A 72089-nucleotide genomic window follows, 5' to 3' on the forward strand; every position below is an offset into this window, starting at 1 on the left:
ATTTGCTGTATAAAATTATTACAATTGTCTACATTTTCTCTGTAGTTCTGAATACTTGACAACAATCTTTTACAGAAATTGATGATGCTGTACATTTTTTTTCAAAAGCCAAAACCTTACTCTACTTTCCACAATGAAGAAAACAGAGGTTTAATTTTAAATGCAGGATTAAAATAATCTGTAACACTAGGTCATTTACTAAAAAAAGAAGTTATGTTCTTACCATAACGTTCCATGTGGAGTGTTCATCTCGCCTTTGTTCTTGCACATGGGTGTCGGAGCCAATCCTCGGCTCCAAGTCGGCCACTTAGCAAAGCTCTGCATCCAGAAGAAGCTCGAGACCAACCTACCTCCCACAATTCCCTCTGCCTTTACCTCAGATCTAGTTTGCAAAACAAAACCAGATCCAGCAACAATAATGTAAATATCCAAGAATACATACATATACACAAGGAGCGTAACTCAAACCAGTAGCACAACAGAGAGAGACCAGCAGCGGGAGATAAACAGACCAGACACCTAAACTGGACGTTCTTCCTGACCTGAGGGTGGGAATGTAAGAACAAAGGTGAGATGAACACTCCACATGGAACGTTATGGTAAGAACATAACTTCTTTATGTGAGAGTGTTCAATCTCACCGTTTGTTCTTACACATGGGTAGCGTCCCTAGCTCCGTGACCCTGAGAGACTCACGGAAGAACGTTCCTGAGCACAGTGGAACCAAAGGTTGCTCTGTCCACGGAAATCCTATCCACTTTATAATGAGTGATGAACGTATGTGGTTTATACCAAGTGGCGGCCGCACAAATAGTGTCCAAAGGTAGGCGGGCCGCATGAGCCAAAGATGTAGAAACTGATCTAGTAGAATGTCCTTTTGGTTTGGTGGGCAAACTCTGACTAGAAGCAGCATAAATGAAGGTAATACAATCAGTTAGCCATTTGGAGAGAGTACGCTTCGTAACTGCCATGCCCTTTTTCTTGACCGCAAAGGCTATAAAGAGCTGGTCTGCTTTCCTATGATCTTTCATTCTATCTAGATAGAATCTGAGTTGTCTATGAACATCCAATTTGTGCAACATATACTCCAGCTTATTGGAATGATTTTTGAAAAATGTGGGAAGCTCAATGGATTGATTAATGTTGTTAACTGAACAAACCTTAGGGAGGAAAGAAGGGTTGGTGTGTAAAGATACCCTGTCCAGTTGAAATATTAAATATGGCTGTTTAATGGAGAGAGCTTGAAGTTCCGACACTCGTCTGGCTGAAGTGATAGCTACTAGAAAGAGAGTTTTCCAGGACAAGAACTTTAAGGAACAGGAAGAAGCTGGTTCAAAAGGTGGTAACATTAGCTGGGATAAGAGGAGGTTTAGATTCCACGGAGCTGTAGGAAACCTGACTGGTGGTCTAAGATGAAAGGATCCTTTCAAAAAGGCTTTACAAAGCCTATGAGCCATAATGGGTGCTCCATTCTCTCCTACATGAAAGTTAGAAATAGCAGCCAACTGAACCCTCAAGGTGGCAGTAGAGGCTCCTCGGTGAAACAGCATGGATAGGAACTCTAAAACTTTGTTTAGTGGGGCTATTAAGGGATCTAAATGCTGTGCAGTCGCCCAGTATACAAAACGTTTCCATTTACTAGTGTAAATTTTTGTAGTGGAAGCCTTATGAGAGGCTACTAGAATGTCTTGAACCGCCGGAGAGAGAAGATCAGACCTGGCTAAGAAAGGAAGCGGAGCAGCCAAGCTGCTAATCTGAGGGACAGGAGCGACGGGTGGGGAGCTCCTGATGAATGTGTAAGAAAGAAATATGACATTTCCTGAAGCCTTTTAGTTCAAGTTGTCCAACCCAATACATTTTTGTTTGTGTAAGGAATCATTGCACTTTTCAAGGTAATACAATTTTATTTTTATTTTTTGAGGGCTACAAAGTGCAGCATTGTATTCAATACCAGATCAGATCAGTGAGATATAAACTGATAGAGTGATATCACCCGATTGACCAGTCATGCCCATTAAAATTAGGAGGCCTACAGAATATGCTTTTCTGACTTGGTAAATACACACTGGTGAAATTTAAATTTTTGTTTACAATTTTCCATACATCTTTAACAATGGTGCCACTTTGTACTTTTATGCGATTTGGCCATTTGTTTTTAGTCCTGAGTTGTATCATTTTTGTTAAGTCTCTCATTGATACATTTATTGAACTTAAAGATTTGTCATTACTTCTGCACCAGGTCTGTATTTTTGGTTTACCAACTAGGAGAACAGTGTATTTTCATTTAAATAATTATGCTATCCACTCTGCAGTCATCAGAATATTTTGGTACCCATAGTCAATTTTCCACATTTATATCTTACAAGAACAGCCCAAAAAGGAGTGGCCATAGTACTAAACCTTGTGAGATATCATGGGTAACTCTCACCAAGATGGACAGGCAATCCCCATACCCTGACTTGATATGTCTTGTTGCTTTCCTAATGTTTTACCATTTGAATTATATATGGACAGTCATTTAATGTTTTTAATTTGTCAGTTTTTTCCCTAATGTGGAGTAGTGTTGAATGCTCTGGAGCCAGCACTATGGCATCGAGGGGTAAATCCCTAACTACAGTCCACACAACCTGGATTTGACTAGCAGCTCAGGTGTTTGAGATGCCAGGATGGGAGAAGGTGCTCATCTGGGCATTTGCTGTGGGAAAGCATAGTCCATAGGGGGAATAGCCCTCAAATACAAAAGATGGTGGATTTCTTTGAGACAGTTACTCAGGCTATAGATAAGGGAAAGGAGGTACACACGGCTTACCTTGACCTTGCTAAAGCATTTGACACCATTCCCCATTCAGGTGTTCTTGATAAGCTCACCAGCCTGGGCATAAACCCTTATGTCACAAGATGGATTGCAAACTGGCTCTCAGACAGATCCCATAAAGTAAGAGTAGCGGGATCTGTGTCCGAATCCAGACCAGTAACGAGTGGTGTGCCTCAGGGCTCTGTCCTGGGGCCCGCCTGTTGGCATATACTTCTCAGAAGTACAGGCAAGCACGGAAGGGCTGTGGCTGACTAAGTTTGCGGACGACTGCAAACTGGGTGCTATAATAGAGTCTCCGGCTGACATGGAGATCCTCCAGAAGGGCCTAAATGAGACTGATGCATAGTGTCAAAGCCATGGTCTCAAGCTAAATGCAAAAAAATGCGTAGTAATCCCCTTTGGAAAAAACTGAGTACCCGCAAACTACAACATAGGAGGTAATCCCCTGAAATCTGAAGAAGAAATAAGGTATCTAGGGACCCAAGTAGATAGTCAGCTTTCCTTTGATAACCATGTTGCCAAAGTGGTTAGAAAATCCTTTTATGTGACCCATCTGATCACGAAAGGGTTCGCACCAAGATCTAAGGATATAATGGTGCCCCTCTACTCTTCCCTCATCAGACCCATTATTGAGTACAATGCACCAATTGGAATGTACCTGGCTAGACATCTCCAGCAGCTGGAGAGACCACAACGGTACCTAACCAAGAGGATTACTGGCCTCAAACAGTTGCCCTATGCAGCACGATTGAAAAAACTAAGACTGTTCTCTGTTTCATACCGCTTTCTCATTGGCGATCTCTGTCTAACGTACGGAGCTATGTCCAACCCAGAATTGTTGGACATGCTCCATCTTAGCAAAACCAAATCTACTCGAGCTACACGCTCTAGGGATATAAACCTCAACACAACAATGAATAGAACATGCTGGAGGGATAGATTCCCTTCGCAGAGACTTCCCTTACTATGGAACAGGGTCCAGATCTACATAAGACAGAGCCCCTCACTATCACTCTTCAAGAGGAACCTTGATGAGTGGATGGGTAACAGAAAGTTCACACCGGGGATCACACCATCAGCACTACTAGATAGGGGCCAAGGGTACTAGCTGCTAGTACAAGGGTCTAGGGAACAACTAAAGGGGCGGTGAATACCGCACAATGTGGCTGGGCTAATATATGCCTTCGGGCAGATAGCCCAGTACCAACCTATGAACCTATGAACCTATGAATGAGTCAGTAGGTCTGGCACCGGGTCCAGAATCCAGGGCTCCCGTATTTGGTGTGCTTGAAGAAAGGAAAACCAAATCTGACGAGGCCAGAATGGGGCAATGAGAATTACAGTCCTTTCCAGATCCTTGGCTTTCTGGAGAAATCTCGGTATCAGAGGTATAGGGGGAAAAGCGTACAGGAGACCCAGGGGCCAATTGTGAATCAGAGCGTCCCTGGAGACATTCCCTGGAGGGGGTAACAGGGCAAAGTAGCTTCTGTATTTGGCGTTCATTGGAGATGCAAACAGATCGCAGAAAGGCTGGCCCCACTTGCGGAATATCATTTCCGCTATTGTCTGGTTGAGGGACCACTCGTGAGGTAACAGGATGGCTCTGCTCAACCTGTCCGCTATAATGTTGGATAACCCCGGGATGTGCGTTGCTATCAGAAAGCGACCCGTGGACTCTGCCCATTGCCAAATTCTCATGGCCTCTCTGCACAACTGGTAAGACTTGGTTCCTCCTTGTTTGTTTATGTACCAAACTACAGACATGTTGTCCGTTTGAACTGCAATGGTCCCTAGAGGTATAAGGGAGGAAAAGTGTTGCAATGCTAGAAACACTGCCCTCATCTCCAGGACATTGATGTGCAGGTTGTACTCTAGATTGGTCCATTCGCCTTGGACTGTCTGTCCCTGAAAGATGCCCCCCACCCTATCAGGGAAGCGTCCGTGGTCACTGTGGCTGCTGGTGTGGGTAACACAAACGGTCAGCCGCCGATGAGATTGCGATTCTGTAACCACCAAGACAGGTGTGCTTTGCAGATGTTTGTAATGTGAATTTTGTGTGTCAGCGGTAACTGTTGGAACGACCATTGTGCGAACAGCAGCCATTGGAGAACTCTCATGTGTAGTCTTCCCATGGGAACTGCAATGAGGGAAGCTGACATGAGTCCCAAGACTTTCAGAACTAGTTTGGCTGGGGATTTCCTGGACAACAGAAGGAGAGATATGTGTTTTTGTAGGGAAGCTATTCTTTCGGAGGGGAGTCTTAGAAGCAAGGAACGGGTATCCAAATCTGCCCCTATAAATGAAATATGCTGTGATGGCTGTAAGGCAGATTTTTCGAAATTTATCGAAATCCCTAGGTGAACACAAAGGCTGAGCGTGTAGTCCCTGGCCTGTATCAGTCGATGCTCGGTGGTGGCAGTAAGGAGCCAGTCGTCCAAATACGGAAACACCCGGAATCCTAGGCGTCTCAAGTGAGACGCTACCACTGCCATGCATTTGGTGAAAACCCTGGGGGCTGGCGTTAGACCAAAGGGCAGGGCCCGAAACTGAAAGTGGCTGGCTCCCAGCCGGAAGCGCAGGTGATCCCTGGACGCTCTGGCCATTTTGATGTGGTAGTATGCGTCTTTGAGATCTATTGAGCACATCCAGTCGTCCTTCCGTAAAAACGGAAGGATCGACTGAAGCGTGACCATCCGGAACTTTTCTTTCTTCACATAGGTATTGAGATTGCTTAGGTCCAGAATTAGCCTCCAGTCCCCTGTCTTTTTTGGAACTAAAAAGAACCTTGAGTAAGTTCTGGATCCTCTTTGGTCCGCCGGGAATGGTTGGATGACCCTTTTTTCTAGCAGCTTTGAAATTTCTATAGCTGCAGGTTCTCGCAGATGGGGCGGTACATCTGGGAATCTCTTCTGTGGTAACGGGGGAAATAGAAATGGGATTTTGTAACCTCTGGTAATAATGCTTTTTACCCATTTGTCTGAAGTAAGGCTTTGCCAGGCCTGAGGGTATAAAGCTAAGCGACCCCCGACTGCCTCCAGAGCAGGACAGTCGGGCCTCCTCTCAGGAGTGCTGGAAAGGCTTCCCAGGGATAGTATCCCTGTCACCTTGGTTCTGCGGACCCCCTCTGCCGCCAGGGCGACGTCTTCCACTTCTGCCCCCCCCTCTGCCTCTGGAAGGGGCATCACCCTGTGTGCTTGGGAAAGAACTCTGGGGTTTATGAAACCACATTTTCCCACCTCGTTGCCCTTTGGGGTACGGTCTGGATGGGGTGGAAAAACGGACTCCGAGAGCAGACAGAGTCTTTCCCTCTTGCTCACACCGGGTCAGGGTCTCCTTTACTTTGGGGCCAAAGAGAGTGGCACCATTAAAGGGGGCATTAGTAAAGGAAGACTTGAAGGCTTCCGCAAAGGAGCATAGGCGCATCCAGGATTGTCTACGAAGAGCAATCGCTGAAGCCGCAGCCCTACTCGACCCTTCAGCTGCATACGAGATGAGCCTCATGGACGAGTTTACAATAGATGTAAGGGTATTGAGCTGTGCTGTAACCTTATCCGAGACAGCAGCATCTGTAGTACCCTGGAGGGTATCTCCCAACTCTTTGACTAGATCCCTCTGTAATCATGTGAAATGTGTCAAATAGTTCAGCGATCGCATGGAAAAAGTCGCTGAACTGAAAATGCGCTTCCCATATCTGTCCATGGTCCTAGAATCTCTGTTAGGAGGATGGACAGACGAGGAAGATTCGGACATATCCTTTTTCATGGCAGCTGCCACCACCATAGCGTCCACTGGAACTCCCTTTGTGAGGTATGCCTTATCCTGAGGGGCCGTTATATATTTATTAGGCTTTCTGGGAACTGGCTCCACTGTGTCAGGTGTCTCTCATGCCCTTCGAGCAATTAATTCCATTAACTCGTCGAAGGGCGGAGTGACCCAGGAGGAAGAAGGGTGAGCACCGAGTGCCTTCAGCAAAACTGACTCATCCTCAGAAGGGGGTAGGGCTTGCCAATCACCTCTCTGTTTTAGGATCTCCAGGATGTCAGAGAAAGAGACATCCTTCGAGGGTGATTTTGGGGACCCATCTAAGTCAGTGTCTGATGTTAAGGACTCTTGTGGAGAATCCAAGTGCCTCCTCTTGCACAATCTTTTCCTCGGGACGTCATCGGGGGGGCATCCGATGAAGCCTTCGAGGAGGAGGGGGCTCCCTCTGGGAGCGGCTGAGACACTGGTGCTCGACGCTTTTGAGTAGCCGTAGGTGCAGAAGAGGACAACGGGCCTTTATGGGAGGGAGACGTTGCTTCTGCTGAAGTAGTTGTCTGGGAAGACAATACCTTCCTCATAAGGTCGAAGGCCCCCGGACCCCGAGCCGAGGAATCCCCGGTTCAAGAACGCGGAGGTATCTCCGGCCTTGAAGCCAAGGGCACCGACCCCGAGGACGGAGCTGTGGTGATCCGTGCCGAGGCGCCGAGAGGGAGAGTCGGCACCGAAACATCGGTTCGACTCTCGGTCCCGGAACCAAGGATAGATCGTCGGCTCCGCGAGTCCGGTAGAGGTTCCGACGGAGTCGAGGTCAACGGTGCCGACCGAGAAAGAGACGGTTCTGGCACCAAGGGCTCCACTATCAGCAGATCAGTGTCTCCCGGCACCGAGGGCTGAGTAGGCCTCGGAGGAGGACCAGATGGAGACAAGGGAAGGCCTTCAAGTCTCGACACCAACTGAGAGGAGACTGCAATGAGTTTGGACAGGGCCGTGTTCTCCATCAGCTTCTGCACCACACGATCTACGTCGGTGTCGGAGAGGGGCCTGGAAGACCGCATCGAAGGAATCGAGGACGGTGCTGACCTCAAAAGAGCAGGAGGTGGCAGTTCCGTCACCGGTTCCAAGACCCGAGGCTCGGTGACAGACAATAGCTCGACACTCGGCCCCGAAGTCTGTGGAACCGGTGAACGAACTTTAAAAGAAGAACTTGGAGCCGATGACGTAGGCTCCGAAGTCTTCGACTCCTTCGAAGATTTAGAAGTCTGGTCTGACTTATCTAAAGCCTCTTGGAAAGCAGGCTTCAGTAGACCTCTGTCCATAAGCTTCCTGCGCCTATCTGTCATGACCCTTCCACTAAAGGAATGACATATGGAACAGTCCTCCTGAAAATGGAGAGGGCCAAGACAGTAGACACAGGAGCTATGGTTGTCGGTGACAGACATCTTCTGTCCGCACTGACATCTTTTAAAACCTGACTTAACCTTCTCTGACATAATAAGAATTGAAAGTCAAGAAACAATGTCAAAAGGTAAAGTGTCACAGCAATAATGATATCAAGTAGTCAAATCCAGGTTTTTAGTAGGTGGGGTAGGCCCTAGGTAACCTAAATTAAATATAAATGTATAAAAACACTATATATATAGTTAAAGGGGAAACCAGACCATACACACACACACACACACACACACACACACACACACACACACACACACACACACACACACACACACACACACACTATATAAGTCTACAATTCTAGAAATTTTCAAGAAAATTTTCTTTGAAAAAGTTAGCTTATCTGTTCCAGTTGGCTCAGAGCTCTTCAGAACGATGCGATCGGTTGCAGCGGCAAACTAGATCTGAGGTAAAGGCAGAGGGAATTGTGGGAGGTAGGTTGGTCTCGAGCTTCTTCTGGATGCAGAGCTTTGCTAAGCGGCCGACTCGGAGCCGAGGATTGGCTCCGACACCCATGTGTAAGAACAAACGGCGAGATTGAACACTCTCACATTTAATTTTATCTTGGAACAATGAGAAAAGTCTGCTTTCGAGATGGACAGCAGTAAGTGTAAGCTAATCTATTTGTTGTATTTTCCAGTACTTTTACAAAAACTAATGATATTAGGGAGACACCAAGCTGGCTTATAAAGATATTGTTCTTTTAACTCATAAAAATACTGTTCTTTTAAATCGGACTTTACTGGACTAAGTTTTTAATAATGAAGGTTGAACTTTTTGGACATAGTAAACATCTACAGTTGGCAATGAGGGGGATAGGGGCTTGAATGGGTAGTGGAAAAAATGGCAACTCCAATGATCTATAAAAGAGACTCTCAAAGATATTTACTATTACATAGCAAAAGCCCATTATCTCCTTAGTACTGGGCTGCTCAGAAAACTGAAAGACTATTTGAGAGCTTGGGCTCCAGTGAAGGATTGGAATGTTTGATTTTGATTGTCCAGTTTCTTTGAGAGCACTGGCTACATTTTCATAGGCCAACCTATGCAGGGTTAGAAATTACGGGTTTTAAATACCAAGAGGCTTGCAAATTTGCATGCTGGTGTGCAAACACATTACAGCAAGTCAGTGTATATCGGAACATCCTATTAGTTATGAAACAAGGGCGTCTACTCTAAACAGGTAAGGGAACCAATCTTGTGTGTTCTATACAATGTAAATTTCAGTGCCTTCATTTTCACAACCTTGTTGTACTACTGTGATTTTTACACTGCCTTGTTCATATAGGGAAATCATTGTTACTTATTAATTGCACTTATTGTGAGCACATTGCTGAAATTAGCACTTTTGTTCTGCAGTGGTGTTGTTGGGTTTGAATAGCATTGCACTTTTGCTACTTATTAGTATTGTACTGCTGTGCATCTTTGATTTGCTGACTGTAGTGATATTAAGTGACTTGCTGCTTTGGTTTTACTACCAGCATTATTTAAGATGACTCTCATACTAGGTATATAAAAACAAATTTACTAATGATCTCAGTAACTGCACATTTTGATCATGGGTAATGTTGCAGTTTTGCTTGTTCTAATTACCACCATGTTACAGTATTTAAAGCTACTGCTCTACATTACCACAGTACAGAGTACAAGGTGACCTTTGTGATATACCTTTATTACCTGTCTGACTGCTATACTGTTACTGCACTTGAAACTACTATTTTACATTATCTGTAGTTATTACAATTACTGCATCCAGATTCATCAAGTTAAGATTACCCATTGTTCTTAGCTATTACTGGCTAGGTAAAAACCACATTAGCCTATTGGGTAAAGTTATTAAGTTGAATTTACCACTGTTACCGGTTTCCTTACTGACTCCATGTACTCTGTCATTTCTACAATTCTTTTTTGCAAATGCCAATGACTAAATTAGTTACAGCTCATTATTTTATCCTTTAGCCATATCCTGGTTTATCCTCTTTTTTTTAGCCTGGTCAGTTATCCTATTTTTAACATGTCCTACACCCCTTTGTCTGTACTGGGCAGTATGGGACCTTAGTCAGCTGTCCTACACTCCTTCATCTGTATTGCACAGTATGGAACCTCAATAAAGTAAACGAGGGATAAGTAGCTCGTTTATTACTCCCTGCTACCCTTATGTGCCAGTTCCAGTGGTGTACAGGGATAAAAAGTCCTGACTAGAGTCTAGGTGACTGAAGTCCGATTAGTGACTCAGGTGCTTGATGGAGCTGGCAGGAAGGAAGGAATAGGACATACACAGCCATAACCTTCAACAGAAGAGGCAACACTGCAGTGCAGATCATGAGACAGGCTTTCATCTCAACAAGCTACAATCTGGTACTACCCCCCCCCCCATTGGTGAGTGTATGTGTGTGTAAGCACGCACTCACAGGGGAAAGGCACTATGGATTTCCACAGTGATACAGGTACCACAGCAGCCCCCTTATCCATTGCAGCGCACAGGGGTAGGCACCCCCATCCATTCCATGGCATATGGATAGGCACCCCTATCCATTCCTGGACATAGGGGATGGGCACTCCTATCCATTCCAGGTCATGGGGTAGGCACCCCCATCCATTCCAGGGCATAGGGGTAGGCGCCCCCATCCATTCCAGGGCATAGTGGTAGGCGCCCCCATCCATTCCAGGGCATAGGGGTAGGCACCTCCATCCATTCCAGGGCATAGGGGTAGGCGCCCCCATCCATTCCAGGGCATAGGGGTAGGCACCCCATCCATTCCAGGGCATAGGGGTAGGCACCCTCATCCATTCCAGGGTGTAGGGGTATGCACCCCCATCCATTCCAGGGCGTAGAGGTAGGTGCTCCATTCATTCCAGGGCATAGGGTTAGGCGTCCCCATCCATTCCAGAGCATAGGGATAGGCGTCCCTATCCATTCCAGAGCATAGGGGTAGGTGCCCCCATCCATTCCAGGGCATAGGGGTAGGTGCTCCCATCCATTCCAGGGCATAGGGGTAGGTGCCCCCATCCATTCCAGGGCATAGGGGTAGGTGCCCCCATCCATTCCAGGGCATAGGGGTAGGTGCCCCCATCCATTCCAGGGCATAGGGGTAGGCGCCCCTATCCATTCCAAGGCATAGGGTATTGCCCCCCATCCATTCCAAGGCACAGGGGTAGGCATCCCCATCCATTCCAAGGCACAGGGGTAGGCATCCCCATCCATTCCAGGGCATAAGAGTAGACACCCCCATCCATTCCAGGGAAATATATTCAATGCTAGGATGCTAGTGAGGGCACTACAACCCTAACAGCTGCCTTTATGATGGCCCCTATGGACTGTTCTTGCCCCTGTACTGTACTGGGGTAGTTCACTAGTATGGAGAAATGAATAGGTAGAGTTATACTGTGGATTGTCAGCAGGCAAGGATGCAAGAAACAACTGGAAAAAAGATTGCCTCCCTTTGCTATAGTGGACAGGGAGGCTTGTGGGTGACTCATTAAAAAAAATAAATTCCGTGTGATATATTTAACCAATGACAAAGAACAGAGTTGTGGCTTCACTAAAGGATTATGCCCAGCCACTGGAAAATAGCCATACTGAAGCCCTTATCCAAAAATCTCAAACTCACCTCCACAAAATGACTTCCAATCTCAATATCATCTACCCTTGGCCAAATGCCAGAAAACTAATATGCAACCAGCTCTATGAATGCATTCTAAATTAACACAATTTTTAGTCAGGCAGGAGCACGATGACCTGCACACTTACACTGTACTACAGAATTTAAACATCGACATGCTAACAAATTTTCCTCATCATCAGCCTTATAAAAATTTTACATCTAATTAATCAAACTCTCCTATTGAACTCTTTACTATGATCCAGGGCCAACCACAAATATGTGAGTGATTCAAATCCTTCCTGGATAACAGGTACTTCAGAGTTTATGTTAGTCTGTACATCACTCACTCTAACCCCTTACACAATGATGTACCTACCCCAAGGATAATGTTTTATGTCCAAAAGGATTCACCTTATTCACTGACAAACTGCCTAATGACTTCCTCCAAATTCACATCTTTTTTTATATTAAGTTGACATGCATGCCTCTAAACTGTCCAGATGTTCACAGAATGTCCAGATTTCTGCCTCTTATTTTTGATCTGGTCATCATACAATTTGTGGCTTTCTGGCAAATCATTGTGGATTGAGGTTACTAAATATTGACATATACTTGAGTTCCAGATTTTATAATCCTTCAATAAATTAATGCTAACATAAATCCTGTTATTCTAGCAACTTTCTAAGTTTATAAGAAAAGATGTTATGTACTCACCATAACGTTCCATCTGAGTAGGTAACTTCATTTGTCAGCAACCTGTGGGTATCGGATCCGAGCCAGCAGCTTTCCAAGCTAGAGATCCAAGCTCCAAGCTCCTTACCCATAATGCCCTGCCACCTCCTTCTAATCCCCAGATCGTGTTTGCCCATCTACATAATCTCACCATGACAAAGCAACAACCTGGAGAATCCTAACCTAAGGATTAACAAATGACCTGGATAAACCATCCTAGTGATCAAGAAACCAAAGAACCAGGTTAGAGGGATGGAGGGAGGGTCGGTTGCTGACAAATGAAGTTACCTACTCAGATGGAACGTTATGGTGAGTACATAACTTCTTTATCTGAAGTAGGAAACTTCATTTGATCATCAACCTGTGGGACAGAGTCCCCAGCTACCAAAAAACGTGGGGGGTCCTCAAGGAAGGATATTCCGGAGCACTGCAGAGCCAAAAGCCGCCCTTCCTCTAGACACTAAATCCAATTTATAGTGAGCGATAAAGGTATGAGAGGATGCCCAAGTAGCCGCAGAACAAATGTCATCCAACGGAATTCTTGACCAGAATGCAGCTGATGTAGCCATAGAACGGGTAGAGTGATGGCAAACCCCAGTAGTTTCTGGCAGGCCAGATAGTTTATATATGAACAAAATGCAATTCGAAATCCATCTGGCCAGTCACCTTCGACACAGGCTTACCCAAGAAGGGTTTAGTAAAAGAGACAAATAGCTGATCAGACTTGTGGAAGGCTGGTTTTCTGTGTAAATAAAACCGTAACTGCCTACGAACATCTAACAAATGAAGTTTGTACTCCCCTTTGTTTTGATAATTAGGGAAGAAAACTGGGATATTAATGGACTGATTGATGTTCATCTCGGAGGCCACTTTAAGTAGGAAAGATGGGTTGGTCCTGAGAGAGACCCTGTCCTTATGAAAAAACAGATACGGGGCTCTAATACAGAGAGTTTGAAGCTCCGACACTCTTTTAGCTGAGGTAATGGCTACCAAAAAGGCAGTTTTCCAGAACAAGAATTTCAAATCAACAGAGGCTGCAGGTTCCAAAGGAGGTCCAGTTAGAGCTTGAAGGACCAAGGTTAGATCCCAAGGAGGGACGGGGTTCCTAACAGGGGGTCTCAAGAGAAACGTACCTTTCAGAAAGGCCTTACAACTCTTGGTGGAAGCAGGGGACTGAGATTATCTCCAATGTGAAAATGCGAGATGGCAGCCATTTGAACCTTTACAGTAGAGGAACTGGCCCCTTGCTGAAAAATATGCGATAGAAAATCAAGCACTGCTGGGATGGGAGCAGTGAAAGGGCCCAATTTCCTATGAGATGCCCAAATAGAAAACCGCTTCCATTTACTATTGTAAACCTTCCTGGTAGATGGCTTATGCGCCGCTACCAGGATAGATCTAACTGCAGACGAGATACCGGGAGTCCTAGCAACTAATGGAACTAGATCAACCATGCTGAAAGCTTGAGATCGACCAGGTTCGGGGGTTTCAATCCCAAAGGATGAGATATTAGATCCGGGATGGGATCCAAGATCCAGGGAGGAGCTATAAGATGAGACTGCAGGCACGGGAACCAGGTTTGACGAGGCCAGAATAGGGCTATGAGCATAATCTTTTTCCCCAACCAACGAGCTTTCTGTAAGAATTGTATTATCAATGGAAGAGGAGGATAAGCATACAGAAGACTGGGTGGCCAAGCATGAACTAGAGCTTCTCTGGGGAGTTCCCCAGGAGGGGGAATTAGAGCGAAAAACTCGCTGCACTTCGCATTGGAAGGCGACGCGAAGAGATTGCAGCAAGGCTGACCTCACTTGCCGAAGATCTGTTTCGCTACTAAGGGATTCAGAGACCACTCGTAAAGCGAGAGGATAGTTCGACTCAGTTTGTCCGCTAGGATGTTGGACCGACCCGGAATGTGCGTTGCTAACAGAAAATGGTTGGTGGATATCGCCCAATCCCAAACTCTCATGGCCTCTCAACAAAGAGGGTAAGACGTGGTCCACCCCTGTTTGTTGATGTACCAGACCACCGACATGTTGTCTGACTAAATTGCAATAGTCCCTGGAGGGAGAAAGGCATGAAGGGCTTGCAACGTTAGAAGCACCGCTCTCATCTCCAGAACACTGATATGCAGAATGGTCTCTGTCTGAGTCCACGTACCTTGAACAGTTCTGCCCTCGTAATGCCCCCCCACCCAAGGCGAGAAGCGTCCGTGGTCACCGTGGCTTGGGGTTGCTGCATAACAAATGGTCGCCCTCCCCGAAGCTCTCGGGAGTGGAGCCACAAGAAAGAATTTTTGCACACTCTGCTGAGAGGAATTGGCAAGTCCAACGGATGGTGAAGGATGGACCACTGAACCTGTAATGTCCACTGGAGAATCCTCATGTGCAAGCGGGCTAAGGGCGCAAGGTTGATTGCCACTGCCATGGACCCTAGAGCTCTCAGGACTAACTCCGCTGACGAGGCAGATGACTGGAGAAGGGCTAAAATGTGTAAAGTCAAACTGCAAAGTCTGTCTGGCGTCAAGAAGGCCTTGGTCTGAAGCGTGTCTATCCTGGCCAGTATGAACTCCAAGACTTGAACTGGTTGGAGGGATGACTTCTTCAAGTTTATGGTGATCCCCAAATGAGACGCTAGAAGTAGGAAACAATCCCTGGCTAAGCACAGCAGATGCCTGGTGGGGGTGGTCAGGAGCCAGTCATCTAGGTAAGGAAAAATCTGTATTGCCTGAAGCCTCAGGTGGGCCACTAAAACTGCCATCACCTTAGTGAATTTCTGGGGGCTGTGGTGAGACCAAAGCTTAGGACCCTGAACTGGTAATGACTGGCCCCTACCCAGAAACGGAGAAACCTCCTGGAATGCCTATCCATGAGAATGTGATAGTACGCATCCTTGAGGTCTATGGAGCACATCCAGTCCATCTCCTGCAGCAGGGGCAGAATGGATTGAAGTGTGACCATCCGGAATTTTTCCTTGACAATGAAGAGGTTCAATGTTGAAAGGTCGAGGATCGGCCTCAAGTCCCCAGTCTTCTTTGGCACCAAAAAGAACCTGGAGTAATTGTCTAATTTTGATTGTCCTGGGGGGATGTGCTGGATGGCTCTTTTTTTCTAGCAGCTTTTTTACCTCTAAAGCTGCAGCCTCCCTCTGACTGGGTGGTACATCGGGGAGGTGCCTCGACTGAGGAGGCAGATTTATGAAAGGGATACAGTAACCTCTGGATATTATTCGAAGCACCCAGCGATCTGATGTTATGGACTCCCATTGGGCCAAGTGCTTTGAAAAACACCCCCCGACTGCCTCCAGAAAGGAACAGTCGGGCAACCCCTCAGGGCTGCTGGGTGGGTCGATCAGAAAAGGGTTCCCGCGACCCAAAATTTTTTGGTCCCCCTCTGCCTCTGGGCCGGCGTCCACCTTGTCCTCCTCTGCCTCTGAAGGACGAAGGGTCCAGAGCATAACGGGACTGCTGAGACTTCCGGAACCACATCTTCTTTTGTCCTCTCTGGTTCCTAGAAAAGGACCTTTGAGGAGTCGAGAAGCAGACTCCGACGGCAGACAGCGTCTTCCCATCTTTCTCGCTCTGAACCAATGCGTCGTGGAAAGTCTTCCCAAACAGAGTAGAACCGTCGAAGGGTGCGTTTATAAAGAATGTCTTGAAAGGTTCTGCAAAGTCACAAAGCCTTAAGGCGATACCGGACCCGCTGGCTCTAGTGGCTCCTTCCGTGGCATGGGAAAGTAGCTGCATTGACGTGTTCGAAACAGATTTGAGAGTAGCCATGCGAGTTGAGAAGGTCCGTTTGTTTTCGGTCAACATGGACTCAGGGGGAGACTCAGCATATTCTTTCACTAGATCCTGCTGAAGTCTAATTACATGGGCCAAGTAATTCAGCGCCCTTATAGAAAAGGTGGCTGAAGCAAACATCCGCTTCCCGATACGATCCATAGTCCGAGACTCCTTCTCAGGGGGATGGATCGAGGAACTATCCTGAGCGAGTTCTCTCTTGGTGGCTGCTGCCACCACCATGGCATCTACTGGGGAACCCTTACTCCAAGCCGTCTTATCCATGGGGGGACTGAGAATCCTGTCTGGCCTCCTGGGGATCGGCTCTACAGTGTCCGGTTCCTTCCACGCACTAGTAGTGATGAGATCAACCAGGGGGTCGGCCGGAGGGGACAGCCAAGAGGTAGACGGGCCTGCATCGAATGCCTCCAGAAACACTGACTCGTCCGAGAAAGGCTTTTGGGCTGACCACCCCCCTTTCAGGTGAAGCATTTCCATAATGACTTCAAAGGAGACGTCATCGGGGGGGTGACTTGGGGGAACCTTCCCCTTCTTCCAAATCGGTGTCCTCCGTGAGGGACTCAGGGGAGTCCAAGTGCCTCCTCTTACACTTACGTTTGTGAGGGACCTCATCGGTGGGACTGTCCGAGGAGGGCTCACTAACAGGGCTGTGTTCCACCAGTAAAACGGGTTGGGGCGTCAATGCAGGCTGTCCCTGGAACTGGATGATGGAAGACAAGCCCAGCTGCAAGGGAATGGGGGCTGGATCTGAAGAAAGAGTAGGGGGTCTCGAACCTCTCAAGAGAAACCTCTCCATCATGTTGAAAGCCGAGGATGAACCAATCTCTCTGGGCTCCGTGGTTAACAACCTTGGATCCGGCGCAGGGATCGGCGTCAGAGCCGAAGCGTTCGGACCCGAGAGGGAAGTGTGCTCCAACCAAAAAGTACAGTTTTGTACCTACCATAAATGTAGATGTCCGATAGGTATGCATCTGCAGTCCTAACATATGGGTTGTCCTGCCTCAGGCAGCCCTTCGGTCGGCCGGATTCCAAAGTCTGGGTCTGGCCTCGGCTGATGTCGCACTTCACCCGACGTCATAGCTGCTGTGATATAAAGGCATCAGCCGATGCCATTTTCCTCAGTGTTTCTTGCCCCAGATGCCAGGTGCCCTCTAGGAAGGCTAAATTTGGATAAATGCAAATAATTCCAAACAGTAGAGAGCCAAAAAAAAAAAAAAAATATATATATATATATATATATATATATATATATATATATATATATATATATACACATATATACAAAACAAATACACCATAATAAATTCCCCCAGCTAGCTAAAAGAGGGTAAGTACCCTAGGAATACCACAGAGGGGAAGGAGGGTGGGTAATCCTGACTGCAGATGCATACCTATCGGACATCTACATTTATGGTAGGTACAAAACTGTACTATGTCCTTCAAGGATGCATCTGCAGTCCTAACATATGGGTAGAATACCATAGCCAAACTGGGGGGAGGCACTAAGATAAAGATGGTGTAGTCAAGATCCCTTGCAACACAGCAGTTGCAAAACCTGCTCGGGATCTGGAGTATAAAGGAAGGTTATAATGCTTGGCAAATGTATGCACGGAGCTCCATGTAGCAGCTTCTAAAATGTCTTTGGTAGCCACTCCTCGTAGGAAAGCTGTAGTGGTGGCTGTAGCTCTTGTGGAATGAGGTCTGATATTTTCAGGAGTTGTCTTTCCATGAAAAGAGTAGCAAAAGCGAATGCAATTTCCTATCCATTTTGAGATTGTTTGTTTTGAAATTGCTTTTCCTTGCATTCCTGTTGCATATGCTACCAGAAGCTGGTCAGTTTTTCTGTTGGTCTTAGTTCTGTCCAGATAGTAGCGTAATTGTCTGTGCACATCCAAGGTATGTAGCAGTCTTTCCCCCCTGTTCTGTGGGTTGGGGAAAAATGTAGGTAAATGAATCGCTTGGTTCAATGATACTCTGGAGACCACTTTTGGCATAAAGGTAGGGTTAGTTCTCAGAGACACTCTATCCTGATGGAAGATAAGGAAGGGCTGTACTGCCATTAATGCCTGTAATTCAGATACCCTCCTTGCTGAAGTGATTGCTAGCAGGAAAGCAGTTTTCCAAGACAAGAACTGTAAATCTGCTGTTGCTGCTGGTTCAAAAGGGAAGTGTTAACTTTTCCAGCACAAAGTTGAGATCCCATGTAGGTAAAGGTGGTTTCCTTGGAGGCTTTACATTTTTGATTCCTCTCAGGAACTGCCTGAGTAGAGGATGAGAGAAGACAGGAGGATCCATGTTGTATTCTGCTGAAATTGCTGATGCATGAATCTTAATGGAGGAGTAGGACAGGCCATTGTGGAACAGTTCTGCTAAGTATTCCAGGATGTGTGCTATGTTTGCCAATGAGACATTTTCTCCTTTTGCTGCACTCCAAATGAGGTATCTTTTCCATTTGGCTGAGTAAGTCTTCCTTGTGGAGGGTCTGCGAGCCTCCAGGATAATGCCCTTAACCCTCTGAGATAAATCTGGGTTATTTTGTTTTATACAATATTCCAAGCAGCTAGCTGCAATGTTTTCAAGTTTGGATGTAGGATCTTGTAGTTGTTCTGTGTTAGAAGTAAGGGACATAGAGGTAGAGGCCATGCGTGTGTCCGAGACATGCTTCTCAGTAGCGGGTACCAATGTTGCCTCGGCCAGTCTGGAGCTATCAGGATTACCCTTGGCTGATCCTCTTTGATCTTCAGTAGGACTTTGTACATCAAAGGAAGAGGTGGGAATGCATATGCTGTCAGGTTTTTCCAGCTGAAGGAAAGGGAGTTCACCCTCCAAGCTAGTGGGTGGTATGCTCTTGTGCAGAATTTCTTCAATTGGTGGTTGTGTGGGGAGGCGAACAGGTCTATCTCTGGTAGTCCCCATTTCTTTGTTATGGTTTTGAAGATATCTGGATGCAGCATCCGTGGTAGTTCTGCTTAAGGTGTCTGCTAGTGAATTTTCTTTTCCTGGTACAAATCTGGCCTGGAGTTGAATGTTGAGATTCAGGGCCACATTCCACAGGTCCATTGCCATCCGGCATAGAGGATAAGAGTGTGTACCTCCCTGTTTGTTGATGTACCACATGACTGTGGTATTGTCCGTCCTTATCAGCAGGTGACCTTGTTGAAGGAATGGTCTGAATGCCTGGATTGCATGTTTCACTGCCAGCATCTCCTTTTGATTTATGTGTAGATTCAGCTGGTCTTGGGTCCATAGGCCTTGTATACACTTGTCCACCATGTGTGCCCCCCAGCCTAGGTCTGAGGCGTCCGTGGTGATGGTCTGGCTTGGATGAGGTTTGTAGAAAGGCAATCCTCTGTTCAACTGACAGGCCTGAGCCCACCACAGGAATTCTTGCTTCAGGCATGGAATTATTGGAATCTGGGCTTCTAGACTGTGCTTGTGTTGAGACCATACATTCCTTAGGTACCATTGCAACTTTCTCATATGCAGCCTGGCATGCGGAATCAATATTATGCAGGATGCCATGTAACCCAGGGCTTGCAGGACTTTCCTTGCAGTAAGCTGAGTTTGTGTTGTTAATGTCATGAAATAGACTGGTAGTTGCTTTTGTTTTTCTTCTGTGAGAAAAGCCATCTGAGTTGATGTATCCAGTTCTGCACCCAAGAATGTTATCCTTTGGGATGGTACTAGTCTTGACTTTTGCATGTTGACTGTGTATCCCAAGGCTTGCAACAGTTGCATGACCTTTTCCAAATCTTTTGTTAATTTTGTCTTGTTGTCCGCTTGTATTAGGCAGTCGTCCAGGTATGGGTAAATTTGAATTCCCTGAAGCCTGCAATTAGCAATTACTGATGCCAGGCATTTCATGAATACTCTGGGCACAGTAGATAAGCCAAAGGGCAATGCTGAGAATTGATAATGCTCTGATCCTGCAAGAAATCTGAGGTGTCTTCTGCAATCTGGTCATATAGGGACGTGCAGGTATGCCTCCTTGAGATCTAGAGACACCAGCCAAGACTCCTTGCCCAGCATGGGAAGAAGTTGCTGGAGGGTCAGCATTTTGAATTTTGGGACAATGAGGTATGTGTTCAGAGCGGACAAGTCGAGAATAGGTCTCCATTGATTTTCTTTTCTTGGTACAAGGAAAAGCCTGGAGTAAAATCCTTGGCCTTGTTCCATAGGTGGTACCTTTTCTATAGCTCTCATCCTTAGTAAGTTGTTGATTTGTCTTAGAGCGTCTGTTTTTTGGCTTGGTGGTAGGTTTGGCATTCCTCTTTTTTGGTAGAGTGTGGAAGTGAAACCTGTAGCCTTTGTCTATTGTTTGTAACGTCCATTTGTCTCCTGTAATGTAATGCCAGTTTACGGAAAATAAGGCTAGTTTTCCGCCCAAGGGTGCTTCCAGTTGTTCCCTGGTAGGCGGAATCAGAGCCAAGTCATTGTGTCTGTCCTGTGGAAGTGGTTGTAGTTGAATCTGTGGCAGTACTTCTCTGGTTGTTAGGCTGCCACTGTCGTCCCCTGTAGGCACCCTGGATTGACCTCTGCCTCTTGGGCGTCTATTTCTGCCTCTCTGTGCTCTGGAGGTGTCTGGAAAGGACCAATTCTTCGAAGGCCAATTTCTGCTAAACCTCGGAGGTTGGACCTGTAAGAAATCCTTGACTGTTTGGACAGATTTTGCTTTTTCTTCCACCTTCTTTAGAACCTCCTGTGCAGGAGCCAAACAAACTTTGTTTCTCCATAGGAGCATCTAGGAGTTTTGACTTAACATGGTCTGGTAAGGATTGTTCTTTTAACCAGGCATGCCTTCTAATCACTGTTCCAGTCATAGCTGATCTAAAGGAAGCCTCCAGTGCATCATAGCCACATTTTAAGAAATGGTTACTGACCTGCTGAGAGTTATGTACCAAATCCTAAAGGGACTTGCGGTCTATAGGTTCAGGAGAGGACAGTTTTTTATTTAGCTGGTCTAACAAAAATTCCTGGTACTGAATCATGTGAAATTGACAGTTTAAGGCCCTGGCCAAAAGAGTAGCAGAAGTATAAACCTTTTTACCCCATCTCTCTAATGCTCTAGATTCCCTTTCAGAGGGGAGAGGGTTTTTGGCAGAGGCAGCTGCCACAGCTTTGGGGCCCTGTGAAATGGTTTCAGGATCTGCAACAGGAGCCTTATACAAATGGAAGTGTGTGTCCGGGACCCTGTAATATCTGTCAGGTTTGGCAGGGGGCGGAGAAAGAGAATCAGGGGCAGTACAGGCATCATTATATGCATCATCAACAACTGTTAGTACTGGAGGAATGGCTAAAGGCCTATGCTGTGGTAAATGTAAAAAAGTCCTTAGCCTTTTCCTTGAATCTGAAAAATCCTGGCCCTGCCATTGAAAGTGTTCCCTCATAGCATGTAAGGTTTCCCCAAAAGAAAATTCTTCAGGAGGAGAAGCAGAAGGAATGGAGTCTTCTGCATCACAATCCTCATAAGGAGGATATGGGCCTTCCTTTGGGTCTGAAATATCTGAGTCATCCGAGGAATAGTCTGTAGAAACAGGTTCCGGGGGTTCAGTTCTAGGCCTCTTATCTGGAGGGGGTTGAGAGGCCCTGTCTGGGTGAGGTTGGGATCCCCTGATCAAAGAAATGAGATCCTCAGCCAGGCTGAGCATTTGGGAACTAGAGGTAGGCCTGTGTGAGGGAGTTTTAGCAGGTAAGGCCTTAGAAGATTTAGCTGCTTTAGCCCTGGAAAAAGCCTTGATAGACATAGATGCAGGGGGTCTAGCAGCCCCACGTGCAGGGGTAGATATGTCTAAAGGAATAGTATCTGATAAATCCTGGGTGCCTGCTTCAGTAGGGGTAATTTCAGAAGCAGATTCAGCCATGCTCTGTGAGGCCTCGGCTATCGGAGGCATGCTTTCAGCCGAAGGAAGAACTGAGGACTTGGTTTCAGCCGAAACCGAGACACTCTTGGTTGGCCTAACCGTGGTTTCAGCCGAAACCTCGGACCGCGAGTGTCGGTCCTTTTCCTTACGCTTTTTAGCTAATTGTGTAGTTGGAGTCTCCGATGGCATTTTGTATGCAAAAGCGGGACCAAAAATCTCCTCTGCAAACTCCGAACGACGTCTAAGCGTCCGTCGGTTGAAGGAAGCACAGGCTAGACAAGCTGATACGTCGTGGTCTGGGCCTAAACAAGGAAGGCAGTAAGAGTGGAAATCCTTATGAGGTATTTGTTTCCCACAAGTTAAACAATTATTTACTTTGTCTGACATCGGCTGAGGCAAGAAAGAGTCCCCAACGGGGTACTTAGCTTTTTAGAAGTCTTCGGTAGTAGAAATCTCTGGATCTGACTGACCGGCACTTGCGAACAGCTTCTGCTTTGGGCACCGCGCGGCAAGAAAGACTGGGGAAAATGGCGTCAGCTGATGCCTTTATACCACAGCAGCTATGACGTCGGGTGAAGTGCGACATCAGCCGAGGCCAGACCCAGACTTTGGAATCCGGCCGACCGAAGGGCTACCTGAGGCAGGACAACCCATATGTTAGGACTGCAGATGCATCCTTGAAGGACATCGGAGCCGAAGAAACACTGGCCCCACCGGATCTAACACATAGCTCACGGCTCCAAGAGCTCAGATCTGAAAGGGGATCCGAGAAACTCGAGGGCATGGCCAGCGTTGAGGTAACTATAACCGTCGGCGCCGACACCCTGGCTCTGGGACTCTTCGGATCAGATGGCTCTGAAACCCGATAATGGATCGGAGAAGGAGCTATCGGGGCAAAAAGTGGGGCTGAAGTCCCCCCCGGGGGGGGGGGGGCAGCAGCACTCCCATCTGCATCTGGGTTTGGAGGAAACGACGCATCATCCGGTCCATATCAGCGTCACAGAACTGCAGGTCGACCTAGAAGAGGCTGCCAAAGCTGGCCGGGGGGGCGCTGCGATGACCTCGAAGATGGTTGGGCCTCCTCCTCCGGCTCCAGTGAGAAGCATGGAGAACGGAGCCGAGGGGAGGAAGGCCTGGAAATCTTCTGAGGTGAGGAGAGCAGCTTGGCAGGCAGGGCCTAGGGGGCAGAGTCGGCCCGCTGCTTGTGACTCCTATGCCTTTCTTTTTCCCTCTCCTTCTCCCTTTCTCTCTCTCTCCACTCCTTCCTAGAGTCCATCTCTCCCTGAGAAGAAATAGGAGGTTGAGTCCCAGCCAGGGAGAGGGAACAACAGGCTGAATAGCCGCAGCCGCGGGAGAGGAGGAGGAAGCTGACTCTGAGGGTAGAAGACCTGCCAGAATCAGCCTATTCCTCCTATCCCTCAGGGCCCGGGGGTTACAAGCTGCACAAATTTGGCAGCCCAAAGACAAGTGCGATACTTCCCAGACAGAGGATGCATTGAGTGTGGCCATCTGCTGGGAAAAGCTTATGACCACACTCAGTGCACTTAGAAAAAATGGCCTTAGAGGCCTCAGCCATTATCCCAAAAGAAACATACATGCACCTCACACAAACAGCTAAGGGGAAAAAGGGGAGAGTACTAGGCTTTAAACTAAGAGGAACGGTAAAGGGGTTTAAACTAAGGAATTAACTTGTTCACACACACAAAAAACGAATAAGATTTTAAGAAACGTTCCTACTCACAGATCGCTTAAAGCTAGGAGCTCGAGAAATCCGTGCTTGACAAAGCCGCGGCAAACGAGATCGGGGGATTGGAAGGAGGTGGCAGGGCATTATGGGTAAGGGGAGGAGCTTGGAGCTCGGATCTCTAGCTTGGAAAGCTGCCAGCTCGGATCCAGGTCAGATCCGATACCCACAGGTTGATGATCAAATGAAGTTTCCTACTTCAGATGTAATATTTAAAATCTGTCCCTATTTCTGGGGCCTTGACTCCCCATTATTTTAGGCTTTGCCCAGATTTGTTGCACTAAGAGGTACGATGACATGAAAATCAAAGGTAGTTGTTTCCCATACAAAGATTTATTTATTTATTTATTTACATTTGTTGACCGGGAGTGTCCGACTGGACATAGGTCCATTTTCAGTGGAGGCTCAGGGAGAAAAGCTCCACAGTTAAAATAAACAGACAGTAGTTACATTGGATTACATAGCGATTAACAATTTAACATAGCAACTACTTACAACATATTTACAAATGAAGAACATAGTACATCAGTAGACAACTAGAATCTTTATCTGTGAAGTACATAACAGACATTAACAAATGTTACAATAAGAAGTTCCTGCTGTATAAGTAGTACTAGGCTTTTATGAGCATTTGAGCTTGCTATAATCAAGGTAGTTAGTGGAGTGGAAAGAAAGGTGGTGGTTGGATGGGGTTGGTGATATTAGAGTGGGATTTGCAAGGGCATAGCCAGCATGTTTTAGGTGCGCTTTTAGTAAAGTTTTGAAGTGGGTGCATGATGGTACGGAGGTAATTGTGGGTGGAAGGGAGTTCCATAATTTGGCTATGGTGCAAGAGAATAGTGCTTCACCAGCAGAGTTATTGGCTTTAGTGATCTGCAAGTGATTTTTGCTGCTGGATCTTAGTGGTCTGGTGGTGAGATAGGGTTGGAGTAGATTCTGGAGGGATGGGACATTTAGAGGATGGTTTACTAGTTTGTGGGCGAGTGAGAGTTGATACCACTGAAGGAGGTGAGGGAGTTCAAGCCAGCCCAGTTCAGCAAGTGAGAGACAGTGGTGACTACGGTAGGATGCCCCTGTGGCGAATTTGGCGATTTTGTTGTAGCAGGTCTCTAGCTTGTTTAGATCGCAGGTTGGTATATATTGGAGAGGCATAAAGTAGGGTGGAGATAAGGTGGGAATTTGCTATTGAAATCTTTGCTGCTTTGGTGAGAAGTTGCTTATTTCTGTATGACGCTCCTAGCTTTTTGTGGACTTTCTTTATGGTCATGGATATGTGAATGTCAAATTTTAGTTTATTGTCTGTTTCCACTCCTAGCAATTTGGTGTGTTCAGTTGGGTATATAGTGGTGTTGTCTTTTGCTGTGATGTTAAAGTGAGAGTTGTTTTGAGTATGTTTGCTGGGTTGGAAGATGATCAGTTTAGCTTTGTTTGAGTTGAGTATTAATTGGGCATCGGATAACCAAGTTTCAACAGAGGAAAAGGCTTCCTGTGTGACTTTTTGCAGTTTGGGTAGGGACTGGGCTGAGCAGATGATGGTTGAGTCATCTGCATATTGTATGAGTGTGCCATGTTTGGTGGCAGAGGCTAGATTACTGGTGTAAACAGAGAAGAGTAGGGGTCCAAGGATGGATCCTTGGGGAACCCCCTATGGAGACAGGTAGTTGGGGAGATATGTCATTCTGTCATTACAATGGATTGTTGGCGGTCAGATAGGTAACTCTGAAACCAGTTGGTGACTGATTGACAGAAGGATAGGTTATTGAGGACAGAGATAGGTTGTTTGTGTGGGACCATGTCAAATGCTTTAGATAGGTCTAGGAAAGTAGCAGAGGAGAGATAGCAATTGTTTTTATGCTGAAGGATAGTGTTAGTAAAGGAGAGTAAGGCAGTGGTGGTGCTATGGTTTGGTTGGAAACCATGCTGAGTACTGGAAAGGAGGTTGTTAGTAAGGAGGTAGTCTGAGACCTGAGAGTGTATGCATTTCTCTAGTATTTTGGAGAGTGGAGAGAGAATAGCTATGGGGTGGTAATTGGTTAGTTCTGTGGAGGGGAATTATATGTGATACTTTCCACAGTGTGGGAATGTAACTTTCTGACAGAGATCGGTTAATCAAGATGGATACTGGGTAGGCCAGAGCATCAGCTGCGATTTGTAGGTATTCACTTGGAAGGTTGTCCGCTGCTAACTTGGTGGGTTTAAGTTTAGTTAAGAGTTTTTTTATGTTGGAGGTAGGTACAGGAGAAAAAGAGAAGGCAGTGGGGAGATTACTAGTTGAAGGTGTGGGTTGGAGGGGAGGGGGGTTGTGTTATTTAGCTAGTGATAGTATGGTTTGGGTGAAGTGTGTTGAATGAGGTAGCAATATTTTCTGAGGAGTGAGGGATGTTAGGAGTAGGGGTACTGACTTTACCTGGGTGGAGGATGGAGTTTATGGAGGACCAGAATTGTTTGGGGCTGTGTTGTGAGGAGTCTAGGGCAGACTGGTAGTATTGGAATTTGTCCTGTTTTATTAGCTTTTTGACTCTATTGCGTAGTTCTAGGAATTTCTGTCTAGTTGAGGGGATTTTAGTTTTGCGCCAGTGCTCCCAAGCTTTATCCCGGTTTTTCATTTCTGACTTGGTGGTTTTCTGTAGCCATGGGGAGGGTTGTGCTTTGGTTCTGGAAAGTCTTATGGGGGCATGGTAATTAAGGATGCTCAGGAAGGTAGTATTAAAAAATTCAACTGCGTCATCAAGACTGAGGTACTTTAGAGGATGCCAGTTACATTCTTTGAGGGATGAGATGAATGTGAGTGGGTTAAAGTTTAGTTTTTTACGTATTTGATGGTAGATGACAGGTTTAGCTAGAGATAGGTATTTTTTGAGTGGGAATGTTGGGGAGTGATCACTGAGGCTATCTGATAAGCAGCCTGTTATATATGACTGGCGGCTCTTACTGACTAGTATCCAGTCCAGGGTAGTGTGCTTGCTGGAGTTTTTATTTATCCTGGTTGGCGAATGGACTAGTTGGGTGAAGCCACAAAGGTTTACATGATGGATTGGATGGTTGCCAGAACAGGATTGCCAGTCAATATTGAAATCACCCTAAAATGATAGTTTCTTGGGGGAGATGGTGGGTAGACCAGCTGAGGAGGTTTTCTAGTGGAGGGATGTTTTGGCCAGGTGGGACGTAGCATCCAATTATGTTGACAGTTTTGTTTTGTTTTATTTTGAGGTTGGTATATATTATTTCTTCATTGCCTATTTGTGGAGCTGATGATTTTAAGATCTGGATGTTTAGATGCTGTTTAAATATTATAGCTACACCGCCTCCTTTCTTGATTAGCCGGTCTACTCTTAGTATGCCGTAACCTGTAGGGAGTATTTGCTCACTGGTAATGTGAGGTTTTAGCCAGGTTTCTGTCAGAATGACTATATCTGGGGAGTACAAGTCTATGGTGGCATGGAGTTCATGTACTTTGTTGGATATACTTCTAATATTTAGGCTTAGTATAAGGAAGTCACTTGACTTTCTATTGGCTGTAATATGGGAGAAGTTGTGGTTTCTAGTCTGATTATGAGGATTGGGGTTGGAGACTGTAGGGCCAGGGTTGGGGTGGATGTCTCCACTTAGGGCTAGTTTTGATATGCATGAGGTTATTAGTTTTCTCAGTTTCTGAATGTGTTTGTTTATAAGGGAAACTTTATGATTGTGCTCTGTGGGTAATAGGTATGGTGGGAGGATTACTATGTTAAGTTGTAGGGATGCTTTAATGTTTGAGTAATATTTGGTAGAATATGTGGGGGGTGCATAGGGATGGTTCTTGAGTTGGTGGGGGGGAGCTGAGTGAGGGTGAGACATGAGTGGTGGTGTGAGTAGTAGTACAGTGGTAGTGGTTGAGTGGGGGAATGATGGAGCTTTGGTAGGATGTAAGATATGCAAGGAGAGTGCATGCAGTGAGCATAGGTAAGGTATGCTTGTACATGTTAGTTGAGGAGATGTGATAGTAGTGGGAAGATGGAGGAGGTAGTGTTGAGTTAGCGCTATGGTTGGCTATTGGAAAGATGGGAGGGGTTTGTGAGTGTAATAAAGGTGGGACCACTGGGGGCGGGAGGGAATATGGGGCAGGGTAGGGAGTGAAGCGGGTAGAGGGTAGAGACCCTGTTAGTTGCTCTTATGAGGGGGCTGGAAACAATCAGTTAACAGAGTTAACTGATAAATGAACATATGATAGTGACAAGGGTGGATGTAGTTTTAAAAATGGTGCCTGCCACAGGTAATATTTATTAACTTTGGGATTGTCTTAAGGTAATAAACAGGGGAGGGGAGAACAAGGGTGTGAGCAGGCAGTTCTTTGTGCTGCTGCTAATGAGCCAAAGCAAAGACAAGTTTTTGTTTAAGAAACAATCACAATTGACCAAGGACTGCTCTGAAACTGTAAGTAATTTCTTAACCTTTTCTCAGGTGGAAAAACAGGATAACGTTGTATCAGTAGGCTACTGTGGTCTCAGTTTAAATTAACAAACACACAGTATTGATCAGTTATGGATACTATTTGCTAAAAGAAGGGAATAAGAGAGAAAGTGGAAGCTGAGTGTGTGTGTGGGGTGGGGGGAGCTGCTTACAAGCCAAAGCAGAGTGCTCTCCAGGGGAAAATGAATATTGGCTCAAACAGGTAGACACATACTCAAAGTTAACTTTAGCTGTTTGCAGACAGTTCAGACCCGGACTGCGCTTTTCTTATAAGAATGATAAAGGTGGTACCACAGTTGAATACTTAAGAGTGGTGTTAGGTCTAGAAAAGAAGAGTACAGAGAGGAGTAAGCACTTTTGAGATGGTAAATATATATTATAAAGATTACAAAAAACAAACTGAGCAAATAGCTACCGCATGCAGGAAAATGTCTTGAACCAACTACTAGTACATGCAGATACTGAGCCAATTGGAAGAACATCAAAGAACATGGAAGATAAAAAGTGATTTGGAGCAAGATCTATGTCTCCTTTCAAACTGGTTAACCAAACACAATCTCAAGCTTAATAAAAAAGGCCATGTTCTTTGGAACATCAATCACTAGCTAAAGTGTCACATATTTGGGCTATAGAAGTCAACAACAATGATCCAATAGAGCTAACAGATATATTTAGATATTTAGGAATATGACTTTATGGTTAAAAACTTTCAATATCATATCCAAATAACTAAAGCTAAAAAAAACTCTTGTTCTGAGCTAAAAAATCTTAACACTTCATAGGAGAACACCAATGGGTAATTGTGTGCTTCTTCCACAGTTAGAATACAGACTTCGTAAAAGTGCAGCTGTGCAAAAAAACAAGATTCTTACTTCCCCTTAAACAGCATCAAATAATATGTGCAGATGTATTCCTCCTTCTCACTAACAGAATGCCAGTTTACCACTTCTAATAAAGGTAAATGATTACTAGTGCAACACACAACAGCACTGCTAATAGCTATGCTTTCTGTACAAAATACCCAGTCTTTAATCTTGCCCTCTTTCTATACTTTCTTGGCAGATTTTGCAGAACCACCACATACAGTCTCATACTTGTAACTTCTATAATTCCCTTAATTCAAGCACTTGTTAATACGCTCTATACAATTGGCAGCTCTTTCAGTATTTACAACCAAAGCATGCCAATCCATCCCCACAGCAACTGCATTCATTACGTTTTTCACCAAACTTCATTCCAAACGAAAAAGATAATTTCATACTCGCCCAATGCAAATGCTTTAAAACAGCACTATTAGAGCTAGCCTTTAACATCCTAATGTTCATATTCTAAAACTAATACCTCAAAACAGGCACAGTGCTAAGTCGACTTAAATCTTCGCAAATTAATGCAGTCACACTGATGGAATACACATTATTTTCTACTGTCCTGACTGCCTACCATTATCCACAACCTTCTACGGACCAATAACTGTCCTCTACTTCCACAATGTGTAGAATGCATACAGTACACCAGGATAACAGGTTTTACTGTAAATAATTCAATCACCTGTTACCTACCTTTGTACAATTTTGATAAATTTACCTGTCATATATATTGTCTACTGCTTGTATAGGTTTCAGCTTCACAAGTTTGTAAGTTTCTTCTGCTGTATGCTTTTTAAAACTCACATCATTGTGATAATGTGTTTTCAAACCTGATGCTTTGTCACTCCAGGCTGAACATGACAATGGTTCAACCCTGGATAACTAAGTGCGTTGTCTTGTCTAATGATTTCCATATTCACTATTAAATGATGAAAAGCATTAACCTAATTCCAGTGTCTGCAGTCTATTATTTTCATTATTATTATTATAACTATTGTGTAGTTATGAAGTTTCTGCTGATAAGAATGATCTGTTTGTGTTTTTATTACGTCTGTTTCTACAAAGAGAGTAATAATGGAGACATGGACATTCCATCTCAACTGCCTTTACATTCTATTCCAGTACTTTGACTTAGAAATGGGGTCCATTCACATCATGGTGTTAGAAACCCAAAAGACTTGGAGAAATTAAAAAGGGAGAGACCACTGTGCTAGCAAAAACCACTGTAGAAGTCTCATGAGCAGGATCCTATGTGGTCTGATGAAACTGTTTGGATGACTCTTTTTAGAAGCAGCTTTTGAATTTCTTGTTTCCCTTTCACTGAGTGGAACACTGGCAATATGCCTTAGTGGCCTTAGGTTTAGATTGAAAGGGATGTGACAACTTCTGGCAATTACCATCTGCACCCAAAAATCTGTCGTTATCGTTTGCCACGCAAGGTGGTGCAGATAAAAACGTCCCCAGACTGCTTCCAGAGGTAAGCTGAATCTCTGGACCCCTGATTACGCGGACCCCCCTGCCTCTGAAGGCGTGTCTTCCAGTTGAGTTTTCCCCTCTACTCCATGGGAAAAATTCAGCACTTGTGTCACAGAATGGACCCTGGGATTTCCTGTACCACATCTTTCCACTCCTCTGATTCCTAGAGTAGGGTTGTTGAGGGGGTGGAAAAACATACGCCCAGAGCAAACAAGGTCTTGCCACCTTTTTCACACCTGGCTAAAGTGTCTTTCACCTATGGGCCAAAAAGAGAAGAGGCTCTACGAGGGCATTGAGAAAGGAAGACATGAAGAGATCTGCAAAATCACATAAACGCATCGGATGAGTTAGAGATAGATTCCAAGGTGGCAAGCTGTGAGGCAACTTTGTCACTTACCTAATCTTAAACTTCTCCTGACAAGGTTTCTGAGAGTTTCAAAATTAGGTCTCTCTGAAGCCAGCTGAACTGTACCAGACAGTTCAAGCACAGAATGGCAAAGGTCACTGAAGAATACACTCGCTTCCCTAGTCTGCCTATCACCCAAGACTCCCTGTTAGAGGGATGGACAGTAGTGCTCTCCTCGGCAAGCTCATTCTTAGTGGCCACCGCCACAACCATAGCATCTACTGGTAGGCCACTGGACCAGTGTGGGTTGCCCTCTGGAGGAGAAAGAAATTTGTCTGGTCTGTGGAGGATAGGTTCAATGGCATCAGGACTCTTCCAGTCACGCTGCATGATGAGCTGAACCACGTCATCTGCAGGCAGGGTCACCCAGGAAGTAGAGGGCCGAGCATGGAAAGCCTGCAAGAACTGAGACTCCTCAGAGGATGTGGTGGCGGACTTACAGTCTCCCCGCTGCTTCAGGATTTCCAATACATCTCCAAAGGAGACATCCTCAGGGGGCGACCGTGGGGACCCTTCCCCCTCATCGTAGTCTGCATCTTCAGGGAGGGATTCCTCAGGGGAATCCATGTGCTTCCTCCTGCATGATCTCTTGCGAGGTACCTCCTCGACGGGGACATCTGACGAGGACTCTGCAGAGTGGGTACCTTGTGGAAGGATGTCTTGAGGTTCCTGTGCCCGGTGTCCGTGAGTAGTTGGCTGTATCAGCTGTGGCTCAGATGAAAGAAATACATGGGTCTCCAGCACCAAAGGGACCAGCTGGGAGCCTGCAGAGTAAGTGCCTTCTCCATCACTTGGAAAGTAGGTCTGTCCGAAGAGGGATGGGAGCCCAGAGCCGAGAAAGACACCCTCGGGACCAGGGTCACACCCTGCTCCGATGAACCCACTTCCAGAGAAGGAGCCATGAGATGACTCAGGTCCGTCAGGGCAACCGGAGCTGTAGTAGATGGTGCTATGGAAAAAAGAGGTGCTGTACTAGAGAACACTGTGCCGACAGACCAGTCTCGGTCCTCAGGATGGCCCAGCTCCAAGTGAGTCGATGGCCAAAGGATAGACTCCAGCCCCATGTTAGGATCTACCAATGGAACCGAAGAAGCTGGAACTGGGGTTGGCGTCTGTGTCGAAGGCTCCGTTACCTCCAGGGAGGTCAAAGGAGGAAGAAATGGTGGAGTCTGTGGAGAAAAATCCTCGGCTCCAGGTGGGAGGGAGGATTTGGAAGGAGTTGGAATTCTTCTGGCCACCAGGAGCTAATCCACTAGTCTCACTACGTCCAGTTCTAAAAGGCGCCTGGAGGAGTGGGTGGACATCCCCGACGGTGAGTCAGGATGCTCCAGAAATGGACTGCATTGTTGTCCAAAAAAACAGATCCACCGAAGGGGAATATTGGGTTTGAGGGGGTATTTCACCTTTCGGTACCGAGGTCGAAGGACCAGCATGATGTATAGGTGGGGGGAAGTGATTGGAATTGGAACAACTATTTTTGGTGCCGAAAGGGAGACTGGTACTGTAGTCACAATCAGTGTCGTAGTCGGTGCTTGAAACATGGGTGCTGAGGACGGCACTGTAGCCAGCTGTTGAGGTCCTGGAACCGAAGACGCCACCATGGAGGGGGTTTGAGGCCACCAGTGCCAAGGTTGTTGGTGCCAATTCAGAAATTTTTCCTTTCGGCTCCGTCAATTTAGATTCACTGAAGTGAGAAGAGGAGGGTAAGGATTTACTCCTCTTTTTTATGTTCTCTCTTTGGAGGGCTTGAGCCCTCAGACTCAGAAATAGCCTCTGCGAAGGGAGATTTTAGGAGACCTTTAAGCATAAGCTTGTTTTTCTGTTCCGCCAAAGTGCAGGAGCTAAATCCTTTACATATTTCACAGACAGGTGTGGCACTCCGAGACACAGGACACATGGTTGTCTACATTAGACATTTTCCTATCGCACTGGTCACAATGCTTGAAACCAGTTGTTCCCTTTTTCTCTAACATATTTGGACCAAAAATACAATTTTAACAAAAAGCCAGTCAAATGACACACTCACAAGAAGGGAGGATGAGGGAATTTTTTTTTTTTTTTTACAATAGTGAGGAGATAGGAGAATGGGGAATACCAACAATGGTACTGGGAATAACCTCAGAGGTAAGGGAAGGTCTGTACCAGCAATGGTATGAAGAGTACCAAACTTGGTAAAAGAAGGAAGGAAAGAGAGGGACACTCATGCAGATAAGCAAAAAATGTGATAAACCAAAGATTAATTAAATAGCTGGCCTGACACGTCTTGATTCAGTATGCAGCAAACGAGATCTGGGCTAATAATAAGAGGGACACTACGGGTAAAGCTTAGCTCGATAGTTTTTTGGCTGGCGCAAGCTTGTTGTAACGGCCGACTTGGTTTCGAGGACGGAACCAACACCCATCAATATGGAATGAATGAAGATTATCATCATCAGATCAAATGTTCAGCACTAACAAGCATGAGTTGGAAGTGAAAGAATGTAAATTAAAAAAAAAAGTGTAGAAATGAAAAATAAGATAATGTGCACTGCATACAAGAAATTTGTGAAAAACCATAAAAAACAATAACCTAAAGCAGTATCTTCACCCCTTAGTGTTTCAGACAATCCAGAAGAGGAAGATGGAGGATTTTTTTTTTTAGAGGTACCACCTTCTGAGATTCAAAGATCTCTCTCTGGCTATCAGGGAGGTATTGTGTGTTCCACAAGGTGTGCAAGAGGGAAATAACCAATTATCATTCAGTGGGTGTAGAAACCAGTCAACATGCCCACCAGATCAATGCTACCATTAGGTGAATGGCATCAGAATTTACTGGAGTCACAAAAAGAGCCCAGAGGCCTGCAGCACTCCAGGAGCATCAGCAGAAGGAATAGATAATGTTGACTAGATATAAACCTATACCAAAAAGATTGGTCATTGGATGAATTAAGGGACAGTTGACTTTTATACTAGCCAGACGTGGTAAATCTGGTGAACGAATCAGTCTTTAGAAAATGTACAACAGATGTTTACAATTAAAGATTTTGGCATCAAATGGTAATCTGGTTGGACACAGAGTGGATGATGTTAAAATATGTAGTAATTGCACTCCAATATTATACCAAACAATTAAGACTTTTGAGATAGTTTGAACATGAAATAAAACATTTACTAAAACAACCACTGTAAAATAAGTATTCAAATTTGGCAATGAATAAAAGGTCTGCACTGATTTCAATTACAAAAGATGTTAACTGGCACTTAGCTAATAAGCACTCTGCAAAGGAAGAAAGGGAGACTGAAAGTTATATTATACAATGCAATATTTTTTGGATATCAGCTGCTATAATTAAGTTACCAAGAAGTTTTTCAACTAGTCATATAAGATTTTATTTTGGCTGACTTCTTTATTAGGGATTGGATTACTAAAGGTATATATATATATATATATATATATATATATATATATATATATATATATATATGGATCTAGGAAGTTTGATGGAATGATCAAATGTCCGAATCCATAACCACCGAACACACTTTAATGAAAGTGCTTTTATCGAAAAAGTGCTTTCGTTAAAGCAAGTTACTAAAAAAAAAAAAAAAAAAAAGAAAAGAAAAACACTACATTAACGTTTTAGCAGGGGGGGCTTTGCCCACCTACTTTAATATTCTTCCTCCGGGACCGCACTACAGTGGGGAAAAGGGAATTTTCCATTATCCGCACCGTAGTATGGCCTCGGCAATAGGTATACTTACGCGAAAGTGCTTCTTCGGTGAAAAGCACTTTTGCGTAAGTATGCTGGCCGTTTGGGTTTCAGACTTTTGATCATTCGATCAAAAGTCCTAGACCGATATATATATATATATTTTTGCATTTTGTAAAGTGATTAATTTTACTCTTTATTCTTTTTCTTTCTGGAATACCCAAGATCTACAGTGGTCTGTACAAGATTTCCTTTTGGCTTATTGTAGCATTCATGTGACTTCCTTCTTTTCATCATTCTTGACAAGCAAATTCTTTATTTTCAGTAAGTACTGCTTGATTTATTTCTAACGTTAGTACATTTGCCTAAATACTTCACCCATAAATCAAGGTCTACTTATTAGTTTCACCTCAAGTGTTTGGCAGTGCCCTGTATAGACACAGACACATTCAGTGACATTTTTGCTCTAAAAGCATGATTGAAATTTCACCAATAACTAGTCGCACACAGGAAAACTAGTTTGCAGTGACAAGCACAACCCCCAGAGTTGCAAGCCAGATACTCCTGATATTGCTTTCTACTCACTCCAACTGTCTAATCAATAAAAAAAGAGTCTGTTGCCAAGGATATGAACTTTCCCACTATCTTTGTTATCAGATTGGTGGATATCAGTCCTCCAAACCATCCCTAATTACTCGGTATTTACCGAGTTTTGGGGTCCAAATGAAGGGGTGACACGATTCCCAAGTGGCACCCCTTCATTTCCGATTTCTTTGCTGTTGTTTTTTTTTATTTTTTTAATTTTCGCACTGTCAGAGCTGACGTCATCACATGCGTGATGACGTCAGCTCCGTCAGCACTACCAGCCAGTCGGAACTGAGCTCAAGGAGCTCATGTCAGAATTTCCAGCTGGCTGCGAGCAGGTGGGAAGTGCTTTGAACTGTTGCTGCCGAGAATGCTGGTTTTGAACTGTTGCTGCCGAGAATGCTGGCTTTGCTGCTTCGGACAGAAACTGCTGACTTTGGTGCTGCCTGCCGTTTCGGACAGAGAATGCTGCTGAGAGGGACTTTGCTTCTGCTGTACTGTTGCTGCCGAGCCGAGAGAATAGGGACTTAATCTGCTGCCATTTCGTATACTGACTAGGTAAGGAACAAAGGGTGTGTGTGTGTGTGTGTGTGTGTGTGTGTGTGTGTGTGTGTGTATTTGATGAACTATAGAAATAATCCACTGCACGATGTTTGTCTGCCACCTGCTCATTAATTTATGAACTATTATACGAGTAATTAATGATTACTGAATTGTAAACTGAACATAATTCCTGGGTTTACTTCACTGCTGATTCCTGAGAAAAGAAACCAAGTGCAAGTGACAGAATTAAAAAAAAATCTGTCTAGTCAATAACTGCACTATTGTAGACGTGCTAGGTCTGTGTCTGATCTAAAGAAAAAATAGAAGTTATGTTCTTACCATAACGTTCCATGTTAGTTGTCTTCTTCTCGCCTTCTTCTTGCTGGATGCGTTCGGAGCCGACCTCGGCTCCGACTCGGCCACTCTAAAAGCTCGAGAGTTGGTTCCACCGGCTCGAGGCTCCCCTTATATCCCACAATGCTAGGCGAGAGTTACCTCAGATCTCGTTTGTAAGCTAACCCCAGCTTATAATAGTATCAGAATAGCTATAAACAAAGTCCACCTCTAAAACCAGGGAGAAAGAAGGGTGACCTAAATCCTCATCCAGGAAATATGCACAACAGCATATGCCTAATAAAAGAGGTGGTAGAAAGAGAGGTCACAATCACAACTCCTCTAGGTCTGTCCAGGCCAGGGGAAGGAGGGTGGACGAAGAAGGCGAGAAGAAGACAACTAACATGGAACGTTATGGTAAGAACATAACTTCTATATGTTAAGTTGTCTATCTCGCCTTCATTCTTGCTGGATGGGACCGCCCCTAGCACCTTGTCCCGGTGGCCTAACGGAACAGACTCCTGAGAACAGTGGAACCAAAGTTAGCTCTATGCCTAGAAGCTAAATCCAACTTATAATGAGAAATGAAAGTGTGAGGAGTAGCCCAAGTAGCCGCTGCACAAATGGTGTCAATAGGCAGTCTGTCTTGGAAGGCTAAAGAAGTAGCCAAAGCTCTGGTGGAATGGGCCTTAGGTTTATTAGGCAGCTTTTGGTGTCTCATTTCATATACAAGGGAAATCAAAGATGTTAGCCATCTGGATAATGATACCTTTGAAACTGAAAGTCCCTTTCTGCCTTCCGCATAGGAGACAAACAGCTGGTCAGATTTTCTGAATTGTTTTGTTCTATCCAAATAGTACCTCAATTGACGATGAACATCCAGGCAGTGTAATTTTTGTTCAGACCTATTGGAATATTCTGGAAAAAAGACAGGGAGGTCAATGCTTTGATTTAGATTTGACGTCAAGACTACCTTAGGCAAAAAGGATGGGTTCGTTCGTAAGGATACTCTGTCCTTATGAAACAATAGATAAGGAGGTCGACAGCTGAGTGCTTGAAGCTCTGAAACTCTCCTAGCTGAAGTAATAGCTACCAGAAAGAGAGTCTTCCATGATAGCAATTTTAAAGAACAGGAGACTGCAGGTTCGAAAGGGGGAAGAATCAAAGAAGTAAGAACTAAATTTAGGTCCCAAGGAGAAGGAGGATTTCTTATAGGAGGTCTGAGAAGAAAAACTCCTTTCAAAAAGGCTTTGCAAAGCTTGTGGGACATTAAGGCAGATTAAGAAATACCCACATGAAAGTTAGAAATAGCTGCCAATTGAACTTTAAGAGTAGAGGGAGATGAACCTGCATGGAAGAGTTCAGCTAGAAAATCAAGGACTATTTGGATGGAAGCAGTGAAAGGATCTATGTCCCTTCCTTGAGCCCAATACGTGAAGCGTTTCCACTTACTCAAATAAATCTTCCGAGTGGAAGATTTATGGGAAGCTATCAAAATATCTCGAACGGAGTGAGATAATTGAGGAAGCCTGGCTAAGGTTGGAACTGGAGGAACCAAGCAGTGAGGTTCAGAGAGGGAGGGAGCGATGAAACTGACCCGACTGATGGATCAAAAGATCTGGAACTAGGTCCAGATGCCAAGGTCGCTCAATAGAAATTGATGTAGAAAGGGGAACCACACCTGTCGAGGCCAGTAAGGAGCAATGAGGATCAATGAGGCCTTCTGAGCGATAGCTTTCTGTATCACTTGAGAGATTAGTGGGAAGGGAGGAAATGCATACAGAAGTCCCGGGCCAAACTTGGACTAGAGCGTCTCTGCTGGGTTGGCCTGGTAAAGGGAATAGAGTGAAATATTCTCTGCACTTGCTGTTTTGGGGAGTAGCAAAAGATCGCAGCAAGGCTGACCCCACTTGAGGAAAATTTCTCTCACAACAGAGTCTTTCAGAGACCACTCGTGAGGCATGAGGATAGCTCTGCTCAGCTTGTCCGCAATTTGATTGGACTTCCGGGATGTGCGTTGCTATCAGAAACCGCTGAGAAGAAATCGCCCATTGCCACAATCTGAGTGCTTCCGACACAGGGGTATGACCTGGTTCCGCCTTGTTTGTTGATGTACCACACTACAGACATATTGTCTGTCTGGATTGCAATCGTTCCCAAGGGAAGAGAGTCTTGAAGGGCTTGCAACGCTAAAAGCACTGCTCTCATCTCCAGAACATTTATGTGCAAGTGGCATTCGTTTGGTTGCCATGTGCCCTGGACCGTCCTGCCCTGATAATGCCCCCACCCGATCAGGAGGCATCCGTTGTCAGAGTAGCAACCGGAGGGCTGGAACAAAGGGTCTTCCCAACAAGAGCTGAGGGGAAGACATCCACCACATGAGATGATTTCTGCACGCCTGCGTGATCATAATGGTGTGGGACATTGGGAGTTGCTGGTATGACCATTGTGTAAAGAGCATCCATTGAAGGATCCACATGTGGAATCTGGCTAATGGAAGCAGAGGTATGGCAGCCACCATAATTCCCAACACTTTCAGTACCAACCTGGCTTTGATTCTGTTGTTGTTGAAAAGGAGTGAGACCAGTTTGTGAATGTCTGTTATTCTTTGATGTGTTAGTCTTGCAGACATGTCTACTGTGTCTAGATTTGCGCCTATGAAAGTAATAGTACGACAAGGCGACAAAACAGACTTTTCGCAATTTATTGAAATGCCTAACTTTTGACAAATGCGAAAAGTGTAATCCCTGGCCATCAGAAGGAGATGCTTGGTGGGAGCTGTGAGGAGCCAGTCGTCCAAATATGGAAACACCTGGAATCCTTGTCGTCTCAGGTGAGAAGCTACCACTGCCATGCATTTGGTAAACACCGGGGGCAGTGGTGAGACCAAAGGGCAGGGCCCTGAACTGAAAATGACTGGTTCCCAGCCTGAAGCGGAGGAATCTTCTGGAGCGTCTGTTCATTTTATGTGATAGTACGCATCCTGAAGGTCTATAGAGCACATCCAGTTTCCTTTTCCCAATAGGGGAAGGATGGATTGCAGCGTGACCATCCGAAATCTTGTTTTCTTGACTGATCTGTTCAAGATACTGAGATCCAAAATTGGTCTCCAGTCCCCTGTTTTCTTTGGAACTAAAAGAACCTTGAGTAGATTCGGATCCTTGCTGGTCTGCTGGAACTGGCTGAATTGCTCTTTTGCAAGCAGTTTTGAAATTTCCAAAACCGCTAGATCCCTTTGAGCGGTGGAACATCTGGAAGGATTTTTTTGATTGGTTTGGAATGCGAAGAAAGGGGATAGAATAGCCTTCGAAATGACGGACTGTACCCATTTGTCTTGAGTCAGGGATAGACAGGCTTCTGGGTACAGTGACAATCTTCCCCCGACTGCCTCCGAAGGTGGGCAGTCGGGCAACACCTCAGGGATGCTGAAAGGGCTTATCAGAGAAAACTTCCCGGTTGCCCTGGTTCTGCGGAGCCCCCCTGCCTCGAGGGCGACGTCTACCATTGTTATTCCCGCCTCTGCCTCTGGCAGGGAAACGACTTTGTGCGTCAGGCGAAGTCCCTTGAGATTGTTTACGGAACCACATTTTCCCACTTTTCTGGCCTTTGGGGTAAGGTCTAGAAGGAGTAGAAAAACTGACTCCGACGGCAGAAAGAGTCTTGCCATCAGTCTCGCACCTAGTCAAGGTTTCTTTCACTTGAGGACCAAAGAGAGATGATCCATCAAACGGGGAGTTAGTGAAAGACGTCTTGAAGGAGTCTGCAAAATTGCATAGCCGCATCCAGGCATGCCTACGTAAGGCCACACCTGTCCCTGCGGCCCTACTCGCTCCATCAGCCGCATAAGAAAGGAGGCGCATGGAGGAGTTGGTTATGGAGTTAAGGGTAGCCAGCTGAGTGTTCATCTTATCTTGAAACCCCGCAGCTGTAGGGTCCTTCAACATGTCACTCACTTCTTTGATCAAGTCCCTTTGAAGACGAGTGAAATGGCACAGGTAGTTCAGCGAACGCATAGTAAATGTCGCTGACGAGAACATCCGCTTCCGCACCTGTCCATGGACCTAGATTCCTTGTTAGGTGGATGGACAGGTACTGAAGGATCAGCTAGTTCCTTCTTAGTGGCAGCAGCTACCACCATAGCATCCACAGAAACTCCTTTTGTCAAGAACTGTTTGTCTGCTGGTGCCGTTATGAATTTGGAGGGTCTCCTGGGAGTGGGGTCCACTGAATCAGGAGCCGTCCATGCCTTTTTAGCAACCACCTGCATGAGGGGTTCAAAGGGGGGGGACACCCAGGAGGTGGAAGGGCGAGAGCCAAACGCCTCAAGATACACAGATTCATCCTCCCAAGGGGTTAGGGCTGGCCCATTTCCCTCTGCTTCAGGATCTCTAGAATGTCTGCAAAGGAGACCTCTTCAGAAGGGGAACGGGGAACCCTCGAATCATCTAAATCTGTGTCAGATGTGATGGACTCAGGTGAGTCAATGTGTTTCCTCTTACACTTCCTCTTCCGAGGGGCTCTTCTGCCAAATCAGGAGAGGCCTCGGAAGAGGATGAAATCCCACAGGGGTTCCTGAGGAGCTGGCTCTCTGCGGTCCGGGATGAGGGAGTGAGTCGACTTGACCTGAGGCACCGTAGAGGGAGGGGCGGACGGAGCCGACTGTGGAGTAGAGCCAGGCTCTAACACACTCCGCATGACCTCGAACGCACCCCTGTCAGGCAAAGCCAGAGGTCCCCGCTCCGAAAAGCTGAGAACCTCCCTCGGCACCGACAGTGATGGCTCCGAGGCTGATGTCGGAGCCGAACTCACCAGCGCCGAAGCTCCGAGAGGAAGAGCGGGGTCGGACAAGGGTCCGATGCCACTCACCCTGGGACCCGACGATGGAAGTCCGGCGCCGAGATTCTTCTAAGGAAGAAATCGGAGCCGACGATGGAGCCGAAGACAATTGTATCTGCTCCGACGCTACCACAGTCTCGGTTCCGACACGACCCGGCTCCGAGCTCAACGGAGTCGGAGGAGGAATATATTGATGGACAGGGGCAGGCATCGACTGATGAGTCGGGCTCTGAAGCATCTGGGCCAGTGCCTCGGACTTAAGAAGTCGACTCACTACCCTCTGAAGGTCATGATCCGACAGCCTCGATGACCTAGAGGAGTGAGATTTATGGCTCCGTTCAGACAGCAGGGGAGATCTTGGAGCCGAATGAACGGAGCCAAGGGATGGTGACCTGGACCTCTTCCTAGATGTCGGCTCCGAAGGTCTGGTCGGAGCCGACACGGGAATTTCTAATACCTCGGCTCCAGCCGAGCCGAGGAACCACAGAAACTGTGGACTGAGACTCATCGGCTCCAGCCGGAGCCGATGTAGGTGGAGGTTTAGAAGCCTTAGGTCTCGGCTCAGTTGCTGGAGCCGAAGACCTAGAAGCCTTGGAGGGCTTCCCTGAAGACACAGTAAGGGAATCCTCAGGCTTGAGTAAACCTCTTAAAATTAATTTATTTTTCTTTCCTGCAGGACCCTGGGACTGAAGCCATGGCAAACAGCACAGGAGTCCTGCAGGTGCAAAGGTCCCAGGCAGTAGACACAAGAAGTGTGACCGTCTGTCAGAGACATTTTCTGACAGCACGCATCACACTTCTTGAAGCCTGAGACCTTTGATTCTTTAGACATTCCGAAAGTGCAATCACACACACAGTCAAAAACACACTGATTACACCCTGTCTAGTTTTAGCTTAAAATAAAACAACTAACTAGGTTTTAAATTAAGAAAAATAACACACACACACACCCTACTAGGGAAGGAAGAAGGCTTGAAGGCCCGAGGGAAGAACTTAAAGTTCTTGTGGGGAAAAAACAGGAATTTTAAGAAAAGGGGGCAAGAATTCCTCTAAACTAATGGAAATAAGTATAAAAATTAAAAATAAAGGGGTTTAAATACACTAACTTTACAAGAAAGTCACTTACCAAGAACCGGTAGAAAACCAACACCTCGATCGCTGTAGCGGCAAACGAGATCTGAGGTAACTCTCGCCTAGCATTGTGGGATATAAGGGGAGCCTCGAGCCGGTGGAACCAACTCTCGAGCTTTTAGAGTGGCCGAGTCGGAGCCGAGGTCGGCTCCGAACCCATCCAGCAAGAATGAAGGCGAGATAGACAACTTAACATTATAGGTTTCATAGTTTTAAATATCTGTGCTCCAGCCCAAAGGTCATGTTAAAGCAAAGTCTCTAGAAACAAAGACAATGTTACATATTCTGTTTTGTGTACTATCTTATTACTTACCAGATGCTTTTGTATTGTATCTGAACTTCATTTTGCACAGGTAAATCCATGTTTATTGTAACGTTATGTTAACAGTTTACCTTTTGACATACATGGCTGATGGTAGTCATGGTACCTACTGTCTGCATAAATCTTATGGTTAAAATTAGCTTGCTGGTTTACAGAGTCCTTTAAAAATGTGCTTTCCCAAATAATCCTCCTTCAGACATAATTAGTAACAAAATTAACTCTATGATTTTTAGAGTGACAAGAGAGAGAGCTTGCTTTTTTGCACCATAGGAAGGCAGAATTTTAGTTGTAAAGCAATTATTTTTTCTCTAGATTGGAAATAGGTGACATCAGTGAAAACCTGTTAGATGAACACCTTTCAGTTAAAACTGAATGACCAAACAGTGCTTCATGTAAACTGTTTTTGCTTGTATGTGTCATGGCTGTTTACATAGTTTAATAAACTCAAAGATATGGTAATGCAGGGGTGAGGGTATGTAGGAATAAGGGCTTTGACCCCATGCAAAAATAAAGAAATAAAAACTTTTATTTAAACTCTGGTCATTCAGATTCAAGAAATAAGTATAAGGGTTTTCTTTGACTATTTGATACAGCTTCCAGATTCCCATCTGCAAGGTATAAAATGCAGAGGCAAGACAAAGGACCACTTAGGCAAAGGGCCACCCAGGAGTAAGCATGCAATTATCTTAGGCAATAAATGTATTTCATAGGAAGGCAGCCCAAACTAACAAACTCCAGATACTGTAAACTTACATTTTTTTCCAAAATGTTATTTTTGGCTAAATAGTGGGCTGTACAAAAGCAGTGCTGCTTTAAGAAGTTTCCACCGCAGCAAAGTTATAGCCCATCCAGTGGTAGGGTGGTATGAAGGTGCTGGTGACCTGATTTCAGTGATATATTACAACTGGAGTAGGTCAGGCATGGTAAGGGATTATAGTCACATGAAAGGTATGTGCCAGGACTTGTGTACTGTGTCTACTGCAATTTGACTGCCACCTAAGAGAGACAGAGTACATATACAACAACAGTCACTAGGGACAAACATGGAAGACATATACATCCTCCAGAATCTCTCATGCATGTCACTCTATGTTGCATTATCTAAGTGAAGGGATTATGAGATAGGAACAGACCATCTTAAGTTGATTGATTGACCTTGAAGTTACCATGCTCCCAAATAGCACCTTAAGAAAATTCTGGTTCCAGGATGGAGAAAACTTATTTCAGATATTTTTTTTTTCATTTGCTTTGTTACTTTAGACTGTGAATATGTTTAAAGTCTGGCATATGTATTTTTTTCCTGTGGCAAGAAATGTGTGTAATCTTGTTCTAGTACTTAGCATGGCTAAGGGCTGATAATTATGTCAGTTAAAATAGCTAAGGTAGTTATCTAGTTTAAATAAATGTCTTCTTTAGGAGTTCTGTCTATACAACTAACTGTTATTTTATATCCTCTGTGCATTGTCTTTATCTCTGTATATTTAGTGGGTATCAGCACTGTCCTGATGTCTTTACTGTTTGAGTAATTTTTTTATACATTTTGTTTTATTTATACATTTCTAAGCTCTTGGGGCTGAGTATTTATTTATTTATTATCTGAGCAAATACCATTTGGCACTATAGGTTGGCAAAGCATACTACCAGTGGGCTATTACGTCAGGTCTGTAGTTCAGTAATGTAGAGTGGTTGCAGTACTACTTTACTGGAAGAAGAATTCCATCTGCCTCCCCCGGACAGTGTGTGTGTGTGTGTGTGTGTGTGTGTGTGTGTGTGTGTGTGTGTGTGTGTGTGTGTGTGTGTGTGTCTGTGTGTGTCTGTGTGTGTGTATGTGTGTGAAAATGCCCCCAATGTAATACACCTGGTGGCTAGAGGTATTTAGGCTCAAACCCTGTACAATGTAATACACCTGGTGGCTAAAGGTATTTAGGCTCAAACCCTGTACCTTTGGTACAGGGTAAAAAGAGCCTAAAGTCCCCAGCCACCACCATTTCTCTGCTTTGCCCAGACTTTTTTTTTGTGCTAAGAGTTGAGAGCTATGGTGACAACAGAATTTGTATTCCCCCATTATTGGCTTTGTTGTTTGTCCAGTTTTTTTTGTGCTAAGAGGTTGAGAACTATGGTGAGAACTGAATTCACTACATGATAGCCATTACGTTTCAGTCTTCCTATTGTTTAAACTGCTGATTTAGCATAGTGGTATGTTGCACTGACTATAGTGTTCTGGGTTCAAGACTTGCCAGTAACATGCATGGTGGTAACACAACATTTTATTCTAGCAACTTTCCAAAATTATACAAGCAATGTTTAAAATGTGTTCCTGGTTTCTGACCTTTTGCCCTCCCCCCAAAAAACCTGAAATTGAAAATAAGTGCGAGAAGCTATGCAAGATGCCTATGGTTTACACTACTGTCATTTTGTTTATAGCTTGTGTGTGGAAGTAGACTTTTTTATAATGGAAATGTTCTGAATTGGGCAGTTTTGTAATTATTAGTTCATGCATTTTCTTTCATGGCCTACAGTACAGCCTTCTGGAAAAATGTTCATTCAAACAATAAATTTAAAATGTGCTCTGTCTAACAAGTGTGCTGTATTATACAAGGAATATAACTTAATAAAGTCAGGAAGGTGTATCAAAGAAAAGAACACATGTATGTTTCTTGTTTTGTGTGCAAGGGGCCAATGATTTGAAAACAGCCCAAAGGTAATCTTTATCCACCACTGGCCACATACATTTTCTTTGGATGTGGTGCAGGTTTCAATGCTGTTTCAATGAATGTGAGTTTCAAGGACAGAGAAGTTTTAATGCCAAGTCTATTTTCATTGTGAGACAGTATTGCTCTGTTTATCAGATGTCTGTTAGTGTTTTTGCATTGATGTGCTTAATAATGTAAAAATAAAATCCAAATAATCATTGTAGAAGTAAAGCAGTATTTAGTGTTTCTGGTAAATGGGGTGAAACAGCCAGGTAATGGGACATTGGAATGGCTGCAGGGGGACTCTGGTGCCATATTTTGGTTGTCTGTTCTTCAGTTTGTGTTCGAAAGTTGGTATCCCACAATTCCACTGGAGTGGGTGGGGTTATATAATCATGTATGCAAATTACATGTTAATCAGCGTACAGATTTGCACTTTTTTTTCATGGCCCTTGTCCAGATTTTTGATGCTTCCAGGTTGAGAGGTATGGTGGATATGGGCATCCTAAAGCAATGTAGAAATTGCCTCATGTTTACTGACAACCAGTTAATTCTCAAACAGACTGATATGGTATGTGAGAGATACATATACACAATGTCACTGGAGGTAAAGCTCTCACATAAAACTACTCCTGTCAGTAAGGCTGTCAGTAGTACACCCACTGCACTCATCATACACAATTCAAAGCAGACATATAGTCCCATATATGCTGAGGCGTTTAAATGTAACTTTCTTAAACCCCACAGACCCCCTAGATGAAGTATACATAACAAACACCCTCAGCAGCCCTGAATGCACTCATTCAAAACAGCAACAACAACAACAACACATACAACCACATCTCTTGGAGCCTCTACTTCTAAGCCCTTAGGGCATGCCACCACATAATCCAATATTCTGGTCATTGGAGACTCCACTGTGAGGCACAATGATGTCCCCCTATCACCAGGCTGAGTAAGGAGAAAGTCACAGTCTGTTGCTTATCAGGGTCCAGGATCCACCACATTACACACACATTCAAGTCATTGGACCACAATTACCAGTATGAGTCATGTAGGTGTATATGGCCTGACATACCTCCTTAGACTATATGAAGAGAGAAATTATGGAGCTCTTGAAATGTGTGTCCCAGGTTGATATGAGCCTAGCATTGAGCAGCATTTTACCTTCTCCAAGGTAAAAGCCACAATATGAACAAAAGATGCCTGACTTTAATAATTGGCTTACTTTCTGGTGTCATTATAAGGGGTGCAATATTTGTCAGCATGGATGGTCTACAGACCATACTGCTTTGCTAAGAATGGTCTCTACCTCTCCCTTATAGGCTTTTGAATACTAGCTAAAACATTGTTTTTCGTCACAGTGCCTTTTTGAAGCAATGCCAAACTGAAAGTACTTCTGACACAGCAAATCAAAACCAAGAAAATGTAAAGGTCCTACTGCTCAATGCTAGGAGTCTAAACAAAAAACTCCACTCTCTAGAAGCTCTCTTCACCTTAGAGAATGCTGATGTCTGTGCTGTCACTAAGACATAGTTTAAAGCTGCTGTGAGCACGCAGATGGGAAGATTATAATGCCTTCCACACATTTAGACCAACTACTACACAGACAGAGACTAAAGGTGGAGGTATCTTGATTTACATTAAACATAAATATACCTCAAGGCCAATCAAACAGGTCAATGCACTTGAGCTTCTCCATGTTCAAATCACCACAGGCAAAACACAATACCACTTCCTTGCAAGCTATAGATTCCACTGTATGACTCAGGAAACACATATCGCATATTTAAACGTATTGGAAACACTCACCATCCAATCCAGTACCATATTCATGGGGGACTTTAATTGGTTCACTATTAACTGGGAATCATATAGGACACTAAACATAAAGGCACAGTGATTTCTGGATTTTGGAAACACAAACTCCCTAGACCAGATTGTCAATACATCAACCAGGGTGCAACCATACTGGATCTGGTCCCCACTAATATGGAAGAGTGCCGCACACCAGCTAGTGTAATGTCCTCTCTGGTAAAGTCAGACCAGAAAATAGTCTCCTCTGAAATAAAAATAAAACCTGGAACCCCAGCTAATCCTACAATATTCATTGACTACTCTAAGGCTAACTTCCTGCTATTAAGTGATAACCTGACAAAATTTCAAGCCCCTATAAACCCTGAGAACATTTCTGCCTATGCAGAGCTGTTCACAGAAACCTTATACAAGCATGTTAATAGCTACATAGAGGCAGTTGCATTCATCAGGAAGAAGTACAGAACAAAAACTCAAAAAACAAGTCATCATGGTGGAATCACAACAATGGGCTGTATAACAGAAGGAAGAAAATCATAGCAAAAATTAGGAGGTACAGCACCCAACAGGATAAAAGCACTCTCATCAAACTAAACAAAGAAACTCAGAGGACAAAGTCTCTCAAAGCCAAATTTGAGGTAAACTTGGCCTTCCAAGCCAAGGACAACCACAAAGTATTCTTTAGCTATGTCCACAATACACAACTGTGTGCAGAGTTCTTTTTTAATGGAATCACCTATACTGCGCCTGAATCAGGTCTATGAATGATTTAGCACCCAGATCCCCACCGTTTGGTGCATTGCTGGACAGAGGTGACCCCCTTTCATCCGTGCTCCAAGTCAGTGAAAAGCAGTGATCCTGGCCAACCAGAGGTCCACGGCACTTTGGTATCATTATGGCGGGATTCTGACTTAGAGGCATTCAGTCATAATCCCACATACAGTAGCTTTGCACAACTGGCTCCACAGCTAAGCACTTACACCAAATGCCTGAACCTGCAGTTCCTCTTGTACTGAGCAGGATTACTATCGCAACAATACATCATCAATAGGGCAAAACTAACCTGTCTCACAGTGGACTAACCCCAGCTCACGTTCCCTATTAGTGGGTGAACAATCCAGAGCTTGGTGAATTCTGCTTCACAATGACAGGAAGAGCTGACATCGAAGGATAAAAAAAGCAACATTGCTATGAATGCTTGGTTGCCACACACCAGTTATCCCCCATGGTAACTTTTTTGACACCTTCTGCTTAAAACCTAAGAAGCCAGAAGAAATATGAGGCCTTGCTTTCACAACCTGTATTCATATTAAAAATCAAGATCAAGCAAGCTTTTGCCCTTATGCTCCATGGGAGATTTCTGTCCTCCCTGAGCTCACCTTAAGACACCTGCATTACTCTTTGACAGGTGTACAGCCCAGTCAAACTCCCCACTTGACACTGTCCCTCCCCAGAAGGGGTTGGGACCAGGTACTTGGAGCAAGAAGCAAAAGCCCTGGTGGTGCTCACCCCCCTCCCCACCTCATCATGTAGGTGAAAAAACAATTAGAGTAGTGTATTACAATCATACTTAGATATGTTACTGATACATGTAACTCCATATGAATTGCAGAAGGAGTCATTACTGGGCACATTGCAGGTGCTGAGAAGAGTACTTCTGGCTAACATCAAAGACTGAAACAATACTAATTTCATGAACTTTAATCATACTTTGACTTAGGAGTGGAGTCCATTCCTGTCATGGTATTAGAAACACAAAAGACTTGGAGAAATTAAAAAGCCACAAGATATAGCAAACCTACTGGCCAACAAACTCAGCTCCTACTTAATATCCTTCTCTCCGCCCCTCAACCTTCCTGCAAGAAATACCAACTGGAGGGAGTGGCCAGAATGCTGACAGGCTAGCAGCACAGTTTTCTTGCACAGCCACTCTATTTCCATTTCTGACAGGAAGTTTTAGTTTTATAAAATCCTAAACCAGTGTTTTTTTTTTTAAATCAGTTACCTGATACTTCATAATTTGTGGTGATGCTGCTGTGGTAGCGTTGTCGCCTTACAGTAAGATGCTGTCCAGTTCGATTCTCAGCTAGAGGGTCTTCTGCGTGGAGACATGCGTGAATGGGCGTACCTTCGTTGAAGGTTGTGCGTCAAGGCTGGTAACTCGGCACGTAAAAATCAACTACCAATCATTAGTGGACCGGAGTTCCGCTGTAGTGACCCCTAACCGGGAAAAGCCGAAAGACACAACAACAACAACAACAAGTTACCTGATACTTCATAAAAGGATATTACCTAAAAACATTCTAAATATTTGAATTTTTTCCTGTAAAATTATTCATTTGAAAGGTCTGTACCAGTAGCTGTGAAATGAGTCATTCAAAGACAATCTCTCTGGACGTGCCTTTAAAGAAAGAACGCCAATCTGTTCTAACATACAAGAACTTTCTTTAAAAATTGACAGAATGGATAACAAACTTGACAGCTTTAAAGAAAAATGTAGCAAACAGATGGAACACATGCACAAGATTTTAAAACAGAAAACTCAGATATGTGGAATGGAAAATGCCCTTAATGACACAGAAGGCAGAATATCCGAAGATGAAAACAACATTGAATTTCTACTGTGACAGAATACCTTATTGTTTGTTTGTTTGTGTCTTTCGGCTTTTCCCAATTTCTACTGTGACAGAATACCTTATTGTTTGTTTGTTTGTGTCTTTCGGCTTTTCCCGGTTAAGGGTCGCCACAGCGGAACTCCAGTCCGCTAATGATTGGCAGTAGATTTTTACGTGCTGGCTTGCCGGGCCTAACGCACAACCTTCAACGAAGGAACGCCCATTCACGCATGTCGCCACACAGAAGACGCTCTAACTGAGAATTGAACAGGCAACGTCTAACTGTGAGGCGACAGCGCTACCGCAGCATCACCACCGCAGTGACAGAATACCTTATTACTAAACAAAATTGATGACTTGGAGAACAGATCCAGGAGAAATAACATTCATATTTTTGGACTGCCTGAAAAAATAGGAGGAGAAAATATGGTCAACTTTCTTACTGCCTGTCTTCCTAAGACTATGCATTTATCTGAAGTTATGTCTTATAGTATAGAAAGAGCACACAAGTCTCTAGTTTCTGCTACATCAAAAACTCTTCACCAAGAGCAGTTACTGTTTGATAGATATTATAAGTTAAATATCTTTCCCAAAGCAATAATGAAATAAGAAATGTCTGCTATGATGCAAAAGCAAAATATGCTTTTTAACAAGGTTTTTACTTGCAAAGCAAGGGTTAACTTGATACAAGGTTTGAAATAAATGTTTCTAAAAAGCAGACGTGTAACACAAACTGCAAGGCTTGAGCTGCAGAGTTAAGAATAGATACGAAAAGTATAATGTTCTGAAGCAAGCAGCTATCTCGGACAGACATCTGCTAAAATAATTTCTGATGAAACATGCTTAGTTTAGCTGAACTGTGAATATGTTTAAAAAATGGTTTAAGGAAAAAGAACATGTCTAGTTTGTAAAAACATGTGGCTATGGGTTTAGGTTTAAACTGATATAGTAGAATGGCATCCTGTTATGACTGACTTTAATATGCATTTATGATTTAGCACCCAGATCCCCACCGTTTGGTGCATTGCTGGACAGAGGTGACCCCCTTTCATCCGTGCTCCAAGTCAGTGAAAAGCAGTGATCCTGGCCAACCAGAGGTCCACAGCACTTTGGTATCATTATGGCGGGATTCTGACTTAGAGGCATTCAGTCATAATCCCACATACATTTGATATTTTTAACAGGGACTTTTTGGTGGGCTTTCCGATGCAGAAATAAAATACAGACACTTCAACTGATGCAAAGATGCAGCCTGTCTGAGAATGAGGTGGACAGATTGATGAGGAAGTTTCTCCGTATGCAGATTCAGATGGGGGTCATTCCAGCTCCATTCCCTAAGGGATCTGCAAGCACAGCTTCCCCTGCAAAATAGTATCTTCTCTGATCTGGCCTACCATCTTGGGGCATCTAGATTTGTTGGTCCCTGAGGCTGGTTCATCGGTTCCAACAGTCTTTACTTCTTTGAACCAAACTACTTCCTTCACTCGCTTGGTTCCGACCATGTCTGGGCCATGCGAGTCTCTGAGCTGAAGCCTCGATGTCAAGTTCGGGCATATGACTTTGACTCCAAAGTTTTTGATCTATCGCTTCCCCTCAGTGCAGTTTTACTGCTTTGCCGCCTACTTTTTGGCATTTTCTGGCTTGCTAAAGTTTATATCTGTAACAGTAACAGTACCTGGAACACATCTAGAGCCTGTTTACTGCATTTCCTGTGTTGCACCTAATTTAAAATCGTTTTTTTCTCTAAAAACTGCATTTTACCTGATTTTGGCCTAGCACTCAAGTGTTGGGTCATTTATTGTACGGTTGTGATTATTTTGCTGCTTGTGTATCTCTCCTACCTTTAAACTGCAACAAAAAGAAAAAAAACAAAAAAAATCTTGCTTTTTTCCCACTTTCTGAAAGTTAAGAAAGTTCAGTTACAGATTTGCTGTTCTGAACTGTTTGGAAGTTTCTAGAAGGCCAGTGCTTACTTGGGCTAAAGGGAAGTCTCTGTGTTCATCAGTGGGAGTGGTTAACACTGAACAGCCTGCCTGTCCCTGGAGGAGTGGTTACTACCTAGAAGCAGTAGTTTTATTGGCCATTTTGGGTCAATTCTAAACTCCTTGATCTCTCTCTCTTAAAACCCTACAACTCTCTTTTTGCGCGGTTTTGCGCACTGAGCAGCATCGGGCTGTGCCGCCTAAACAGGTTTAAACTATTCCAGGCTCCACAAACTCTGCTCTTCACTTTTTCCCTTAGAACTGTTGAAACTCTCAAAGTAATCACTCTATTCTCTTTCTAAAGCCCTGCACTCGCTCAGCTTTTATAAGGAAACACTAATTAACTAAAGCACTACACCCTCCTTGACTTCTCATAGGTATTAGGCTCCCGATTGGTCCTTCCTGATCAAGTGAAAAATCAGTTCCCTTCCCTAATCTGATCAGTGAAAAAACAGTTCCCTATACTAATCTGGTATGTCCAAGGGTCAGTTTCAAGGTTACTCTCCAGTCCAGCTGGTGAATCTGGGAATTTTGAGGCAATGTTACAATTGCCTTATGTACACAGACAACCCTCTCCTCCTTCCAATAAACTCTAATACATGTGAGAGATGCAGTTACACAGCCAAACTGGAGGCAGAGCTCTCCAAACCCAAGACTGGCACAGTCAGTCAGGAGGAAAAGGTAACCATCCACACCACAAATCCAGTCTCACATAGACCTATTGCATCTGCATACCCAACACATAAACACACAAAAACATACTTGGAGGCTCTAAATAAAAATCTGCCTACACAGCAAAGACCACCTAAGCAGATATCCAAGCAACAGCCACCCCTTAACAATACCCACGAATCACATATCTCACAAAATCAGTGTGCCTCACAGTCACAGCCCTTAAGGCCAAACAACACACCAAATACACTTGTTATAGGGGACTCTATTGTCCGGCACACTGACATCCTGCTCACCAGACTGAACAAGGAGAAAGTCACTGTAAGCTGCCTGTAGGGTGCCAGGATCCGCCACATAATGCAAGCACTCAGGTCACTCCAAAGCAAGTACAAGTATGACTCCGTCATTGTCCATGCTGGTGTGAATGACCTGAGATGTACCTCCCTGGACTACATAAAAAGAGACATAGAGGAGCTCTCTGACCATGTAGCCCAGGCTGGTATGACCCTGACCTTGAGTAGCATCTTGCCCTCACCAAGAATGATGCCGCAGTATAAAGACAAAATGATCAGTTTCAACAATTGGCTAAAGTATTGGTGTCATTCAAAGGGGATCCAGTGTCTGTCAGCCTGGGATGACATGCTTGACAAGCCACGTTGCTTTGCTAGGGACGGCTTGCACCTGTCCCCCTTAGGCTTTCGTATACTGGCCAAGGCTCTTGCCACCCCCATAGTGCCTTTTTTAGGCAAGGCTCAAAGGACAAACCCACCTCCATAGACAACCCAAGGATAAAAACTAAAGGTAATGCTACTCAATGCCAGAAGTCTAAACCTCAAGATGCACGCACTCGAGGCTCTCCTCAGTATGGAGAAAATCGATGTCTGTGCAGTAACAGAAACCTGGTTCAAAGCTCCTGAGAGCACCCCAGCACTACCAGGTTATAACTCATACCATGCGTTTCGGCCCCAAAACTCGGACCGAAGCACAAAAGGAGGGGAGTATCTATATTCATCAAAGATACCTACACCTCCAGGTTAGTGGCACTGCACGAAGCATCAGAAACCATCCATGTGCAACTAACAGCGGGCAAAACTGCCTTTCAGTTTGTAGCCTGCTACAGAACACCCTCCCTATTACAGGAACCCCACTTGGCATTCCTTAGAACACTGGAGAATATGAAGGTCTCTCCAAACACTATGTTATTGGGTGACTTCAACTACCCAAACATTGACTGGGAAAACTACTCAAGCCCAAACACCCTCACCCAACGGTTCCTTGAATTTATAAACTCTAACGCAATGGAACAACTGGTCACCACTCCCACAAGAGGGAACAACATATTGTACCTGGTCATCACCAACATGGGGACTCTATGTTCCACACCAGAGGTAAACCCCTCATTGGTAAGATCAGACCATAAACAAATTTCCCTGGACATCCATATCCCGTCCCCACCCCCAGCCAAGGAAATCACTGTAAAGAATTTCTCAAAAGCCAACTTTGCACTTCTCAAGACTGAGGTGTAATCCTTCAAAAAACCTGGGCCAGAGGATAATACAGCCCAATCCGCAGAATCCTTTACAAATGCATTCTATGAGGACCTGCAGGAATGCATGGATCGTGCTATCCCAAATAAAACCAAGACTCACTCCTCCAAAAACAGGAGACCGGTCTGGTGGACCCCGGCCATAAATAAGCTATACAACAGAAGAAGGAAGCTACTACATGACAGAGCAAAATTCCAAAAAGGGAAGGCATCGCTGATCAGTATTAGCAAGAAACTTCGATCCCTCATAAAATCATCAAAGGCCAGTTTCAAAAGAAAAATTGCCCTAGACACTAAAGATACTCACAAGGCCTTCTTTAGTTATGTCAGGAACATGGGCGGAAACTCCCAGATATGCTCTGAACTGTTGCATAACGGTACAAAATATACCAAACCTACAGACATAGCCAACATCCTGGCAGACAGATTCAGCGCAAACTTCTCCCCCCCTTCCCCCCCAAAGGAGCAAATGCCTATCTCAACTGAATGTAACCTCCCTGACATCACAGATGCACAGGTGAAAGCTGCCCTCTCCAAAGCAAAAAACACAGCATCTATGGGACCAGACGGTGTCCCAGGCTGTGTCTTACATGAGCTCCAAGAAGAACTGAACCCTCACATTAAGTCACTGTTCAGTCTTAGCCTTACTACAGGATAGGTACCCAAAGAATGGCGTACTGCTACAATGGTCCCACTCCACAAAGGTGGTGCCACAAAGGACCCCGGAAACTATCGCCCCATAAGCCTGACTAGTCTGGTCTGTAAAGCTATGGAGCATATTATCATGGAACTCATAAACAAAGACATTGGGAGCCTCCAGACACTGGACCCTACCCAATTTGGCTTTGTTAAGGGCAGATCTTGCCTCTTAAACCTAGTTGATTTCCTTGAAACAGTTACCAAAGCCATAGATGAGGGCAAGGTAGTCCATACAGCCTCCCTGGACCTCACAAAAGCCTTCGACACAATACCCCACTCGGGCATCATAAATAAGCTTACCAGCTTAAATATCAACCCCTATATCACAAGATGGGTTGCAAACTGGCTCAGAGATAGAACCCCACATGGTCAGAATCGCAGGTGCCATGTCCAAATCCAAACCAGTTACAAGTGGCGTCCCACAGGGCTCAGTTCTGGGACCTCTCTTGTTCGGTATATACTTCTCTGAGGTTCAGGCTAACACGAGGGGATTATGGCTGACAAAGTTCGCAGATGACTGCAAACTGGGGGCCATAATCGAATCTCCAGCTGACACAAGCATCCTCCAAAAAGGTCTCACAGAGACGGATGCTTGGTGCCAGAGCCACGGCCTCAAGCTAAATGCTAAAAAGTGCATAGTCATCCCCTTTGGGAAAAACAAGGAGGTGCCCACAAATTACCACATGGGTGGTAATCCATTAGGTATGGAAGAAGTAATTAGAGATTTGGGGACCAACGTAGATAGTAATCTCTCCTATTGATAATCACATTGCCAAAGTGGTTAGAAAGACCTTCTACATAGCCCACCTTATCATGAAAGAGTTCGCATCTAGATCAAGAGAGGTCATTGTGCCCCTCTACTCATCACTCATCAGGCCCATAATTGAATACAATGCCCCTTTTGGGATGTACCTTACCCGACACCTGCAGCAACTGGGGAGACCCCAAAAGTACCTCACCAAGAGGATCATGGGCTACAAACAGATGTCCTATGCAGCTCGACTAAAGAAACTCCAGCTCTACTCAGTTGCTTACCGCCTACTCAGAGGCGATCTATGCCTGACGTACAAAGCCAAGTCAAACCCAGAATTAATGGACATGCTCCACCTCAAAAAATCCAAGTCCCTTAGAGCTACACGCTCCAGGGACCTAAACCTCAGCACAAAAATAAATAGGACATGCTGGAGGGACAGATTCATTTCCCAGGGGCTCCCATCACTCTGGAATAGAATTCCAATTCATGTTAGACATAGCCCCTTGCTAACCCTCTTCAAGCGAAATCTTGACGCGTGGATGGGAAATCGCAAATTCACCCCTGGGATCTCTTCTGTGTCCCTGCTAGACAGAAGCACAGTAAACTAATTTTCAAAGGGTACCTTCTGTGACCTACTTTACAGAGGCACAGTAGGCTAATCTAATAGGGAGGCGGAAGCCAAATACATTCTGGCTAGGCTTATAAATGCCTTAGGGCAGATAGCCTAGTATCTACCTATGAACCTATGAACCTCCGCATTTGAAAGCTCGTCACCGACTCCCACCTCAGAATGGAGATCTGCTGGTGACCAGGAACATTCTGTTCCTGAACCTTCAGGGCAGGGGAGACTTCCTCAGGACCCTGGGAGTCCTATAGCCTTTGAGGTGGTGGAGAGGGTCCTCTCTGCTCCTAGGAGACTCCCGGCTCCTACAGTATCAGATTCACCTCTTCTGAGCTGTGCGGCGGAGACTTCACTTCTGCCATTGGAGCAGCCAGACCTTCAGGTCCTCCAGTCTCTTGGGAGGTGTTGTTTTTCCACTATTTAAACTACTTGTAACTCTGTGTAAGTTGTTCTGATGAAGTCCTGAATTTTTATAGACAAAAGCGCTTAACTGGAGTTTATTATTTTTTGTACTGAGTTTTTTATCTGTGATGTACCATTAAATTTGTCCTACAACAGGTTGTTCTCTTGGCAATTCTTTACGAGGTATATGTGTTTTATATGGTCATGGTTTACCTCGTTGGCACACTGCTAGTTTTTTACCTCCTCCAGTCTCTTCCACTTGTGGAAGCCCAGACTTCTTCCGGCACGTCCCTGGAGAACCCCAATGAGGAGGCCTCTCAGAAGAAGAGGTGCAAAAGGAGACACCTAGATTCCCCCACAGGAATTGCTCACGACAGACACCGACTTTGATGGAGGGGATGGGTCCCCTAGATCTCCACCTGATGTCTCCTTTGCATACATTTTGGAAATCCTTCATCAGAGAGGTGGCTAGTCAGGTCCAAATCCCACCCAGGATGGGTCAGTGTTTCTGGAGGCTTTTGGGACTGGACATCTACATCCTGAGTGTCCCCCCTGCAGAACCCCTAGCGGATCTAGTGTCTGCAAAGGCATGGAAGGAACCAGGTGCTGTAGAGTCAATACCAAAGACAGCTGATAAAATTCTCAATGTCACTCAGGATAGACCCCCACTGAACAAAGGGCATTCCAGTAGATGCCATGGTAGTTGCGGGCGGCCACCAAGAAAGAGCTTGCCCAGGAAAGCTCTACTGTTTATCACCCTAACAGGGAGTCCAAGGCTATGGACAGATTTGGGAAAAGGTTCTATGTTTCTTCTACATTTGCCCTCAGAGCACTGAACTTCCTTTCCTACTTTACAAGGCTACAGAGGGACTTACTTAAAGAACTCTCTAGCTCTGGCCCTGAGTCCATGATGGCAGAGGAACGGAACTGCTCCTCCTCCCATATGGCCACTGTGCAGTCCATTTCCAATGCATCCATGAAGCTCATCTGTCACGTAGTTGACGGAACCTCTAGGGTGCCGGGATCTTTCACTGCCATTCGGTGTCATGCCTGGATGCGGCTGTGTGATTTTTGCGGAACCCTTTAAGGCATCATTTGTCATTACCCCTTTGACAGTTCCTCTCTCTTTGGACTGACAGTATGAGACAACCTCTCCTGCAAATAGAAAGATGGAAAGACCCTGTCGGCCACTGAAATACGGTTCTCTAACCCGCAAAAGTCACTCTCCAGGAATCAGAGTGGGGGAAAAAAGTTGTGGTTCAGAAAGTCTCAGGATCCTTTCCAGGAACCTCAGGGAAATGTTTTACACAGGGCCAGAGGGGGGAATAATTTGAGTGGTAGATGCTGCCCTCATGGCAGAGGAAATACTTTGAATCAAGGGTCTCAGGATTCTCCCTCAGAGAAATTCTTGCAGTATCGCTGAAACATTGCCAGACAGTTCATCTTTGGAGGCAGTTTGGGGACGTTGCTCCTAAAAGCCTGGTTAGCCAACAGGAATACTACTAGCTGCAAGGTATTATTTAAACCTCCCTAAGCCAAAGCAAAACCTCTCTGATGTTACATCCAATCAGAGGAAGGTGGCAGCTTTGTAAATTGCAAAGTTGCTCCAAAAAAGAGTTATCCAGGAGGTCCCCTCAGACCAACGTGGATCAAGGATTTACTCCTGATTCTTTTTAGGTCCAAAGAAAACAGGGGACCGCAGGCCCATACTAGACCTAACTTACCTGAAAAAAGTGGTGAAACACACCAAATTCAGGATGGTCACGGTTCAGTCCATTCTACACTTTCTTCAGAAGGATGACCTAATGTGCTCGATAGATCTGAAAGATGGGGACTATCATATCAAAATGAGCAGACGCTCCAGAAGGTACCTCTGTTTCAGGTAGGAAGCCAGTCACTACCAATTCTATGTGCTTCCATTTTGTTTCACCACAGCCCCCAATGTGTTCACCAAATGTATGATGATAGTTGCAGCTCTCCTCAGACTGCAAGAATTCCATGTGTTTCCTTATCTGGATGACTGGCTACTAGTCGCACCAACCAGGCATCTACTGATTCAGGACAGGGATTTTCTCATGCAATTGGCCCCAACCTTAAGGATCACTATAAATCTTCAGAAGTCACAGCTGCAACCAGTGCAAATGATAGCTATACACAAAAACAACCCTGGCCTACCTTCGACCAGACAAGTTTCTTGCACTAAGGATGCATATCAAAAAAATGCTAGCTGTGCCAGTTCTTCCAGCAAATCTTGTCCTCAGAGTTTTGGGCTCCATGGCTGCAACAACACTACTACTACCCACAGCTCGCTTACACATGAGAGTTCTTCAGTGGATATTGTTAGTGCAATGGTCCCTTCTGCGCCAACCTCTGAATAATCCTATAAGACTGGGTCAGGTGTGCAGAAATTCTCTATTGTGGTGTCTCCATGATCCAGAAGTCAAACAAGGTCAACTGTTCATTCTCCCTGCTCCCACTGCCATGCTGAACATGGACGCCTCCCAGTTGGGGTGGGGAAGGCATTACCTGGGACATACAGTTCAAGGTACATGGACTCACCAGGAGACCAATCTGCATATCAATGTCCTAGAGATAAGGGCAGTGCTTCTAGCATTGCAAGCACGTCACTCCCTTCTCTAGCCAGGGACAACTGCTATTCAAACCGGCAACATGTTGGCTGAGTGGTATATTGACAAACAAGGTGGAACCAGGTCCTACCCCCCTTTGTTGAGAAGCAATGAGAGTGTGGCAATAGGCTCTCTCTGCCAACCACTTTCACGTTGCAATGCACTTTCCAGGGGAGCACAACATCTGATGGACAGACTCAGCAGAATCTTACTGATGTCCGAGTGGTCTACGAATCAGACAGTGGCAAACACAATTTTCCTCAAATGAGGTCAAGCTTGCTGCAAAGTACAGTTATGTACACTTACCATAAATGTAGATGTTCGAGTGTCTTCACTGTTGCAGTCATCACTGTAGGGTTCTTCCTGCCGGCAGGCAGCCCTCGGTCGGCCAGAATCCCAAAGTCTGGGTTCGGCGTCGGCTGTGAACTCATCCTCCCCGACGTCAGAGCGACAGGGGTAAAAAGCTCCCAGCCGATGCCATGTTCTCCAGTTTTTCTTGCCCCAGATGTCAGGTGCCCAAAAATAAAAGGCTAAAAGTAAAACAAAATACCACAAGGGTGTAACATACAACAAAACCCATACCCTGTAGCAAATACACCTCAGAAGAAGGGTAAAGCAGATAACCACACCAAAAAGAGTATAAGAGGTGACAGGAGGGAGGGTAACCCAGACTGCAACAGTGAAGACACTCGAACATCTACATTTATGGTAAGTGTACACAACTGTACTATGTTCATCGTGTTTCACTGTTGCAGTCATCACTGTAGGGTTGAATCCCAAAGCTGAGAAAAAGGGTGGTGGTTATAGAGCAGAAGGGGCGGCTAGAACACCTTGCAAGACTGCAGAGGCAAAGCCTGCCCTAGATTTAGAGTAAAGAGGGAGATTATAGTGTTTAGAGAAAGTATGCACTGAACTCCAAGTTGCAGCTTCCAAAATATCTTTGGTAGGGACTCCCCTGAGAAAGGCAGCTGAAGTAGCAGCAGCTCTGGTAGAGTGAGTCCTAATTTTTCCAGGGATTTGCTTTCCATGATGAGAGTAACAAAATCTGATTCCATGAGCAATCCATTTAGAAATGGTCTGTTTTGAAATAGCTTTGAGAATTAGCTGCATAAGAAACAAACAGTCTGTTTTCCTGATTTCCTTGGTTCTGTCCAGGTAAAAACAAAGCTGCCTATGTACGTCCAAAGAATGCAAGATCCTCTCCCCCTTATTTTGCGGATTAGGGAAAAAAGTTGGCAGGTGAATAGTTTGGTTTAAAGCCACTTTAGATACTACTTTAGGCATGAAAGTAGGGTTAGTTCTCAAAGAAACCCTGTCTTGATGAAAAATAATGTAAGGTTCCACAGCCATGAGCGCTTGTAACTCCGAGACTCTCCTGGCTGAAGTTAAAGCCAGTAGGATGACAGTTTTCCATGATAGGTACTTTATATCAGATGTGTTAGCAGGCTCAAAAGGTGGCAGAGTAAGCTTTTCCAGTACATAATTGAGGTCCCAAGCAGGAATGGGTAGAGTCCTTGGGGGCCTTAAATTCTTTGCCCCTCTGAGATATTGTTTGAGAAGTGGATGTGAAAAAAATAGGTGGATCTGTGTTATAATGTGCAGAGATAGCCGAGGCATGTATTTTTATGGAAGAAAAGGATAAGCCCTTATGCAACATATCTGTTAGGTACTGTAAAATCAATGGAATATTTGGAATGAGAAGATCCAATTCCTGAGCCTGCATCCAGGTGCAAAATCTCTTCCATTTTCCTGCATAAGATTTCCTAGTGCTAGGCCTTCTGGCTTCTAAGATAACATCCATAACCTGTTTGGTAAGGGGTGGATGAATTATAGATCCTGAATATGCCAGGCTGCCAGGCTGAGAGTTTTGATATGAGAGTGCAGGACCTGGCCCTGGTGTTGAGACAAAAGATTTGGAATCTGTGGTAGAATCCAAGGAGGTTCCTGGGAAAGATTTATCAGTGTTGAGTACCAAAATTGTCAAGGCCAATTTGGGGCCAATAACATCATCTTTGGTTTGTCCTGTTTTAGTTTTAATAACACTCTTGGTAGAAGAGGCAGTGGAGGGAAGGCATACCCCGAAAGGTTCCTCCAAATGAAAGAGAGAGCATCCGCTTTCCATGCTAGCTTGTGATATGTCCTTGTGCAAAAAGTCTGTAACTGGTAGTTGTGGGGAGATGCAAATAGATCTATGTCCGGGTAGCCCCAGGCTTCTGTAATCATCTTGAATATTTGGGTGTGGGTCTGACAGATTCCTGCTCAGACTGTCTGCCAGAGTGTTTTCTTTTCCTGGCAGGAATTGAGCTTGTAGATCCACCTTGGAAGCCAGTGCTGTGTTCCATAGTCATGGCTAGTCTGCAAAGGGGGTAGGAGTGTGATCCCCTCTGCTTGTTTATGTACCACATCACTGTGGTGTTGTCTGTCCTTATCAGTAGCTGCCCTGGCTCTAAAAGATCCCTGAAGGCCATGAGGGCATTCTGTACAGCTAACATCTCTTTTAAATTGATATGTAGATGCTTCTGATCCTCTGTCCAAAAACCTTGCAGGCCTTTCCCCTGCAAGTGGGCTCCCCATGCATAATCTGTGGCATCCGTGGTTAGCACTCGGTTGGCTGGAGGTAGACTGAAGGTTTTCCCTTTGTTTTGAAGACATGCCGTGGCCCACCAATGAAATTCCTTTTGTAAGCAAGGTAAGACAGCAATCACTGTTTCCAGACTGTGACAATGCTGGGACCAAACGTTTTTCAGGTACCATTGCATCTTCCTCATATGCAATCTTGCATGTGGTATGAGTAGGATGCAGGAGGCCATGTAACCCAAAGCCTGCAGAAATTTTCTTGCAGTTAGCTGAGACATTAACGCCCGGCTCTTGAAAGTTGAAGCCAACTGCAGTTGTTTTTCTGGAGTCAGGAATGCCATCTGGGTTGTAGTGCTTAAAAGAGCACCCAGGAAAGTTATCTGTTGAGTGGGTATCAACTTTGACTTTTTACGTTCATAGTGAATCCCAGGCACTTGAGTAGATTCTGAACAAATTCCAGGTGCTGGAGTAATATGTCCTTTCTGTCTGCTTGAATAAGGCAGTCGTCCAGATAAGGGTAAATCTGAATTCCCTTGAGTCTGCAGTAAGCTACCACTGGTGCCAGGCACTTGGTAAAGACCCTGGGTGCAGTAGATAAGCCAAAGGGCAACGCAGAGAATTGGTAATGCTTTGAGCCTACCTTGAATCTGAGATATCTTCTGCACTCCTGTCTGATAGGAATGTGCAGGTAAGCCTCCTTTAAGTCCAATGTCACCATCCATGCATTTTTGCTCAACATTGGTAGGAGCTGCTGCAGAGTAAGCATCTTGAACTTTGGTATCTCCAGGAAAGTACTTAAGACTGACAGATCCAGGATGGGTCTCCAAGAATTTTCCTTTCTGGGAACTAGAAAGAGTCTGGAATAAAAGCCTTGTCCCGTCTCTGAATTTGGAACCAGTTCTATGGCCCTCACAGCCATGAGGGACCTCACCTGTTTTAATGCCTCTGCCCATTGATTTTTTGGAAGGTCTGACCATCCGTTTGGTTTTGGCAAGGTGTGGAAGTGGAATCTGTAACCTCTTAAAACTACATCCAGAACCCACTTGTCTTGGGTAATGCAAGTCCAATTTCGGTGAAAAAGGGAAAGTTTTCCTCCAAGAGGGGCTTCCAAGAGAGAGGATGCTGGAGCCATGCAGGGATAGTCATTGAGCCTGTTTCCTATAAGGCTGAGACCTAGCCTCTCCACCCCTGGGGGTGGAAGTACTCCACTGTCAAGGCCTGAGCTTGGGCCCTCCCTCTGGGGCACCTATATCTGCCCCTCTGAGGCCTGTCTGAGCTGGGAAAGGACCAATTCTTAGCTGGCCAATTTCTGCTGAATCTAGGAGGCTGAACTTGCAAGAAATCCTTAACCGTCTGCATGGATTTTGCTTTATCCTCCATTTTCTTTATAACCTTTTCAGCCTTAGACCCAAATAAAACATCATGTTGAACAGGAGCATCCAGTAATTTTGCTTTTACTTGGTTAGGCAAATTTTGTTCCTTTAACCAAGCATGCCTTCTAATGACCGTGCCAGTGGCAGCCACCCTGCAGGAGGCCTCTAGAGCATCAAAACCACAGTGTAAAGTATGTTTCCCCACCTGCTCAGTAGCATGCATTAAATCTTGTAATTCTTTATTGTCTGCACATGCAGAAAAGGTAGACATTTTTTGTTTCATAACAGACAGAAGGTACTGCTGATATTTCAACATATGAAATTGACAATTTAAAGCTCTAATAGATAAAGTAGCAGAAGTGTACACTTTTTTGCCCCATCTCTCCAAAGCTCTGGAATCCTTCTCTGACAGAATGGGGTTCTTAGCAGTGGCGGTCTTAACACCCTTAGGACCCTGAGAAATGGTTTCTGAATCAGCAGTAGGAATTTTAAACAGAAATTTGTGAGTGTCAGGAACCCTGTAATATCTGTCAGGCTTAGCAGGGGCCGGAGGAAAAGAGTCAGGGGTTAAACTAGATTCACTGAAGACATCATCCACAATATCCAAAATAGGAGGAATAGCAAGGGGTCTGTGTTGGGGAAGAAGAAGGAAATCCCTAAGCCTTCTCTTAGATTCTGAGTACTCCTGGCCTTCCCAGTGGAAATGTTCCCTCATATCATGTAACGTTTCCCCAAAAGAGTAATCTTCAGGAGGAGAAGCTGAGGGAATGGATTCTTCAGCATCATAATCCTCATAAGGAGGAAAAGAATAATCCTGTTCAGAGGATGAGACGGAAGAGATAGATACTTGATCAGAGGATTCATAATCCAACTCTTGTCTTGGCCTTTTGTCTGGAGGGGGATGGGCACCCCTAATCATAGTTAGTAAGTCCTCTGCCATTTTAAGCATTTGTTTTTGAAATTTAGGTCCTGGATCAGAAGAAGCCTGGGCTTGAGTCCTTGATTTAGAAGGAGTCTTTGCCTTTGCCTTTACTTGAAGCTGCGTAGGCCTGAAAACTCCTTCGGAAGCCGGTACCTGCACAGCGGCTCCGGTCCCATCTGAGGGAGCATTATCCGAAGGTCCTGCACCTTGACTATCCGAAGGCCTAGTCGGCTCCTCGTGGGAGTCCGTATCGGCAAGCGGTTCTAAAATGGTCGATGACGGGCTGTGAAAGTGCCTCACTGATGACGGCCGAACCGGTAGCTGGCTCTAATTGTGAACTGTCATCTGATTTGGACCTCGGAGGCCTATCCTTATCCTTGCGCCTTTTATGAACTCCGGTAGTCGGAAGCGTGTCCGACGACATGTTATAATTAAATCGCCGTCCAAAGTAATGAAATGCAAAATCGTATCTCCGTTTAATAGTACGTTGATTAAATTTAGCACAAAACTGACAACTAGCTACGTCATGGTCAGGCCCTAGGTAAGGAATAGAGTAAGAATGAAAATCCTTATGAGGTATTTGCTTCCCACATGAAATACAATTATTAACTTTTTCTGACATCGGACTGGAGCAAGAAAAAAGTTTCCCCAACGGGGTACTTAGCTTTGAAAAGAAGAAGGTCTTCTGATTGAAGCACCAAAAATAACAGGAGACAGCCGACCGGCACTTGCGAACTGCTTTCACCACGCGGCAAGAAAGACTGGAGAACATGGCATCGGCTGGGAGATTTATACCCCTGTCGCTCTGACATCGGGGAGGATGAGTTCACAGCCGACGCCGGACCCAGACATTGGGATTCTGGCCGACCGAGGGCTGCCTGCCGGCAGGAAGAACCCTACAGTGATGACTGCAACAGTGAAACACGATGAACATCCTATTTGCTTCTTCTCCCAACAACAAATGCGGTAGGTACTTTGCCCTGATCCCTCCACAGGGACAGTCACTAAGAGATGCTCTAGCCCATGCTTGGCCTCTCGGTCTACTTTATACGTTCCCACCTGTTCCTCTGATTCTCAAATTTCTTCAGAAAGCATGCAGATTGAAGAGCAAAATAATCTTCATCGCTCCCTTTTGGCCTCGACAAGTCTGGTTCACCTTCCTGTAGTCTCATCTGATTTGCCCTCCATGGACTCTGGAACCCTTTCCAGATCTTCTATCTCACTCCTCAGGGCAACTCCATCCACATCTTCATAACCTGAAATTAACCGCATGGTTTCTGCAATTCCGATGATGGCTAGACAATCCAGGCTTTTTAAAAAAAGTAAGTGGAAAAGGTTTTCCATTTGGGTCCAGCAGCATCACATTGACCCACTTATGGCACCCACTTCGACAGTCTTGGACTTCCTAGCTGGCCTGTTTTATTCGGGAGCCAGTTTTTCTACTGTCAAAGTTCAGTTAGCAGCCATTTCTAATTTCCATATTGGAGAACATGCTGCATCCTTAGCTTCTTCTAAGCTTTGCAAAGTTTTTCTCAAAGGCATGTTTCTTCTTCGTCCCCCTACCAAAGATTCTACCCTGCCGAGGGATCTCACGTTGATTCTCCAAGCTCTGACCTTACCTCCTTTAGAACCCGCTGCAAAGGTAGATTTAAAATTTTTGCCTTGGAAAATAGCTTTCTTTGTAGCCATTACTTCTGCCACAAGGGTGTCGGAGCTTCAAGTCTTATCTTCCAAATCTCCCTCTTATTTTTTTATAAAGACAGTTACTTTACGTACTAATCCCTCTTTCTTACCGACAGTTGCTTCAGTAAATGCCATTAATTAATCCATTAACATCCCTGTGTTCTTTCCAATTTTTCAAAATAGGGGAGAATATATGTTGCACCTTTTAGACATTCATAGACAGTTGCGTTTTTACCTAGATAGAATGAAAAGTTTCAGAAAATCTGACCAACTGTCTGTGGCCTTCTCAGATTCTAAAAAAGTGAAAGCCATTGTCAAAGCTACCATTGCTTGACAGTTGCAGGATTGTATTTCTCATATGGAAAAGTAAGATGAAGCAAAACCAGGCTGTCATAAAACCAGCAACAGTATATTTAGGAAACCGGCACAGGCAAAGGCATAAGCTCTTTCGCAGTATTACAACTCATCAGATGCATAAAATCTAACTCAATGCCCATTAAATAACAAAGTGAAATAATCATATGACATCCTAGTGAAACTCTTAGAGAGATAACATTTCAAATATATGCAGTACTAATAGTAAACATGTATAAAAAAGTGATTGTGTATAAAAGGTGGGGGGTTAAAAGGGAGTTTATTAAAACTCCCTTCTTATTTAAAGAGAGGACGTGCTTTCAACATTGGTTTCAATGGTACTTTATCATTAAGTCTTGACCCTGTATCTGCTCTTAGTCTAATAATCCATTTGCTTTCCAACACTCTGTTTCATTTCTAATATCATCTCCCCTGAGACTTTCCTACACAATATCTATAACTTAAAACTTAAATGCATGCTCTGGGGATGTGTCTGCTAAATGTTTAGTTAATGCATTCCTAACCATAGTGTTTCTTATATCATTCAGATGTTCTCTTACCCTTTCTTTCAGCCTTCTGTCCATTTTATCTACATAAAATTTAATGCAGGTTTTACACACTGCTAGGTAAACCACATGACTGCTGTTACAATTTGCCTCCACTGAAAATTTATAGACCCTGTTCTGGTCTGGGTGAAAAAAATTCACCCGCTTGATCTGCAAAAACTGCAGTTATAACAAGGTCTGGTATTATTTTTATAAGAATCATGTCGTTGTTTCCACTTGATCTATATAACTGCAAAAACTGCAATTATAACAAGGTCTGGCATTATTTTTATAAGAATTATGTTGTTTCCTGCTATCATACCCTATAAGACACTTGGGGTAACATAGCAGCTGACCTAAAGATTTATTTTTCTCATACACTATGCTAGGACATTCACCTATTATAGCTTTCAACTCTGTACTTGTGGTCATGACTCCCCAATGTTTTTTTAATAATGTCAGCTGCACCTTTAGAGTCCTTAGACTATGTTACAGGTATCCTGCACCTAAACTCATCTACCTTATTCCACATGCAGGTGGATCTGAGGAAATTAATTAATTCCTTCTTCTTTGTATTACTTCAACTAACTTATCAGTTACTTCCTTTTTATCATACCCCCTTGCTACAAACCTTTTTTCTAGATCTCTCAGTTCTTTCTTAAAATAAAAAACACACACACACACACACACACACACACACACACACACACACACACACACACACACACACACACACACACACGCGCGTGTGTATATATATTTTCTCTCTCTCTCTACATTGAGAAAATTAACAGCAAACTCAATCTGAGGTATCTGGGAGGAGCGAGGCAGTATGGGTAGGATAGGAGGAGCTTTAGCTTGCTAACGACCTAGTCGGTTCAAAACTCACAGGTATGATGAAGACTGAAGCAGACAACACAGATGGAATGTTATGGTGAGCATATAACTTCTTTTTTTATGCTCGATTTTAACATACAAATTAAATGTAAAATATTAAGAAGAGGTTAATTAATTTGCACTGTTACCATTTACCTCAAAATTACTATTTTTAACACTTATAAAACTGTGATTTCTCTCTAAGTTATATAATACGTTTTATAGTACTATGGCACCATACACAATAGAGAATTAATTTCTTCAATTCAACTTTTATCCTAAGATATTATATTATTAAAATTACATTCTATTCTCTTAATTTAAAGAAGGGATGGTGATCTTGTTTATGTCTGTTGATGTCAGCCCCTTGCTTGGTTGACTTGTTCTGCATATGTGGGCAACAGATATGTATATGTTTATGACAGTGGTTGTGGTGATGATCTGTGTTGGTTTCTGTGTGAATGTGCTTTTTGAGCAGGAAGTGTGGAGCTCAAATACATGGCGATATTAGAAGCTCATGCTTCGAAAGTTAATTGAAAGTCTGACAAAGTAAAGGAGGGACTAATATGAAAGTAACAGCATGTTTTCCACAAAGTCAGACAAAATTACACGGTCATTTTGATAAGCTGGGAATCTATGTGTCTCATAAAAAGACTGTAGCGGGTATGTTGCCTACCATATGTTATCCCCCTCAGTACAAATATAATTCTGGGAACATATTAGTCATTTTAGACATCACAGTTACTCTTTCACTATATCTCATAGTATGTTCTAGTGAATATGATATCCTACTGACAGAAAAGTTATGTTTTGAAAGATAATTGTATATGCAAGTCCTCACAAAGATTATTTTAGAGAAGTTTATTTATTTATGAAATATCATATGTGTCTGCCATAATATCTAAGCATGTACAGTCTTCTAGTCAGCATTCAGTTTAAATAGTTAACTAGTCACATTATCAATAATATATAATAGCATATTAGTAATATAGCATGATTGTTATAAACAATGTTATATGCATTGTCTTTTATTTGTATTAATCTCTTTTCTCAGAACTGAAAGAAATTATTGGATTTATTATAATACTACATAGGCTCTTATAAATAGAATATAACCAAATGACTACAAGATCTGCTATACTTTACAGTTTATAAGTTTTATAGCACACAAATGAGTGTTTATAATCTTAATATTATGTATATATTAACTCCTTTTAATTTTGTTAAATAAGTCAGACCTTTTATATGGCATAACTTTAGAAGTAGTAGAGTGATGCTAGATACTTGTTTGTGGGGTGGTGGTAGTGTTTGAATAGGATTACTATTCAAACCAGGAGTTTAAACTTCATGGGGTGGGGGCAGGAGGGAAGAACACACTGCATGTATATTAGTTGACAAATTCATTTTTTTTTGGTGTTTACTATTCTTGATAGAAATCCAAAAGTGAAGTGATACCCAAACAACTCAACATGACTATTCTTGTTAGAAAGTTTACAGTTAACAATCTCAATTATCTTACATTTATATCTAAGAGTAAGCAGTTCACTAGATATAACAGATTTTCAGTACCATATTATTTACAAATGTATGAGGGTATTATATGTAATACTTATTTATTTTTTCTTATTTCGGTAGTATGGCTAACTTGAAATGCATATCAATTAAGTCCAAGTCAAGGCAAAATATACCGCATAGGTAACAAATGAAACTCTAACCCTGATAAAAGAAAGGGAAAAACCTGGCAAACATAGAACACTAACAAAACCAGCAAATTAGGAATAAAGCCAAACATCAAATTAAACTAGATAAACTACTACGCAAACCTATAATGGAAACATCAAAGAAACCCACAAAAAGTCTGGAGCACAATTAAAAACATACTCCAACCAGGTCAAACCTCAATCTCCTCCCCCAAACTTGCCAGACAGTTCTTGCAGTATTGCAGAACAATTTAACACACAGAAAGCATTCTGACCCTAACCAAAAATAGCCAACCCAACCCATCACCAACACTCAAGACAACAAATAACAATGAAAACACATTGTCATTTCAAACCATCCCCACAAAGACTACAGAAAAACTCTTAAAGAAAATAAAACCAACCTCATTAGCGGCAGATAAGCTCCCAGGAGAATACCTCAAATTAGCAGCAGAAGCCATAGCATTCCCCATATCAATACTTATTAATAGATAAATAACCAAGCAATATGTCCCAACCATCTGAAAAATTTCATACATAATACCCCTATACAAAGGTGTTCGGAATGTCAATTGAGCTCACAAACTATAGGCTCATAGCTATCCTGTCTCTTTTGCCCAAGCTACTTGAAAGATGTATCAATTGCCAACATATTCAACACCTCACCAAAAAACACTTCTTGCAAAATCACAACATGGTTTCAGACACCACCATAGTACTACTAACACTCTTAGTTTCACCAAAACCATTAATCATATCAGAAATGAAGGCAAAATAGTTTCCTCAGTCTTTTTAGATGTGTCTAAAGCCTTTGATACAGTTTCACACCCTAAGCTCTTGACCACTCTCACTAACCTATGTATTAGCCCTTTCTCTATCACATGCTTTCAACATTACTTAACAGGCAGCCAACAAGCAGTTAGATGGCAACAGGACCTCTCCCCATTCATCCTTGGCTCTCTACTTTTCAGCATTTTTACAAATGACCTTTACAACGCTTCTCCCCTAGCTTCCACCATCCAATATGCAGACACCTACAATGCACCAGCTTCAAGACACTACACAAACAGCATTCACTGAAACTGAAACTTGGCTAACCAATTCACAAATAATACAGAACCCAAATAAAACCAAACTCATGATCTTCCAGCCCTCCAGACAGTTACCCCCACCCACTTTTTACATCACTGCTAGCAATAACACAAAAATTTACCCTGAATCACAAACTAAACTATTGGGTGTCATAACTGACAACAAGCTCAGGTTTGACTTGCATATCTCAGAAATAATTAAGATACACAAAAAATGGATACATTATACAGAAACAGAAATTCCTAATAGACAGCACCAAGACTGCCGTAGCTAGAACTCACCTTCTAACAGACAAACTAGAAATATGTTGCAACAAAATCACAAAATTTGCTATAGACTCCAAACCCACAACACACCACTGCCTTATCCTTAAGAAAAACTCTCTTGGCTAGAACTCCCACAACTTCTAATCTACAATTAACTAGCCATGGCTCATACAATAATTTATCAAACTGAAAACTGCAGGTGATTCACTGTACTCAAACTATGTTGCAAAAATTTGGAACACCTTTCCTCAAGCCATGAGAAATACCAATAACCAGGGGCGTGGCTTGGATGACAAGCTAAAAGCAGCAGAGTTCTTGAGCTCTGCAGTCTTCATTTTTTCCTGACAGGATGTTTTATTTAATTTCACCAACAAAGACCTGAAACTACTAAAATCAGATTCTGGAAGTCGTAAGCTACAAGTTGGTGTAATTTTTAAGCTAAAATTTTCATATTTTCCTGTCAAACATTCAAATAGAAGGGACATTGAAACCACATTCACAAAGGAAGATGAGCAGCTCCAAATTTTCTCAGCAAGTAACTCTAATGAAGAAAGAAATACAGGCAATCCTTACTACAGTTCAAGATTTGGTGGGTAAAATAGACAAATTAAACAAAGTGGACAATATAAAAGAAGATACCACCAAACAAATAACCTTATTAAATGAAATCTTTAAACAACAAACTGCCCAGATTGCTGCTTTGGAAGATTCTGTAAGAGATATAGACTACAGGTTAACAAAAAGAGAGAAAACATAGACTTTCTTCTTCAAGAAAACACCAGACTCATTAAAAAGATAGATGACACTGAGAACAGAACCAGGAGAAACAACATAAGAATCTATGGCATCCCAGAGCAGATGGAGGGGGACAATATAATTCATTTCCTGACTTCTTGGATTCCTAATATCTAAACCTACCTGAAGCACTATCCTTCGGGATTGACAGGGCACACAGATTTTTAACTACAACTTCTGTATCCAGTAAAAATATCCATCCAAGATCTAATATTTTAAGATTTTATCTCCACTCAAGACAAATACCATGTTTTAAGAATTGCCTGGTCCCTTGCTTCATTAAAAATTGGTGACCAAACTATCAGGTTTGACTGCGACTTTTCACCCATTGTAATGTCCAATAGAAGAGCATGTGTCCCTCTAATAAAATCATTAAAAAGGAAGGAATCAAAGCACAACTCATATTCCCAGCAAGAATAAGACTATCCCTGTCAGAAGGAAAGAAAACTTTTGACTCTCTCAAAGAAGCATCCACATTTGTCCAAAAAAAGAACCTTTTAATTCAACCTGAACCCATGGATTCTTCAATGAACTTAAAAAGGCAAGCTTCAAAAAATGAGTGGACTATTAAATAAAAAAAGAAACCCAGAGTGTTTTCTCCCTTCCAAATAATGTGGAATCATACACAGAAGGTAATGTAACTTTTTTCTCTCCTATTATCTTTCCCACAACAATGCTAACTTAACATGGGTCCACGAAAGTAAATAGTGTGGGAAGAAATAGCCAGGGAATTGTTATGGCTAGGCTTGTATAGGCCCTAGGGACGATAACCTAGTACCAACCTATGAACAGATAATATATATTATTCAAAATTCCAGTAAATCAAAATCTTATCCAACTGCAAATTACTATTTTATACTTTTATCTCTTTATATACATGGCATTGCACTACTGAAATGGTATAAAATCACTTACTCATTTCATATATTTGTCGCCTCACAGCAAGAGGTTCTCCGGTTCGATCCTCGGCTGGGGAGCCTTCTGTGCAGAGTCTGCATGCCCTCCCTGTGGTTGCGTGGGTTTCCTCCGGGTGCTCCGTTTTTCTCCCACATCCCAAAGACATGCTGTAGG

The sequence above is a fragment of the Protopterus annectens genome, chromosome 6.part0 (assembly GCF_019279795.1).
Source record: "Protopterus annectens isolate FY-2018-M chromosome 6.part0, PAN1.0, whole genome shotgun sequence".
Taxonomy (NCBI): domain Eukaryota; kingdom Metazoa; phylum Chordata; order Ceratodontiformes; family Protopteridae; genus Protopterus; species Protopterus annectens.